Here is a 72,089-nt window from a genome sequence, read left to right as displayed (position 1 = left end):
TGTCCCTGCAAGTGGAAAAGATTTGAAGTGCCCCAACCCCCTTTAAAAGAAAAGTGGCAGCTGCACACACACACACACACACACACACACACACACACATGCCCACACACAGATACAATACACATACCTTCACACAGAGAAATGGTGGAGATTAATGAATATACATTTTAAAAATATGCTTCCAAAGGAGCTTATATTTAGTAAAAATTAAACTAAAATTTTTCCTGAAGAAAAATTTAGTAAATATGTGAAAACATAAAGTAACACTCAGTTTATACATATCAAACATGCTCTATTGACTCCTATGATTTGATTTTTCTAGGAACATAGAAGTTCAAAGTGGTTATTTGACTTTATCATTGAATTCAACAATGAACTTCATTGTAGTAAAAGCAATAACATAATAATTATAATAGTAGCAATGTGTTTCTCATATTTCCCATGGTATGGGATATTTTACCAAGAGTTTATTTATTAGGGAAAATCTAGTAGGTTCCATGAGACATTATCTCTGCCAGTATTATCGTTTTAAATTAAAAATGCCATACTCCCATCAGATCACAAAGAGTATAAACATCTAATTCTTTAAAAAATATTTCATGAAAATGTCATTGCATAGATCAATTGAAATCTCATCATTTCCCTTTTTCCTCACTGTGAATTCAGGATATAAATTTGAAACCATGAGGAAAATATTTCATGCTTTAAAAATAGAGGGCTAAAAGCTTAAGAAACATTAATGCGAATGAGAAAGTCTAAGTATTAGCAAATACCAAACTATTTGTTTTTTATCAAAAGTTTCACGAAGCCAAGTAACAAATTTTGGCTTTTAGTGGTAAAGCATTGCTCACATGAAAATGGGAAGAATCCCTCATGGAAATAATAGGTTTGGAGTGGGAGGTAATAACAGGTGGAGAGATTTGAGGTTAAGGTAGAATAGTATGATCTGCTGAATGTCAGTACCGTGAAGGTAAAATTATTTGTTGGGAGCAGGTCAGAGTTTGTCAATAAAAAAGCTATTTCTTGCCATAGAGATTGGTTACAAAGGGCAACTAAAGATCTTGTGAGTACAGCTTTGAGGCTGAGACAACTGATTCTCATTAAAGGCCCACAAACTGGTTCAGATGTGGTGAAACGAAACAGATCTTGTCATCGCCTCTGAAGCCATGTCTAAAACCAGAAGTCAACAAATTACTCACATTGGTCCTACAAATTAGCCAATGACAAGACATGTGTGGTGGGTGAGGACATATAAAAGGCCTTCCGCAGGGGAATTGTCCACAGTGAAGTGACACTTCTCCTTGCCTTCTCTAGCCAAGCACAACCTCAACAACCAACACCATGTGTGGAAGCTACTACGGAAACTCTTATGGAGGCTGCGGCTATGGAGGCTGTGGTTATGGAGGCTGTGGCTATGGAGGCTGCGGCTATGGAGGCCTGGGCTGTGGCTATGGCTCCTGCTATGGCTGTGGCTTTCGCAGACTAGGCTGTGGCTACGGTTTTGGTTCTGGCTGTGGCTATTACTACTGAGAGCACCATGAGAAATTCACCCTCTGAACCGTCACTTAATAATTCAGCAGTTCTGAACCACACAAATTTTCTGCCTCACCCCTAAGTGATGTTTTTTCTACACTACCCTGTAAACTTCTGACATGATTTGCTAAAAGTCTGATATCTGGAACTGATGTCACTTAATGTCTGGAAGAATATAAAACTCAACCTGTGAATTCATATTCCAACAAGATGACGTTGCTATAGCGCTTGTTTCTATAATTTTATGCTCAATTTGCCTCTCTGTTTTCCTAATAAATTTTGAATTTCCTCATAAATCTGAAAGAGAAAACTTTTTTTTTCTACTTACGTATTATGCAGAGTTTGACTCTGTTTTTTTTGGTTGTTAGTGGGGTAACAATTACTTTTCTTCAGGAAATAACTGTCCTCAATATCACCTTGTGTTTTACTGTAGTGCTTCCAAGAGTTGTGACTACAGAAAAATCTGTGACCTTTGTAAATATTATTTCTTATCTTCTAAAGAGAGGGAAATATATTTTTTTCCTTATAATGATTTTAGCTTTTTATGTTCCTTGCTCTATAGATTTCTGTAGTTGCTTAATGGTTCCTTCAGGCTGCCTCCAGTCTCAACAGAGACCTGGCATGTGGGGCTGAAGTTGACATTCCCCTGCGTGGCCAGAGATTTAAGAGTACTGATGCTGTCAGTAAGTTTCACTTATAGTACTTACATAAGATATATGGAACTTTGTCAAGTACATGCCAAACCTACAGTGCAGAAAGCCCTGTATGAATTCTCGCCACTGGAATCCACACAGAACCCTAATCTTCACTTATACCTAGTTGCTCACAGGCCCTATCAACCATTCAGATCAGCAAAAGAAAATCGTATTTAGGAGTGGAGGGGAAAATAATATAGCTCAGTTTGCCCAAGTGCTCTATTCAAAAGATTTAGAATCTGCCATAGATACGGGTTAGTATCAATATTTCAGCAAGTTATTTGACACTAATTTTTATGGGTTCATAATAGACAGGAGATATTGCAGCCCGAGAACATATTATATGAACATAGCTGAATGTATAAAATCTTACCTTCTGGCTTCAGGTTTCTTCTTTAGCTTTGATATATATATATATATATATATATATATATATATATATATATAACATACTCAATCATGAATTTGAGACAAGTTATAGTAGAATGAAGCTTACCAGGCTGATCTCCTGCTAACGAAAACAACAATAACAAATAACAATGTCACAAGATTTTTAACAAGATCCAGATAATCACAACATAATATTCAAAATGTCCAAGGTACAATATGAAATCATATGGCATACAAAAACCTACTAATTATGATGCATTCTCAAGGGAGGAGACAATTGAGAGAGGTGCTCTGGTGTATATACTAAGATGGTCCACATTTCCCCCACCTACTGATATTCGCATCCTTCACACTTCCGTGTGACAGGATCTGTGGCATCTTCTAATCAATAAGCGTAGAAGGGTAATAAGATGTTGCTTTTATGATTGTGTTATGTAAGATCATAATGTGCATCTTTCTTCCATATTTTCTTCTTCACAGGCTATGATTAAGCTCACAGATATGTAGTATACTGCCCAACGGAGAGGTCCATTTGGGAAGGAACTGAAAGTGGCATCTAGCCAATAGCCAGCAAGAAACTGAGGCCCTCAGTCCCATAACCTGTGTGTCACTGAACCGTGCCAACAAACATGTGGGCTTAGAAATGGATCCTTCCCCAGTTGAGGCAATTCTGTGTGGTTTTTTTTTTTTAACGTTTATTTATTTTTGAGACAGAGAGAGACACAGCATGAACGGGGGAGGGGCAGAAAGAGAGGGAGACACAGAATGGGAAGCAGGCTCCAGGCTCTGAGCTGTCAGCACAGAGCCCGAGGCAGGACTCGAACTCGCGGACCGCGAGATCGTGACCTGAGCTGAAGTCGGAGGCTTAACCGACTGAGCCACCCAGGCGCCCCTGCAATTCTGTGTTTTAAGACCCAGATGATACCTTGACTGCAGCCTTGTGAAAAATCCTTAAGCAGAAGACCATTCTAAACCATGCCTGGAGCAGAGACTGACAAAAAATGCGAAAATAATAAGTAAGTGTGTGATTTTTAAGATGTTAAGTTTGTGGTAACAACAACAGATAAACTATTATAGATGCCAACCCCCAAATTATCAGAGTTTTAAGCAACTTTATAACCGTGATCCACCGGGTAAAGATAAGCATTGAATGAAAAGAAAAAAAAAATGTATCTTCAAAAGAGAAATGGAATTGTTAAATGTGCCAAATGAAAAGTTTATATCTAAAAATATCAGAAATTAAAAGTTAATATCAGAAATTAAAAAAAAAAAGTTTCTTTGGATGGGTTCACTAGCAGAACTGAGATATCAGAGGAAAGAGTCAGAGAATATGATGATAAATCAAGAGAAATTATTGAATGCAAAAAACAATACAGTTTAAAAATATGAATAAAAATCCTCAGGAGTTTGTGGGACCTACCAAAATTTCTAACATTCACAGCATTGGAATCTCAAATGGAGGAAGAATATAGATTGGCACAGAAATCATATTTAAAGGAATAATGGCTTAAATTTTCTCAAATTTGGCACAATTCTCAAATTTACAGAGTCAAGAAGTAATAAATCCCAATTAGGATAAACTAAAAAAAAAAATCACGATTCTATGTTACTGAACCAAAGTGAGTTTCACTCCTTGGTGGGTTAGAAACTGCATCAGGCTGACGGGTCACACAAAGAAACTTATTCGTAGCAAATAAGAAAATCATGGAGAATGGCTTCCAAAGCCATGACTCCCCTGGAGTGGGTAAAGAAGTTCCTTTTCTCTAGAGTTAGGATGAATATTCAGAGAGGGAAGCCTCCTCCTATTTGTAGAGGAGGGCATAGGTCGTGCATGCACCTTGAGGAGACAGTCCTATACATACATCGCATGTCACATAAATTAGGCTGAGGCTCGTCCCTGGACAGAGATTTTAGTATTATAAGGAGGTAAAGACTATTGTAGGTCGTTCCAGAGGTCACTCCCTGGTCCATCTGCAAAGGCACAAGTCAGGTTAACTCAACCAGTGTTGAGCAGGCCGGAGATTTTGTTAAGGCAGTTGCCATCACCTGGGGGTGGTTTTGGGTTCCATTTGTCTGAGTTAAAGGAAAGCCAGAAAGAAGAGCTTAGAGGAATATGTAAGAAAAAGGTTAGTGAGTACAAGCGGGTGGGCAGTAAAGTACAGGACTTGGGGTCTAGCTGGTGACACATATACATCATAACCAAGCTTCTGATATACAAAAAAAAAAAAGAAAAATTCTTGAAAACAGCTAGAGATAAACAATATATTACATATACGAAATGATTCAAATTACTGTGGATTTTTTTTTGTCAGAAACAGTGTCCAAAAGATAGTGGAAAATATACCTAACATGCTAATAGAAAAGAATCCAACATTCTATACTTAACAATATGCTTTAGAAACAAAAGTGAAATAAACACTTTCTCAGATGAAGGAAAAATAAGAAAATTTGTGTCCAGGAGATTTTTTTCTAAAAGATATGTTAAAGGAAATTTTCCAGCTAAAAGAAAATAATACTAAAGGGATACTCAGAACTTCAGAAATAAAGGGAAAGCAATAGAAAATTTTGTGCATTGGGTAAATAAAATAGATAACTCTTTCCCTCTTAAATTCTTTCAAATATGTGTAACTACTAAAAAGAAAATGTTATAATAATGAATGAGGGCATTTCAAGGTATATTGATATATATAACAAATGCAATAAGAAGAAGAAATGGAAAGAGACATTTAAGTTTGTAAGGTGTATACCTTTTAGTTAAAGTAGAAAAATATGAGCTCTGAGAATACTCTGAAATATTAGTTATCGATATTGCATTCCCAAGATTAACCACTAAAAAATATAAAAATGTCACAAGACAAAACCTAATATTAAAAATACATAAATAATACAAAATAGGCAGTGAAGTGAAACTGAGAAATGGAAACAGAAATAAATGGTAAAATGGTAGAAATAATTCCCATGGTAACCATAATTACATAATATGTGAATATTCAGGTAATCAATGAAAAGACAGGGATTGTCAAATTGGCTAAAATTAGACTGTCAACTGGCTAAAGTATATAATCAATGTATCAGTTATAAGAAAATCACTTCAAATACAAAGTGTGTGTGTGTCTAAGAGAAAATTTACAGGGATGTTAAAAATATTTGAATTAAATGAAAATTAAAATAGAAGGTATCAAAATTTGTGAGATGTAAATAAAGCAGTGCTTAAAGGGAAATTTATAGCAGTCAATTTTTATATCGAAAGTTAAGAAAGTTCTCAAATCAGTATTCCAAGATTCCTACAAAATAATTAGTAGAAAGTATGAAAAAAGGAAGGGGGAATAATAGAACTAACAGCTGGAAGTAATATAATTTAAGACAGAAGATAGAGAAAATAAATGAAACCAAACACCAACTCTGAAAATTTCAATCAAATTGATAAACCTGGGGTGCCTGGGTGGCTCAGTTAGTTGAGTGTCTGATTCTTGAATTCATCTCAGGTCGTGATCTCACAGTCATGAGATCAAGCCCTACATCTGGCTCTATGCTGAGCATGGAGCCTGCTTGGGAGTCTCTCCCTTCCTCTCCCTCTGCCCTTCCCCAACTCATGCAGGCATGCGTTCATTCTCTCTCAAAAAAAAAAAAAAAAAAAAAAAAAGATAAACCTGTAGCAAGACTCACAAAGAAAAAAAAGAAAAAAAGAAGATACATATACCAGGAGTAGCAATAAAATAGGGACATCACTACAGACCCTATAATCATATCAAAAACAATAAGAAGACACAGAGAACAATATCATGTTCATAAATTCAACAACTTAGGTGAAATGGATCTGTTCCTTAAAAGGCAGGACATTGCCAAAAAGTTGCTCAAAGGGAAATATATATTTGAAGGGTCAAATGACTCATGGGAAACTACATTTTGTGATTAAAATCTTTCCAAAAAAGAAAACTCACAGTTCATATAATTTCCCTGGTAAATTCCACCAAACATGAAAGGAAGAAGCAATGCAAGCCATATGGAATCTCTCCAGAAAAGAAAGAGAGAAGAAAAAATTAAAAAAGTAGGAGAGGAGGGAATATTTCTCCAGTTATTTTATGAAATCAGCATTACCCTGATACCAAATCCAGGAAATTGGATGTCAGAAGTGTTCCCACCATTCCCTAACTGATAAGCAAGACTCACTGTGCCTAGATTTTTTGTATAAACAATGCAGTTTTTGCTGAACTAGTGTTTTCCTTGTGGGAGTCTGGAGACTTTTTGATCTGTTCTCAGTTAAAATTTTGGGCTTCCTTGAGAAGAAATTACACCCATGGATTGCTTCATTTCTGTTGCTGGGGGAAGAGTAAGTTCTGTGTGGCCCCTCCTAGAGCGAGAAGGAATAAGAAGGTCTTCACAAGGATACCTCCAGAATCTGCTTGGGTCTCTTCCCCTTATTATCTAGCTATGTATCATGACATACTTTGCTATAATAAATCTTCACCAAGAGCACAATTCTATGCTGAGCCCATGAGTCTTTCTAGCAAATCTCCAAGACTGGTCATGATCTTGAGGACCCCCCAACACAATATGACCTAGAAAAGGCAAAGGTGTAGATAGATTGAACAATCCGTTATTTATAGGGTTTGGGAGTGTGAGGAGGGCTTGACTGCAAAAAGGTTTTGAAAAAGCACGAGGGACCTCCCTACTATTTTCCAGAGTGGCTGTACCAGTTTGCATTCCCACCAAGAGTATGAGAGGGTTCCCCTTTCTCCACATCCTCACCAACATCTGTTGTTTCCTGTTCTGTTAATTCTAGGTGTGAGGTGATATCTCATTGTAGTTTTGATTTGTATTTCCCTGATGATGAATTAAGCATCTTTTCTTGCCATTTGCAATGCTGTAGGTGGAGCTAGAGTGTATTATGCCAAGGGGAATGTCAGTCAGAGAAAGACAAATACCATACGATTTCACTCATATGTGGAATTTAAGAAACGAAACAGATGAACATGGCCAGAGGTGGGGGAGGAAGAGAGAGAGGCAAACTGTAAAACAGACTCTTAACTTCAGAGAATACATTGAGGGTTGCTGGAGGGGAGGTGGGCAGGGGCATGAGCTAAATGGGTGTTGAGCATTAAGCACGACACTTGTGATGAGCACTGGGTTTTATATGTAAGTGATGAATTGCTAAGTTCTACTCCTGAAACCAATATTACACTGTAGGTTAACTAACTGGAATTTAAATAAAAACTTGAAACCACAAAGAAAACAAAGCATGAGAAATTTTTGGGGGGAATGTGATGGCACTATTTTACATCTTGATTGTGATGGTTGTACCACGACATCATGCATTTTTCAAAATCACAGAACTCTACACCAAGGGAGTGAACTTTTCTGTCTATAATTTAAAAATAAAACATAAAAAAATGATTTAGGGAGGCTTTACAGATGATGGTTTATGCAGGAAAAAGATACACAGAATATTTACCATGAGCTAAGTAAAATAAACTAATTGAAAAATGTTATGTCATTTAGTCTAAAACCTCCCAGCAACAGAGACACAATAGAACTGGTAAAGCAACTCGTAGAGAGCAAAAAATATATATGGCAAAAACAAGCAATTTCAACCTTTCTTGGAATCAAGCAAATACAAAAAAAAATTGTTAAATACAATAAGTTCTATTCCTTATAATAAATAGAAAGAAAACCAAGGTTTCTATTTCAGATTAGCCAAATTTATTAAGATCACTGGGAAACATGCATGAGAATTATCAAGGTAGGATCAGTGACCGGTAAGAAGATAAAGTGGGTTCACAGGATGAAAACCACATTCTCCCTTTTTAGGAAGCAAAGGTTGGGAATAAACAACTAAGGGTTTCAGATCCAGACAGGAGCCGCCAGACTGTAGGTAATCTGCAAATCACATCAGAATTATCCCAATCTAGTGTGGGAACACAAGGGCATGGGAATCAAGGCTGGTGAATCATGAAGTTACATGTGCAGGTGATAAAAGTCTCCCATGGTGTCCTCAATAGTGGTAGCCAAAGCCACAGCCGTAGCCAGAGCCGCATCCATAGCCGCAGCCACAGAGAGAGCGGGAGCCATACCCGTAGCCACAGCCATAGCCACAGCCTAGTCTGCGGAAGCCACAGCCATAGCAGGAGCCATAGCCACAGCCCAGGCCTCTGTAGCCACAGCCTCCATAGCCACAGCCTCCGTAGTAGTTTCCATAGCAGCTGCCACACATGATGTTGGCTGTTGAGGTTGTGCTTGGGTAGAGAAGGCGAGAAGTGTCACTTCACTGTGGACAATTCCCCTACAGAGGGCCTTTTATATGCCCTCAGTGTGAGTGGGACCCACCACACAAGTCAGGCCACTGGCTAATCTTGTGACTATAATTAGTTTGTTGTTTCTCAACCATGAAATAAAACCACAGAGGCATTAAAGAAGCTTGTTTTTTTTATCTAGAGACTCGGGACTCCCTCGAAATAATTCAATGTCAGCGATGAGAGCAGATAGACATACAAATCTCTGCATGACACCAAATACTCAATTAAACCTCAAGAAACAGGCATCATTTCAAGAAGTAGCATTTGCAGCAGGCCAATTTTGACTTGCTCTTGGCACAAAACAAAATCTCTATTCTTCTCCCTATCGTTGCAAAAACCAATAGCACTCATTTTTAACCAATGAGTTTTGCCTCTACCTTGTTTCAAAACATTCTTCCTCTTCAGTGTTTCAGCTGTCGGTCCTCCCCTGAAATGACGCAACACAGAAAATCGCAATGCCCGTCCATCTCTGTAATACACTTAACAAACAGCCAGCTTATTCCCATGTCTTGAGAGCCAGCCTGAGCCAACTGCATTTCCGGGTTATACAAATTAGTCTTTTATTTTTTATGCCTAATTCTTCTTCAAGACACTAAAAATAGTTTATCCTATGAACTGCAATTTCTGTTCAGAGCCTACCACCAGAAAGAGTGATAATAATTAATCCTGTTTTATTAAGACTTCTATCAATTGCCATTTTCAATTGGCCATTTTTTTAACTTTGAGAAATTTATCTGAAATGTCAGTGCTTCCCAAAACTTTTTTTTTTTTGGTAATTCCTCACCAGTCAATAAGGAGATCTGTTCACATTTGGGAATATATAATAATCAGCTAATATTCTGACTAACTAATATTTCTTTTTATCTTCAGATACTTGATTTTGCTCATTATACAAAGGAAAGTTCATTTGTAAAGATATACAATGTTAAAAAGGCAACCTATTTTTAATCAGGCACATGGAACTCTCTTAAATAATCATTGAATTTTTTTTATTTCATTGTTTTCACTATGATAATCCAGGCTATTAGGAGGTACAGAAAACCCAGGAGAATCTTGTCATCATGTGAAAACAACTAGATTTTATGTCGTCAGGATGATTCAGGAAGGAGGTGCAATTACACACACAAATCCATAGTCAGTGACCAGGGTGGTCACAATACAATGATTTTCTGTGTCTAAAGATTGTTATTACATATCTCTTCATATAACCTTTAAACATAACCAAGGAGTATAAGATTGGGTTATGCAGTAGCAAAGAGGGTTCGAGACTGAAAACCACAGTTAACCCTGCTGTGGAATTCAGTGCCCAAGATCTTTGTAATTCATTCAGTTCATCCGTTTTGATAAGTAATTCAAATTATCCAAGAGTAAATAGCCTCTAAATAGAACACAGCAATGTTTTTCTACTAATAATCAGGTTAAACACAATCACTTATCCATTTACCATGCATTTTTCATGTATTTTCTATTTATTTTACTGATAAGTGTATTTCCACAAACTAGACACATCATTACAGTCGTGTATCATTTCAGTCCCTCCTTCACCATGATAATAACTGTTAGAAAATCTCACTACATCAGATACTTGTTTCAAATTATCATACTTTAGATTCCATCAATCAGTTATCTTTCAATGGAAATTTATTTTTTAATGAACGCTGGTTGGAAGAATGTGATTGTCATTTTTTTAGACTTAAATCCTATATATTGAATAAATTCATTGCCAGAAGGGTGTATGACTAAATTATATTAGTTAACAAAATAATTATGTAGCGAGTAGTTTTGTAACTGGTTAAAATGATTGTGGAAGTTTCCATCTGTCCCATAACTATCAACAACTGGAAGCAGAATGGAATATGTTTTACAACCAATGGACCTGCACTGACATATTATTAACAGTCAAAGTCTATAGTTTAAATTGGGATTCACTCTTGATTTTATACATTCTATGGGTTTTGACAAATGTATAATGACATGTAGCCACCATTGTAGTGTCACATAGAATAGTCTCGCTGCCCTAAAAATCCTTTGTGTTCTGCCTATGTATGCACCGTGACATTCCAGGTTTTTTTTAAGTGTTGCTGGCCAATGCTTTGAAATATAATTACTGCTAATTGACTCTCATGAAAAACAAAGCAAACAACAGACAAATCTTTCCCCAACAAAACTCCTTGAGTTTTCCAAGGTAATTTCTTAATTCACTATTCTTCTTCATAGAAATTTCAGGAATGTGTTTCTAAGATACTGCATCTACTGTCCTGTATCCTTTTCTCTCAAACATTTAGACTATTGACCCACCACTCCACTGAAAGCGTGCCTGTCATGTCTTACCAAATCTAAATATGGTTTGTTTCTCTGTATTAATCTTACCAAAGCTCTGAAAATTCAGGTCGGTTGAACTCTTTGTTCTTGACATATTCTCTCTCTCGGATTCTGATACACTCTACTCACTTATTTTGCCTCCAACTTCACTTTTTCAGAAATTTTTGTATTAAATGATCCCTACTTTGACCCAAATCTCAGACCATTGTTTTTGGCCTTTCTATGTCCTTTAACTTCACCCTTTTATAGATGTCCACTCAACTGTCCACTTGATAATTCAATTTTTATCTTAAATAGCCATCAGAAATTTAACATTCCCCACACAGAGCCCATTATGACACCGAATGTATTCTCTTCCAATATTTCAATCTCATGGCTCAAGAAAAAATTAAATCATAGCCTCCCCCTGGGGCATACCTACATAGACTTTCCATTGCATTTAGAATATCCTACAATAGGGGCGCCTGGGTGGCTCAGTCGGTTAAGCGGCCGACATCGGCTCAGGTCATGATCTCACAGCCCGTGAGTTCGAGCCCCGCGTCGGGCTCTGTGCTGACAGCTCAGAGCCTGGAGCCTATTTCAGATTCTGTGTCTCCCTCTCTCTCTGACCCTCCCCCGTTCATGCTCTGTCTCTCTCTGTCTCAAAAATAAATAAACGTTAAAAAAAAATAATAAAAAAAAATAGAATATCCTACAATAAACTCTTTCCAACACTGTCCTCTACCATTTTCTTTCTCATCTTCCATATGCCAAACACAGTGGCTCTTCAGTATCTCAAACCAAGTTTTCTCCCTCCTTGCTATTGTACTGTTGGCCTCCCTGTCTGGAAATTGCAGCAGGAATGCTTGAATCCTACCTTGAGCAGGTATTAATTAAAGTGCTATCTCTTCAGATATGTCTTCTCTGACCACCCAGTTTAAAATTAACTCCCCCAAGTAATAAATAAGCTTATTCAACTCATTGGGGTTTTTGTGTTTTTCAAGTAGTCATTCTTATCAGAATTTAATATATTTCTTTCAGAGTTTAATTGCCTATTGTGTGTCTGTCACTGACTGTCTTCCTTACAATGAGAAATTTAAGTTCCTTGAGAATATGGACCATATCTATCATTTTCATTTCCTCATCCCATATGCTTGAAATGAAACCCTGGCATGGAGTAAGTTCATAATAAAAAAACAACTGAAAAAAAAAAAGCAACAAAGTAGAATAGCTTTCTAAACTGAGATTTCTAGTAGAATAAATATTTCCTCTCCATGTCTAAGTCCCATAAAGATAAATGGCACAAACCCAGCCATAAAAAAAGAAGGCACTTCTGCCATTCGGGAGAACATTGATCAACTGGGAGGGCATTATACTAAGGGAGATAAGCCAGACAGAGAAAAATAAATACTGTATGGTATTACTCGTGTGTGGAAGCTAAAACAAAAAACAAAAACAAAAGGCAATTTCATAGAAACAGACAATAGAACATTGTTTGCTAGGGGCTGGGGCAAAGGAGAAAATGGGGTGATGTAGGTCAAAGAGCATAAATTCTCAGTTATAAGAGTAAGTTCTGAGGAGCTGACGTACAGCATGGTGACTGTCGTTCACAACAGTTGTATGCTTGAACGTTGTTGAGAGATCTCACGCACTCTTACTGTTTATGAAAACCGACCTATGTGTTCCAGAGCCAACATATAACATGAAGACAGGGTTTGGGGATTAAGAGGAATGATAGTTGTGTTACCTTACCAGCCAAATGATGTTGCGGCAGGCTAATGCCTTCAAAATCGCAGATCCACCAGGGGTAAAAGGCTGAGGGGTTTTATAGGAAAATACAGGACCTGAGTGGTTTTGATAGGAATCTGGTAGTCCTACCAGTCACTTTCCTTATCCCTTCAAGGTGGTCTCATGACCAGCGCTGGTGCGGGCTATCTGAGTGTTGTTCCTAAGTGTTCACTGAGGTCAGCCGGTTGCCAATATGGATACCGAGGTCCTGGAAGAGAGGATTCTACAGAAAAACAAGTGAGAGAGAAGGGGAGGTTTCAAGAATAAAGAGAAAAATTTGTTTACTTTAAAGTCAAGTCTTGCTGAAACACTAGGGTGTCCATCTTAATTTCCATCTATCTTTACATTTCTACAGCAGTTTCATTACCACACACACACACACACACACAAAGAGTTAACGATGTAAGATGATAGACACGTAAACATGCTAGTTATCCTGATCGTGGTAATTATTCCACAATGAATATGTGTATCGAAGCATCACGTTGTACACTTTAAATGTATACCATTATATTTGTCAATTTTCCCTAAATAACTTCAAAAAAAGGAACTACCTATCTTACCTTTTAAAAATCAAATCTATGGTTACCAGAGGGGAGGTGGATGCAATAGGCGATTGGGATTAAGGAGCACAATTGTGATGAGCACCGGATGCTGTATAGAAGTGTTGAATTACTATCTTGTACACCTGGAACTAATATTACGCTGTCTGTTAACTAACTGGAATTTAAATAAAAACTTAAAAAATGTCAAATCGAAGGTGCCTGGGTGGCTCAGTCGGTTAAGCATCCAACTTGGGCTCAGGTCATGATCTCAAGGGTTGTGAGTTTGAGCCCCACATCGGGCTCTGTCTGGACAGCTCAGAGCCTGGAGCCTGCTTCAGATTCTGTGTCTCCCTCTCTCTCTGCCCCTCCCCTGCTTGTGCTCTCTCTCTCCCTCTCTCTCTCTCTCAAAAATAAACATTAAAAAAGAAAAAAAACCCTTCAAATATTTTTTCAAATCAAATAAACAACATTATAGCCTTGCTCATAAGATCTCTTAGAAGCTGGGTTCTCAAGTAAGCAAACACTGTGTAATTAGGAAACAAGTTTTGTTTTAAAGGCACATGACACTACAGCAATACAGTCCCCAATATATGGGTTATAAGGAATTCTTCAGATTTTTTTAATGTCATTTGTTTGGAAATGAGTCAATTCTGCCTGTGGTTTACCCACATACCACTCAGGTTGTATAAAAGGCCCTGTGCAGATTATGAAATTCAAACTCGAGGAACTGATTCTGCTCCTCAACTGAACCCTCTGCTCCTGACACCATGTGCTATTACGGCAAGTATTATGGCGGCCTGGGCTATGGCTATGGTGGCCTGGGTTGTGGCTATGGCTGTGGCTATGGTGGCTATGGTTATGCCTGCCACCGTCCATGCTGCTTTGGAAGATACTGGTGTTCTGGCTTCTATTGAAGTATTCTAGACTTCTGATACCTTGGATAGTTCTTGTTATTATATAAGGATTGTTTATTATATTAGTGTTATTTTCTCTTCTAACACTAATATCTAAATCCTAGGCCACCTGTGATAAAAGAGTCACTAATCAATTCATTATCTAGACCGTCCAATGATTTTGTCGGAAAAAATATCCGTTTGTTTCTATACGTGTGCACAAATCCAATCCTAATATTTATTTGGGAAAATTCTGGTTTTATTTTTCATTAAATAAAAGCTCATTTGCAAGTATGCCATATATTTGTTTACATACATTTATTTATCTTCATCATTTCTGAGCGTAAGAATGTGTGTGCGCGCGTGCGTGTGTGTGTGTGTGTGTGTGTGTGTGTGGCTGTATAGCTGCTATTTTTCTACCAGCTAAAGTCTGCTCCAAAGACGTGACTTCATTGGCACTTGAAAGGACAAAGACTTCATTCTGAGAACTGCAATGGCTTGCACTAGGAAGCCATCGGCATGAGTGAAATGATGAATGAGACACTGATGAAGCACCCTCAAGCATCATCTAGAGTTTATTCTTTACATCACTCAGGTGCAGGCGTATCTCATGTTATGTTCAAGTTTTTCTGTCACCACTCCTTAAAGACAATAGCCGGTCATGAATTCTGAAAAACAAAACACTATTAAAGAACAGCAAAAAGATTGGTCGGACCAGCCAAAGTCTCCTTTCAGCTCCAAACTGCTTTCTAAGCAGTAATCGACATTCATTGTCTCTGTTCTTTATTACCTATTCTCCACTGCCTTCAGAGTTTTCTGGCACCTCTGCTGGTCTTGGTAGCTAAAACTTTATCCTGAGAAGCCTGACCCCTCAGGTCTTGTGCCCGTGTACAGCAGTCCTTTGGGAATAGAAGCAACCCCAGTAGATCCTGTGAGTTTCTGCCATGGACATTCAAACTCCCACTATAGAGCAGAACTATATCTCTTCATAATAATCAACACTGTAATTAATTTCTCTGTCTACTGGTAGGTGGAGCCCACGATTACCAGGTAGGCAAAAACTCTATATTAATTCATTAACTAGTGGGTCCCAGGGAGTCATGGTGAAAGAGAGCAATTTTACCTAACAGGTGTTTTTTTCAGACCAATATATTCTAGATATTGGGGACAGGGTAGCATCGGTTAAAAATATATTTCTCCATTGTAAAGACAATACCAAATCTCACAAACTATAATCCTTAGCACATTCATTCGCAGCATTTTAAGAAGCCATTTCAGCGGGCTGATGTGGTATGTGCTAAGATGAATAGATCTCATAGCAATGGGTGCATTATTTCACTTTCTTCTCAGAGACTGTCTCAGTCCAAAGCAATGTTGTGCAGAATTCTGTGATGATAAATAAGCCACCACATGTCTCAGATACTGGTGATGATCATGTCACTGTGGGCAGCCGAGACAAACCCATACCCAGAATATCTATCATTCTTATTAAATAGCAACTTCCATCTATATGGAAGGCGCCTGATAAAATCAACTTGCCAGAAAGAGCTGGTTGGAATCCTCTAAGTATGGTACCACATTAAGGGCTCAGAAAAACCCTTTGATGCTTTCGGATTGGATATTCAATTCCAATATCAGCTAGATCAGCTTTGTAAAAGAATAAATAGTTCCACCACTATGGCTATTCTATTCTTGGGCCCATTGCACATATGCTGTTATTACAGATGACAGAAGCTGTTAGACATTTCCTGGCTGAGTCACTGTCCACCTGATTGTTTCGTACGTTCTCTGTTGTGGATGCACTATGGTGAAAACTGACATCAAGCTCAAATATCTACTTAATTCGTATCCACTCCAATATGTCCATCTGTACAATTCCTCCCCAGATCTCTTTGTTTAATCATACTCTTTCTGACCCCTGAACAACTAACCAAACTATTAATAACTGTCCAAATGTCCTTGTATGTTCTTACCTCAGACCACATCTCTCTCCACGTAAATTTCATGATTGGGTATACTTCTAGAAAGCTCTGTCTCCTGGGAACATTTTCCCTTACTATTCTTTCTCAGAGCAATTCCGAATGCAACAGCAGTCCATTTTCAGGCTAATTCCAACATATTGAGAAGACCCATCCATGAACCAGGCCTGAATGTATTCTCGCTCTGCCATTTAGTCATCTGAACACCCCCGTAGGGCTATAGCAGTGAACTGATAGAAAGACTTCAGTGCTACAGGTAGGCTTTAGGCCCCCTAAGTCTTTAGGCAGGGAACACGTGCAACTCATTCATGCCCTTTGCACCTGCTCTAACTGACTCTGAATCTATATTACCACTTAACATCAGACTCCTGCCGCTAAGTCTGCCAAAATTTATGACTTGGTGGGTCTGAGAGTACCCAGTCATGAAGGTCAGCACACATCGTCATTTGATGTTGCATAGTGACAGATGTTCAGTCTCTGCTTGGGTCCATTAGTATGCCAGGAGCTTCTTTTTGCGCTGTGAATATATTCTGCCACAATATGGCCTTGCTCCAGAAACCTAGCCATCTGTGCTACAACTCGCACATGGGGGTTTGCCAAAAACTGAATTTTGCAGGAAGAACAATAATGAATCAAGTGTGTATGTGATGGGTATCACTATTCCTACATCCTATAAGTCTTTAATGGTGGCAATAATCCCTGTCATTCTATGCTGTGATGGTTAATTTTATGTGTTAACTTGACTGGGCTAATGGATGCCCAGATAGTTGATACAACATTATTTCTGGATGTGTCTGTGAGGATGTTCCTAGATGAGATTAGCATTTGAGTTCATAAACTAAATAGGGAAGGTCAGTCACCCTCACCAAGGTGAGTGGGCATCATCCAATCTGCTGAGGGCATAAATAGAACAAAAAGGGAGAGAAAGGGTGAATTTGCTCTCTGCCTGACCCAGGATGCCCATCGTCTGCCTTCAGACATTGGTGCTTCTGGTTCTCAAGGCCTTTGGACTCACATTCCACTGGCTTTCCCAGTTCCCCAGCTTGTAGATAGCAAATTGTGAGACTTTTCAGCCTCCATAATTCTGTGAGACAATGCCTATCATAAATCCTCCTTTCTCTCTTTATATATATTTTTTCAGGGTCTTCCATTCGAACATTCCCACTATACTGGTGAGGGAACATAGCTTCTATGTATATCCATGCTATTTATGCCCACAAGACTGCCGAAATTACTGTGAAATGGGTTTACGGAACCATTAATCCCATGGTGAGACAGATTTGGATCAGAACTCTGACTGACATCTGGTCTTTGTGTGCCTCCAGCTTAATAGAGACAATTCTTGTATTTAGTGTCCCTATATAAACGTGAGCTCAGACCCTATGACAATAGCATTCTAAAAATTTAGATATTCTCTTTTCCTAGACTTCAGTTGCCCTGGTAAATTCCAAAGTTCCCTAAAAAAGAGATTGGATATCAGGGCATCTGGGGTGGCTCAGTCAGTTGAGTGTCCAACTTTGGCTCAGGTCATGATCTCACTGTTCGTGAGTTTGAGACCCATGTCGGGCTCTATGTTGACAGTTCAGAGCCTGGAGCCTGCTTCAGATTCTGTGTCTCCCTCTCTCTTTGCTCCTGCCCTGCCCTTCTCTCTCTCTCTCTCTCTCTCTCTCTCTCTCTCTCAAAAATAAATAAAAAACATTTTTAAAAAAGAGATATTGGATATATATCCATTGAGAAAGAAATTAGTTGGGGGATGCTTGGGTGGCTTAGTTGGTTAAATATCCAAGTCTTGATTTCAGTTCAAGTTGTGATCTCAGGGTGGTGAGAGTGAGCCCTGCATCAGGCTCCATGCTCAGTGTGGAGCCTGATTGAGGTTCTTTGCCTCTCACCCTCTGCCCCTCTCCCCTGCTCACATTCTCTCTCTTTCTCTCTCTCTCTCTTTCTCTCTCTCTCTCTCTTTTAAAAAAAAAAAAAGTTGCAAAAATCATAGAATCTATCTAAGGGCTTGGAATAAGCCCATCTATCAAAGTGCTATTGCAAAATAAGGGAGAACCCTTTAACATATTTTTTTTAATTCTAAAATTCATAATGTTTAGGACACATGGCATAGATGATGCTATTACAAGTATACAAGCAAACAGCAAAATATAAAGGGAAGAAACATATATTTGTCATGAAAAATGTACTAAATTTACTGGAGGTAGAAAATTCAACATAAGCTGAGATGGGGGGAAGGACTGAAAGACTCTCCTAAAATTTGGAGCAAAAGCAGAAAAAGACAACAATTGTGTCAAGTAGAGTAAGACATATACGTCAAAGATTCTAGATGACTAGCAAAGGAGACTTGGAATTTCATAACCAAAGTGGCAGGAAGAGAATAAAGGAGGAAGGAAGAATGTAATGGAAGACTTTTTAATGGGGAAGAAGCGTTAGAAAACAAACTTGGTCATCACATTATACACTAATTTAATATTAGTTAATAATAAATGCTACTAGTAACTCAACTTATCTTTCTTTTGCATTTAGTGGGGGGAAAAAAAATCCTGGCAATTATGTAAGCAGGACAAACCAATAGAAATTTATATTCACACGCACAGAGAAAACAAACAAGTAGTTATAAAACATTCCTTTGCCACATTAAAACTGCCTGTGAGAAAGTGAGTTAACTCATTGCTCTTTTATTCAGCTGTAAAGCAGGGTAATTTTAACACATTGTAGAGTTGTTCTGGCGCTTCTGTGGGATGATATGCATAAAGGACTTGGCAAGTGATTGTCCTATGGTAAACAGCTAAAAAATGCTACATTATTATTATTATTATTTAGATTATAAATATATATTATAAATATAAATATATACAGAGCTTTGGCATATGAATTACAGAAGCAGCGCAGAATAAGCTTGACAGAAAATTACTCTTTTATATGCAAAGGATTCAGAAAATAAACCATGCATGAGATAGCAAAAAGTTACATTTACTAGATACTAACATTTCATAGCAATCTGAGAAGACTGGTTCTACCGTTATACCTCACATTTAGGTAAGAACACCAATTTCCAAGGGGTTCCATAATTTTTCAAATGTCATGAGACCTATGTTTTACATTTTAGGGTGGTAATTTAGGAAATATTTTGTGTATATCGTTGGATAGGGTAAACACAGCATTGTTGGGGTGGAGGTTTGTCACTCTAGAGAAAGAGAGACACGGATAAGGAATAGGGTAATGTGTAAAAGATGCCTATATAATTCAGTTTCAATTAGAGATATTCATAATTTGAAGACTTTGAAGACACAAACCAACCAATATGAGCACAAAAATGGATGTTTCTTTGGGGATGATAATGGTAACATTTAACATCAGATTCAATATGTTAGAGCTACTAAGAATGTTAATTAATTCTAGGTGACATTAAAACATATGTTGGGCAGAGATCTTGGAAAATCATAACCAACAATCTTTGCTCGTGAGCTACATCAAAGGCATTGCTTGTCTCCAACTGTTTTGACTTACCAAGCAAGTTAAAATAGTTGTAAAATCTACTATTTCTTTCGATGTGTAAGCATAGATTGGCTAATTTTTACTCAATACTAAACAAAAATTCTAAGCTTCAAGAATAAATAGGAAAGACAAGTCCTCACATAGGTATACTTTGGGGAAAATATGGTCTCTTTGGGGATTTGATATTTCCAGTTATCTTAATTCCTTTTTGCGAGGTCAATAATTTCAAAGTGTGAAGCTATCAACCTGTGAACTGGGGCATATCCATGACCTTAAACTAAGCACAACACTTAAACTCATTCATGTCCAAGATTTAGAAATCACATTTCAAGAAAAAATAATTGACAAGTTTACAGACATAGGAGTCACACACACACACACACACACACACACACGTGGGAAAGGCAAATAACTACAGCTACAACTGTGAAACCACACAAATGATGGGAAAGGAACAACTCAGGATAAACAAGTACCCTGTTTTCATGGGGGATGCCATGAAACAGCTTTAAACATAAATACATAATGGGTTTTAGAAATGGCATAATCTTTTAAGAATTATTTTTTAAACCATAACAAGACTTGTTAGCTGGAAACAGGCTGGGGTGGATTTGAACCACTTTACTCTTGAGTGGAACAAGCATAAGAAACACTTGTTGCTTAAATATGCCCCAACCAAAGACTAGATATTGGAATCATGCATCAGAACTCATATCTTGTAAGGAATTTCACATAGATGAAAATTTTGATGTAAAAGTACATGGAATATATAGTACTGCTTAACTAAATTGGCAAATACTGTCTTGTTTATCTTAACAATAGCCCAGTGTCACACATTATTACTGCTTAACCAGAGAAGAAAACTGACCATTACAAAGACTGTTACTTTCTTCGTATCACAAATCAAGGACTTGGTATGGCAACGGAATTAGAAATATAAAAAGAAAATATCCCCTAAAGAAGGCTATTGGTTCCTTTAATACAAATAATTTTTCACAAGCCAAAAAGATAACTATTAATATTAAATAAGAAAACCAGGATTGTTATGCCAAATTGAAGAAGTTTATTAGAGAAATGGAGAAAAATATTCAGTATGGAAATCAAAAGACAGGAACTATGACAGCCTCATCCGGATGAAACACCACACAGGAGCTCAGAGGATAATTTTCACATTCTTCTACTTTTCACGGGTTATATTCAAGAAAGGAAGGACTTGTCGTTCAGACGTAGAGAGCACCAGAGTTCAACTCTTCAGAAAAGTGGTGTCTAAAGCCTGTGATGTAGGATAATCAGCACCCAACAGTGTGAGGCTCAGAATTGGTGAATCCCACGTCCAGGCGTAGAGGGTGAGAGTCTCTGTTACCAGTAGCCACAGCCAGAGCCACAGCCATAGCAGGAGCCATAGCCACAGCCCAGGCCTCTGTAGCCACAGCCTCCATAGCCACAGCCTCTGTAGCCCCAGCCTTTGTAGCCAGAGCTTCCATAGCCGCAGCCTCCATAGCCGCAGCCTCCATAGCCACAGCCTCCATAGCCGCAGCCTCCATAGCCACAGCCTCCATAGCCGCAGCCTCCATAAGAGTTTCCGTAGTAGCTGCCACACATGGTGTTGGCTGTTGAGGTTGTGCTTGGGTAGAGAAGGCGAGGAGAAGTGTCACTTCACTGTGAACATTTCTTCCTGCAGAGACCTTTTATATGCTCTCGATGTGGGTGTCGCCCACTACATGTGTCATGTCATTGGCTAATTTTATGACTAATTGGGTTAGTTTGTTGTTCTTCAAACATAAGATAAAGCTTCAGAGGTATTACGGTGATTTGCTTTGTCTGGACTTCATGTATCCAGTCTAGAACTTGAATGAGGGGAGGCACTCAACAGTCCTACCCCAAATTAGACCTTCACTTTAACCTCCTATAATCATCTTTTATTTCAAGAAAGAACACATTTGCTAAGGTCTTGGCCCCCAAATAATTATATTATTGTAAAACATTTCACAGAGAATAGCATTTCTTTTCATTCATGAGTTTCTCTTCTCTTTTGATCCAAATAATTAATTTCTTCAGGGATTTAGTGGTTTTTTCTATATTGAAAACATAATGCATCTTTCATGCTCATAATGTTGATAATAATTTAACTCATTAAAATTTCAAGGGAAACAGGTCTGAACAAAATATCTTCTACTTTTGCACTTATACCAATGAGTTTTATTCTCATTTATGTCCAACTTCTATTGAAGGACAAGACAATGCAAGTTATTCTGGCGGAATCCAATTTTTACATTTCTTTTTTTTGTCCTAATTACATATGCTATCATTAGTTACTATTCTAAGTAACTGTCCAATAAGCTTAGCATCATGCATTTTTGTTAATAAATTTAGACAGAGAACTGTTTCTTTCTCAAAACAGTATGCTTTGTGACCCGACATGCTGAGCCCTCTTGTATAACCCTTGAATTATAACTATCTTCATTCAAATAGTGTGATAGCTCATCTTAAAGTGATGCCAAAGAAAAGTGGGGGGGAGTTTTATGTTAGAGTTAAAAAATGTACTGCTGTGTATTTGAGAAAAATGCATGTGGGAAGGCAGTATTATCTATCTAGTCACATTGATTTCTAATAATTTGGTTATAGTTCTTAGGCAAAATATCATTTTATCTATTCTCTCAAGTAATGTTAGGCAGGGTTTGTAGAATGGAATTGGGGCTGCTTTGTATCACCATGAAGATGGTTCAAGAAGTTAGACACCTTCTGCATTTTAATCAACTCTCTCTGGAGATCATCAGAATAACGACACAGAGTTTCCCAAATTATTCAATTTGTCTTACTTGGTAACTATTTCAAATGAGTCAAAAAAAAAAAATAGCCTCTTAAACAGAAAGTTGTTTCATACTAATGATCACAGCAACACATTCATCACATTCAGTGATCATGTTTTTGAATGTACTTTCCAGGTGCATTTCTTGGTAGGTGCATTTTTTGTAAAGTGACACATTATTGTGACAGTTTAGTCACTATCGGCTGGACCAACATATAGGTGTAGGACATCTTCACCACATGACATTCAAATTTCCCACGGAGTAAATACCAATAAACTCAATTCTCAGAGTTCAGAGCCTTAGCAAACAATTAGTTTTTAAGAAAAAATAGTGGAAATAGCATGATTTTTATTGTTGTTCAAAGATACTTACGCTCTTAAAACATTGCCTAAATTTGGTAAACATGAATTGCATCAGTTACTTAAAAAAAACTATAATTAAGGTTTTTGTATTTGATTTAAAAGGATATCGAATACATTGTATTCTGTGCAAATGATATCTGTAATAACATTTGCTAGACATTTATCTCTCTAGAATTTACTTCCTAAAATTAATGTGGTTCTCCTGAAAAATTAAGTTATTCTCTCTGATAATAGCAATGAAAGCTTCGCGCTTGCCTTTTTCTTTTTTTCTATCTTTTCTGGTGTGTTGTCCTAAATATACTCCATTCTCAATATATTCTATTATCATAAATTAGTACTCTTCTGAATAATCCCATTTCTATATCCTGCCTCATAACAAAACTTCACAAGTGTATTTCCATGGCAGTGTTCTGAGAACCTTTATCGCTCTGGTCCTGTGTTTCGATATTTCATCTCCAATATGCTTCTGAGACTGCTCTTACTGAGGTCATCAAGACCGCAGTCCTGCCAAATCTAGAGGTCAAGTCTTTATTTTACTCAGCCTCTGAGCAGCGTTCAGATTCACCAACTTCTGTCTTCATTCCTGAAAGGCTCTCCAATCTTCACCTTCAACCTACCAGGCACACTTGGTTTAATCCCAACCTCAGTAACTGCTTCTTCTAAGTGTCCTGTCTTTTACGTCTCAGATTTTACCCTCAAATGTGAGAATGTCTTGCTAGGTATTTGCCCCACTTATGGTTTCTGGTCTCTACCCAAACTCTTGTTAGATGGATCACTTTGTATACATTCTCTTCTCCAATCCGTCTCTATTTATATTTCCAATCTCATTGCAGGTGTATTATATATAATATTTCATATACTTCTAATCTTAATATATAAATGTATATATCTTCATAGATTAATCATCATTAGAAATTTAACATGACAAAATTAAGTTGATGATTATTTATACTACCCAGACTTTTTCATTCTTTCCTTTTATGTCTCAAAGCATGCGTGGCACAGATCAGATCATGGTCCTCCTTGACGGTAATCCTTCAGTGTCTACTACCCACATTAGGATGGCTTGAGTACCTACCAGGCATGCAGTTAAATTTGAATTTCAATATTTATTTGCTACACCTAGCAACCCCGAAGCTTAGCAAATACAGCTGACATGACCCTGCATCTCAGAGCCTTGACTACATCTATGAGCTCATATGATTCCTCTCCATTATAATATATAGATCACAGTGGTTTCTCGGCTCTTCAAATGGCCCTAGCTTGTTTCCACCTTAAAGTCTCTGCCTTTGATCTCTTGAAGTAACATCGAGAATGGCTTATCTTTCTCTTCTTCTTTCAGTGAAGCTTTCCATGACCAGTCAGTCTGAAGTAATCCTTCACCAATAACTCTTGAAGTTTTCTTTAGCTCATCTTGATTTATTATTTACATAGACTCATCACTATCAGAAGTTATCTCATTCACTCCCTTAATCTTTGTCCGTCTTGAATTTTCTGCCCCTACTTAGTCTAGAACATAAGTTCTGCAACAATAGCATCCTTGTCTGTCCTGTTCATTGCCCCATCCCAGTGCTCATAATAGTGCCTAGTATATAGTTCGTTCTTAATAAAATTTGACAAGTGAATTAGTAAAAGACCAAGTCAATAAAATGAAAGATTATTTTTACTTTTCTTTTTAACTTCATATTTTGGAATAACTTTAGACCTATAGAAAGTTGCCAAAATAGTACAGAAAACTCTTATATGCCCAACACTCAATGCTCTATAATGCTAACATCTTTCATAACCATGGTATATTTATCAAACCAAAGAAATTAACTTTGAACAATACTTTAAACTGTAGATTTTACGGGTGCCCGTGTTAAGCATCTGATTTCAGCTCAGGTCATGATCTCACGGTTCATGGGTTGAACCCCTGCGTCGGGCTCTGTGCTGACAGCTCAGGGCCTGGGACCTGCTTCCGATTCTGTGTCTCCCTCTCTCTCTGCCCCTCCCCTGCTCATGCTCTGCCTCTCTCTGTCTCTCAAAAAGAAATAAACGTTAAAAAAATTAAAAATAAAATAAAGTACAATAAACTATAGATTTTGTTTCACCACTTTTTTCCATTAGTGTCCTTTTTATGTTTCAGAATCCAATTCACACTGCATTTAGTTGCAGGATCTTTTTAGTCTCTTCCAATTAGTGACAGTTCTCTGTCTTTCCTTGGCCTTCCTGGCCTTGACAGCTTGAAAGATTTGGGTGTTTTGTAGAAGAGTTTCCAATTTGGGTTTGTCCGAATTTTTATCATACCTAGATTGAGGGCATACATTTTGAGCAAGGAAACCAGAAGAGATGTGTCTTTTCGGGGCAACATCCCCAACAGTGCATGACATCAATAAACCACTTGAGAGTTTCTGGCATCCTTTAAAACTCAAATTTCTAATAAAATAAGTCCCTTCTTTTCTATATATTTAGGGGTAATTGGGTCAAACTTCAAGGTCACTGTCTGGTTTGGGGTCATGTATAAAATTATAGATTACGTGTACATGTGAAGTAAAAACCAAAGCTAATAATATTACTCCCCCCAAAAAAGATAAAACACTTAGTCATCCAATGTTTACAATGTTTACAATCCTGGCACTATGTCTCCTCTCCCACAATTTTTCCATCTTTCTCTCCCCCTTTGAAACTACCCTTTTGTTCCCAAGACAGAAAATATTCAGGTGTAAGGAGAATATTATTAAATAAAACTAGGGTTTTACACAGGTAGAATCTGCATAGGTTATATGATGGCATGGTAGCAATAACATAGTCTAAATTTGGAATCTGGAATAAACAAGTCACCAAAGTAGAAGAATCTCTCATCAAAGGCACATGATTTCATTATAGGCATCCTGACACACAGTAAAGTTGTCTTAAATATATTGGTCATGAGAAATTCTTGAGATGGTTTTAATACCAACTAGTTTGAAACATGAATCCAACAGTGCCTGTGGTTTGCCCCACATACCACTCAGTTTGTTTGTAAGGTTCTGGGTATATTATAAACTTAAAGCTCTAGAAACTGACTCTGTTCTTCTGAGCCTTCTTCTCACACATGAGCTTCTACAGCAACTACTATGATGGCCTGAGCTATGGCCATGGAGGCCTGGGATATGGCTACTACAGTGGCTATGGATATGCCTCTTATCGTCCATGCTGCTATGGAAGATTCTGGTCTTCTGGATTCTTCTCAGAAATCTAGATTGTTGATCGTTATAGATCATTACCCTGTGAGGCACTATGTGTATCCCCTCCATTATTTATAATAACAGTATTATGGGCTATTCAAACAATGACAACCAAATCTTGGCCTATAAGAACCACATCAGGGCTTCTTTGATCTATTATCTAGAGTTTCTAACAATTTAAAACAAAAACAAAGAACCTCAATGTTGTGTTATTCATACATGATTAAATATAAGCAACCTTAACAATTCCATTTGAAAAAATATCCAAATTCATTTTTCACTGAAAGTAATCTTATTTTACAAATGCACAGTATACACTATACATGTGTGTTTTTATATATATATATATATATATATATATATATATATATATATATTGCTGTATGTGTGAAAGAGAGACAGTTTGCTCACCCTTTGGCAATGTATAGTTGATAATATGGATGTGTTAGCCCTGATCGCTGTATTCAACCAGCACTTTGGCAAAATGTGTTTTCATGGGCAGATCCAAAGGCTACTGTAATATACCTTGGTCTTATCAAAGCCTCATCTTCAGTATCTCCAGTGTTTGGCTAAAATCATTGGTAAAAACAGTGCCCCCTGACTTAATGCTTCATTCAATTTCATTGTTTCTTGATACTCAGCAGTTGAATTTGTGGTTCTGGGCAACTGTAACTGTTTTCCTCTAAATTATATAGGATGCCTGTTTCTTGTCACTCACCGACAAAATATATTCTCAAACTCAATCTATGCATGGTGGTTACACAGGTAGCTATTCTGCCTGCGATTCCAACGTGGGCATAGAGTGAACACAGAATTTAAGTCTGCTTCCCTAAATTTTTCACAGAGGTTGATATTTGCCTGCCTTCAAGCCAATGACCTTTTATTATTCATAACAAAGCAGTAATTCGGGTAGACCAAATTCACGAAATGCAACTTTGACCCAACTATAGGCTGGAAAGTGCAGCCTTGAGCCTTCTAGTTTGGTTCGTGTTCAGCAAAGATGTTCATAATAACACTTCTTCATTTACCCCATTTATTATTAATGTTAATGATGATGTCAATAATGGTAAAGTATAACACAACAATATCTTCTAAACATTTAATGACTATGTTAGAATTTGGGGCCTTTACAACTAATTTAAGATTCATACAAAATTACTTCCTGAATGGCTATTAAAGTATGAAGCTGGAAAAACTCTTAACCAGCAACAAAATGCATGTTTCCTGAAGGCATCCAGAGGATGTCTGTTTATCCTCCATCAATTGAAAACAGACAACACATAATTGTACCACTCTGACATCTACAAACATTGACAGGCAGTGAAACTAGAGGGAGAAACACTAGGGTAAGTCCCTTTCTAATAAGTTTGGCTTTGGTCCTGCTGTAGTGGGCAGAAGTCTTAAAAGGCAGGTCAACAGAGGGCCCTGTCTTAAAGCAGTTGAAAAGGTCAGAGTGGAAGCCATGTGGAAGCTATGGCTTTTGACTCAATCCCACACACTTAAAAAGTGGCCATCAGATATCAGGCCCTCTTCAGATATATTACACGCTTAAAAAAATTCAAGTCTTTCTGAAATGGTCCCAAGGACACAAAACAGATGAAGAAACATTTATTCAAAAAAATCAACATAATCTAGGTTTAGTGAGAGTCTTGATCTACTTAAGCTATAATCTGCTCCTTCTGTTTCTTCTCCTCCAGGTTAATATGGCAGAAGGTCAACACTGGGAAAAGGAGGCCATAAAAATAGTACCCCCTCTTTGTTGTCAAAGGCTACAGTATCTCTCCTGTGTAGGCAGGCCATTAGTATATCTCATGATCTCTTGTTCTGTGTTGCAATGACTAAGTTGCAAGTGAACTTGGCCAAGCGGTAGGTGGTTCCCTTCATCTACCCATTCCTACCTGTAGTGCCAAGCTTTACCCATCACCCAAAAAGCTAACAGCCATAAGTCCCTATCTTGCTTTCCATCACACCATTCATAGGAAGGAGGTTTCATGACAGGACGTGTACATCAAACCTAAAAACCTAGAGGCTACTGCCCAAGCCCAGTGACTACTAGTAATGCAGATGTGTCTCTATGAGAGAATAAGCAAACAACTGTTTCTATCTCCAGTTCTGGAGTAGTTGCTCAGATATTTTGCACAGAGCAGGAGGCAAGCCATAAAAACAAAGAGCTCTGGGGTGCCTGGGTGGCTTAGTTAGTTAAGTGCCCAACTTTGGCTCAGGTCATGATCTCACAGTTGGTGGGTTTGAACTCCACGTCGGGCTCTGTGTGGACAGCTCAGAGCCTAGATCCTGCTTCGGATTCTGTGTCTCTGTCTCTCTCTGTCCTCTCCCCCACTCACGTTCTGTCTCTCTCTCTCTCTCTCTCAAAAATAAATTTAAAAATGTTAAAAATAAATAAAAATAAATGAAAAGTAAAACAGAGAGCTCTGAACACTTCTTCAAATGAATTAGTTTATTTAGAATAGTGTGTAGGAAATTCAAACTTAAGGGTATGCTTCAAACAATAGAGATTTTGATGATAAGCAATTAAGAGGAAGTTTGTTGCTCTAAGACAACAAGCTAAACCATCAGCTGGCTAGTTTACCAGAGAGAACCAGGAGGAAAGATGGCTAAGAGCCCTCCTGGGTGCAGGGCAAACCTTAGAGACTAGCCTAAAAAACAAACAAACAAGCAAACAAACAACAACAAAACAAAAACAAAAACTATGTATATATTCTCACTGCTGGGTGAATTCTATGTATGAAAAACTCTTTTGACTGATTGTGTTCTTCAGATCATCTGTCTCTTGGGTTATTTTCTGCATACTAGTTCTATCAGTTTGTCAGAAGGGGAGTTGAAAATATCCAAGTGTAATTGTAAATTTCTCTATTTCTATTTTCAACTGGATCACATTTTATTCATATGTTTTGAGACTGTTGTTTGGTGTATACTTAGAATTATTATTTTTCCTGGTGGATTAATCCTCATAAAATATGTAATAGTTCTCTTTGTCTCTGGTAATTTTCTTTGATGTGAGGTCTATTTTATCTGGTCTTAATGTGGCCACTCCTTCTTTAGTTTGTTAACAATTATAGAGCCTAACTTTTTCCATCCTTTTACTTTCAGCCTACCTATGTCAATGAATTTGAAGTCAGTTTCTTACGAACAGAATATAGGTAGGTCATGTTGGATTTTTTTAATGCACTTTTCCAATCTCTGTCTTTTGGCTGTTGTATTTAGACCATGTGCATTCAATGAAATTGTTGATATGTTAGCAACTAAGTCTGCCACTTTATTATTTGTTTTCTATTTGTTTCTTCTAATTCTTGTTACTCTGATTATTTTTCTTGCCTTCTATGTTATTTTTTAACATTTTATAGCATTACATCTTAATTTTTTTGTTTTTTTTTAATTTAAATTTTAGTTCGTTAATATACAGTTACGTATTGGTTGCAGGAGCAGAATTCAGTGTTGCATACAACACCCAGTGCTCATCACAAGTGCCCTACTTCGTACCCATCATCCATCTAGCCCATCAACCACTGACCTACCTCCATCAACCCATAATTTGTTCTCTATCGTTAAAAGTCTCTTGTGGTTTATTTCTATCTCTCCTCTTTCCCATCCCTTCCCATATGTTCATCTGTTTTGTTTCTTAAATTCCACATATTAATGAAATCATATGGTATTTTTCTTTCTCTAATTGACTTATTTTTCTTATTATAATACATTCTAGCTCCATCCATGTCATTACAAATGACAAGATTTCATTCTTTTTGATGGATGAGTAATATTCCATTATATATGTATATAATGTGGGATGTAGTATATACATACTATATCTTCTTTAACCATTCATCTGTCGATGGACATTTGGGCTCTCTCTATAGTTTGGCTATTGTTGATAAACTACTATAGACATTAAGGTGGACGTACTTCTTTGAATCTGTATTTTTGTATCCTTTGGATAATGCCTAATAGTGCAATTGCTGGATCAGAGGGTAGTTCTATTTTTAGTTTCTTGAGGAACTTCCATACTGTTCTCCAGAGTGGGTGCACCCCTTGTCATTCCCACCAACAGAGCAAGAGGGTTCTCCTTTCTCCTCATCCTCACCATCACCTGTTGTTTCTTGTGTTGTTAATTTTAGCCATTCTGACAGGTGTGAAGTAGCATCTCATTGTGGTTTTGATTTGTATTTTCCTGATGATGAGTGATGTTGAGCATCTTTTCATGTCTGTTAGCCACTGGATGTCTTATTTGGAAAGGTGTCTGTTCATGTTTTCTTCCCATTTTGTAACTGGGTTATTTGTTTTTTGAGAGTTGAGTTTGATAAGTTCTTTATAGATTTTGGATACTAATCTTTTATCAGGTATGCCATTTGCAAATATCATCTCCCATTCCATCGGCTATCTTTTAGTTTTATTGCTTGGTTCCTTCACTGTTCAGAACCTTTTTATCTTGATGTCAACATGATGTTATCATATTTACTTTTTATTTTCCTTGCCTTCAGCAATGTGTCTAGTAAGAAGTTGCTCCAGCCAAGGTCAAAGAAGTTGCCGCCTCTAGGATTTTGATGGTTTCCTGTTTCATATTTAGATCTTTCATCCATTTTGAATTTATTTTTATGTATGCTATAGAAAGTGGTCCAGTTGCATTGTTCTGCTTGTCACCATCCAATTTTCCCAACACCATTTGTTAAAGAGACTGTTTTTTCCCCATTGGATATTCTTTACTGCTTTGTCAAAGATTAGTCGACCATACATTTGTGGGTCCATTTCTGGGTTTTCTCTTCTGTTCCATTGATCCATGTGTCTGTTTTTGTGCCAGTACAGTATTGTCTTGATGACTACAGTTTTGTAATGTAGCTTTAAATCCAGAATTGTGATGCCTCTAGTTTTGTTTTTCTTTTTCAGGATTGCTTTGGCTATTCAGGGTCTTTGGTGGTTCCATACAAATTTTAGGATTGTTTGTTCTAGCTCTGTGAAAATGCTGGTGGTATTTTGATAGGGATTACATTGAATTTGTAGATTGTTTTGGATAGTATAGACATTTTAACAGTGTTTGTTCTTCCAATCCATGAGCATGGAATGTTTTTCCATTTCTTTTTGTCCTCTTCCATTTCTTTCATAAGTGCTCTATAGTTTTCAGAGTATAGATCTTTTACCTCTTTAGTTAGGTGTATTCCTAGGTATCTTAGTGTTTTAAGTGCAGTTGTATCTGTATTCCTTGATTTGTTTTTCTGCTGCTTCATTATTGGTATATACAAATCCAACAGGGGTGCCTGAGTGGCTCAGTCAATTAAGCTTCTGACTTTGGCTCAGGTCTTCTTTAATTTCTTGATTAACTCATTCATTCTTTAATAGGATGTTCTTTAACTTCCATGTATTTGAGGGCTTTCCAAATTTTGTCTTGTGGTTCACTTCAAGTTTCATAGCATTGTGATCTGAAAATATGCATGGTATGACCTCAATCTTTTTGTACTTGTTGAGGGCTGACTTATGAGCCAGTATGTGATCTATTCTGGAGAATGTTCTAGTGCACTCAAAAGGAAAGTGTATTCTGCTTCCTTAGAATGAAAAGTTCTGAATATATGTTGAGTCCATCTGGTCCACCGTGTCATTCAAAGCCATTGCTTCCTTGTTGATTTTCTGCTTAGATGATCTGTCCTTTGTTGTAATGGGGTGCTAAAGTCCCCTACTATTATTCTATTATTATCAGTAAGTTTCTCTATGTTTGTAATTAATTGTATCATGTATTTGGGTGCTTTCAAGTTGGGAGCATAAATATTTACAACTGTTAGATCTTCTTTGTCACAGACAATGAGTCTGGAGTTCTTTCTTGTCCAGCAAGAGAGCAGATGCAGAAATGAAAATGAGGAAGGCTAATGTCTGGGAGAAGACAAGGATCCCAAACAGGGATTTTGTCTTCATGTTCATTGATCTCTCAAGATCTTCTACACATGGTGAATGTGAAGAAAACAATCAGATAGTAATCATTAACTTGTGTGTGTAAGAAGCAAAGGTCTGGGGTGGGGGGGAGGCAAGTGGAGTTTGAAGTTGTGATCAAAGTATACAAGTGTCAGATGGAAAGTAGCCTCTTGCAGATAATATACCAGCTACTCTTGACTCCATCATAATACCTCACTAACTAACTCTGGGAAATTTTGCCCTGTGGCAGCGGCTTCCCACCCTAAGCTTTTTTCTACTTAATGATTAACTTTGGGTGCTGTTGCCCTGTGGTGGTGGCTTTCTGCCCAAAGCTTTTTTCAACCCATTTATGTACGTATAAGGAATTCTTGAACCAATTTCCCCAAACTTCTTGATGGATAGATCCTTTAATTATGATGTAATGCCTTTCTTCATCTCTTGTTACAGTCTTTGTTTTAAAATATAATTTGTCTGATATAAGTATGGCTACTCCAGCTTTCTTTTTATGTCCTAGGTCTAAAATGAGTCTCTTGTAGGCCACATATAGATGGATATTGTTTTGGGTTTTTTTTTTCAAACATTCCAATACCCTGTGTTTTTGACTGGAGCATTCACAGTTGACTATTGAAAAATATGAATTTAGTGCTATTGTGTTACCTGTAGAGTTCGTGTTTCTGATGATGTTCTCTGATCCTTTCTAGTCTTTGTTGCTTTTGGTGTTTTGTTTTGTTTTCCTCCACTTATAGAGTCCCCCTTAAAATTTCCCATAGGGCTGGTTTAGTGGTAACAAGCACCTTTAGTTTTTGTTTGTCTGGGAAACTCTTTGTCTCTCCTTCTATTTTGAATGACAGCCTTGTTGTAGAGAGTATTCTTGGCTGCATATTTTTATCCACTCAACACATTGAATATATTGTGGAACTCCATTCTGGCCTTTCAAGTTTCTGTGGACAGATCTGCTGCAAACCTGATCTGTCTTCTCTTGTAGGTTAAGGACTTTGCTTCATTTGCTGCTTTCAGGATTCTTTCCTTGTTTGTGTATTTTGGGAATTTGACTTTTTTTTAATGTTTATTTATTTTTGAGAGAGATAGAGACAGAGAGAGAGAGAGACAGCACATGAGTGGGGGAGGGGCAGACAAAGAGGGAGCCACAGAATCCAAAGCAGTTCCAGGCTCTGGGCTATCAGCACAGAGCCCGGCATGGGGCTCGAACCCACAAGCTGTGAGATCATGACCTGAGCTGAAGTCAGACGCTGAACCCACTAAGCCACCCAGAAGCCCCAGTATTTTGTGAATTTGACTATGATATGCCTTGGTGATGGCCAGCTTGGGTTGAATTTGATGAGAGTGCTCTGTGTTTCTTGGATTTTGATGTCTGTGTCCTTCCTCAGATTAGGAAAGTTTTCAGCTATAATTTTGTCACATAAACATTCTGCTCTTTTTCTCTTGCTTCATCTTCTGGGACTCCTATGCTATGGATGTTACTACATTTTGGGGTGCCTGGGTGGCTCAGCTGGTTAAGTGGCCAACTTCAGCTCAGGTCATGATATTGTGGTTCATGAGTTTGAACCCCACATCAGGTTCTGTGCTGACACGTTGGAGCCTGGAGCCTGCTTCAGATTCTGTGTCCCTCTCTCTGCCCCTCCCCCACTCATACTCTGTCTCTCTGTCTCTCTGTCTCTCTCAAAAATAAACATTTTTTTAAAAAAAGAATGTTATTACATTTTAATAAATTGCTGATTTCCATAAGTCTGCTTTAGTGAGCCCTGACCTTTGTTTCCCTCTTCTTTTCAGCTTCATTATTTCCCATAATTCTATATTCTATATTGCTAATCTGTTCCTTTGCCTTGTCCATCCTTGTTTTTATCACCTCTATTTGTGTTTGCATCTTGGTTATAGCATTGTTAACTTCAGCCTGACTAGATTTTTGTTCTTTTTTCTCTGCAGAAAGAGATTCTTTTGTGTCTTCTACACTTTTTTTTCAAGCCCAGATAATATCCTTATAATCATTCTTTTAAATTCTAGTTAAGACATCTTACTTATATCTTCATTGATTAAATGCCTCGCTGCCAATTCTTCCTGTTCTGTAGTTTGAGGTGAATTCCTCTGTCTTGTCATTTTGGATGAAGAAACACAATAATAATGATAATAATAATAATAAAATGAAATAAAAATTTTAAAATTTTAAAAAAATCAAATAAAGGAAGCTTGATCCTATGCATATTTTGGTCTGATTTTTAAGAGAAGCTTGATAGAAAAAAGAGAAAAGAGACAAAAAGAAAAAAATAAAAATTAAAAAACAAAAAGGCAAAAAAAAATAGTAAAATAAAATAAAACAATTTGCTATTTCTCCATCCAATAAACAAAAGAAAAGAAAAACAACAGCAACAGCATAAAAACAGAAGCAACAACAACAAAATGAATAAACATAAATAACCAAATGAAATTAAATCCAGTTTCCCCTAGAGCTGAAATTTTGTAGGACTCTATGGCCAGTGGACTAAGCAGGTGGAAGGGATTTGTGCTGGTCTTCTGGGGGAGGGGCCTGCTGCTCTGATTCTCAGGCCAACTTCCCCTACTGGAGATGTGCCTGGAGGGCACAGCACAGTAATGGCTCCATTCTCCACTTGGTGGCAGTGTTTAGTTTACTGGGGTCTATCAGTGTTGATGGGCTAATGTTAAAATGGTTTCATCTGGTCTTCAAAGCAGGGAGTTTGTGCCTTCACAGATGCACAGTCCCCCTTCCTTTATCCCCCACTTCCATCAGCTCCCCACCTTCCCCCTGTGTCCAAGCTGTCTGCCCACCAGGTGGTACCTCTCTCCAGAAGTTTCTTAAGTGCAGCGGTGTTTCAAAACCCACACTTCAGCGACCCCTGAGGTTCGGATCCACAACATCTTCTGGGGGACCGTCTCACCGTGCTGTGGCTGGTGTCAGCTTGTCCCAGGAAACAGTCATGCCACTGCATAGCCACAGCAGCTTAGAGTTTATGATAAATCACTGCACACACCGGCGCCAGGATTTGCTGCCCTCAGCTACTCTTTCTTTCTATACTGGTGAATGTGAGTCTACGGCCATACCACCCTGAATGCGCCAGATCCTGTCTATACTGGTGAACGTGGCAGCTTAATGAAGTCCAGTGGGTCTTTTGCCCACAGAGGCAACTGCATCACCTCTACCAAATGCACTCCAAGCAGGGTACCTGCTTCTCCCCAATCCACCCAGGGTATCCTCAGACCACACTGCCCACTCCCTGGGCTCTGCCCTGCTTTCTCTCCAGAGCACCACCAGGGGCTGACCTCTGAAACTTCAGACTCTGTGCTCTGCTGTTTATAAAAATCTAGTGGTATTAAAACCTGTTCCTTTTTTCTCTGTCAATGGTTTTAGGGAACAGTTTTCTTGTATAGTCTCCTATGTACGTCTCCCAGCTGCTTTCGGACGGAATGCTTTCTTGTGCAAACTTGATGAACTGCTCTCCCTCTCCCTCTGTCTTTCTCCTCTTGGTAAGAACGGCACTGTCCCCTCTCCAGCACTATGGCTCTTCTCCTCCAGTTCACCTCTCCACACTAGGTACCTGCCTGCCCAGTTTTATCCCTCAAATTATGCAGGCTATTCTGTTAATCCTTAGATCAATTTCCTAGGTGTTCAAAATGGTCTGATGTTGATCTAGCTGTGTTTGAGTGAGGAGACAAACCCAGGGTCTCCTTACTACTGTGTCATCTTAACTCCCCTCTCCTCTCATCTTAATATATGGTATTTTTGAATGTATATATTTGCATAGTTTTTTTTTTAATGCTTCCTCTGGGTATTACTGTATGCACATGCAACTTATAACAGTATACTGGTATATCAATATTTATGGGCACAAGTGAAGTGTTGGGCATTTCCTTTGATTAGATTCCCTCATCATGTCTACTTTTAATATTATTGCCTTCTTCTAGTGTTATAATTTTTATTGCCATCACCAAATATGATTTCTAAAAGTCATGAGGAAGAGATCAGTCTATTGGATATACTCATATTTCTGTTTTTTCCATTGTACCTGCTTGATGGTTCAAGATCCCCTCCTTTAGCATTTCCTTTTTGTTTGAAGAACTTTTTGAAGTCAATCTTTAAATGTAGGTTTATTAATGACAAATTATTTCTTTTCTCCTGAGGATGTTTTTATTTCCCCTTCATTTTTTTAAAATGTTTACTTATTTATTTTCAGAGAGAGAGAGAAAGAGAGTACAAGCAGGGCAGGGGCAGAGAGAGGAGAGAATCCCGGGTGGACTCTGTGTTGGCAGCCCAGAACCAGCTGAGCCAAAATCAAGAGTGGGATGCTTCAGTTCATGGGTTTCAGCCCCACGTCAGGCTCCATGCTGACAGCTCGGAGTCTGGATCCTGCTTCAGATTCTGCGTCTCCCTCTCTCTGCCCCTCCCCCTCCTTCTCTCTCAAAAAGAAAAAAATAAACATTAAAAAAAGAGTGGGACGCTTAACCAACTGAGCCACCCAGGGACCCTACCCTTCATTCTTGAAAATAGTTTTGCAAGATGTAAAATACATTGATGACAGTTCTTTTTTTTTCAGCATTTGAAAAATACTATGCTGTTTTTTATTACTCCATCGTTTCAGATGACAAATCAACTGTTATTCAAATTGCTGTTATTTAGATAATGCGTTGTGTGTCTGGTGATTTTCAAGATTTTTTTCTTTGTCTTTACTTTTCAAAATTGTAATTTTGATGCATTTTGGTATTAATTTATTTTGCTTGATCTAAAAATTCTCATTGACAGGTCCTAATTGGAAACAGAGAACATTAATATAAAATTATTAATTATAAATATAAGCTATTAAAATAGTATATTTTAATGATAAAGAAACCTTACTCAAGGCTTTTAGGCAATCAAATAATTTACATAGAATAAATAATTAGGCTATTAGTCAGAATTTTCAAAAGCTGCATTCAAAAAGAGAAGAGAATAATCTAAAGACTAATAAAAACAAGCATTAACTAAAGACTTTATATCTAAGGAAGCTGTTATTCATATAACAATGTATTAGAACAACAGTTTTCAGCATAGAAGAAATTAGGAAATTCTTCACCCACAAGCCTATACTGAGTAGCAAAACATTGAAGACATATAGATATATGTCTGTGTGTGTGTGTATACATGTCTGTGTGTATACATATATACATATATGTGACTATGTGCGTGTGCAGTGATATGTATTGAGTGTAATATACAGCCAAGTCAAAACAAAGACTAGATTTGAGGATTATAATATATTAATTAATAATATATAATTTATATATTAATTATACATAATTATATTAATAATGTATAAATATGTTATATAAATGTGTTGTGATGACAACGTAGTAATAATCCAACTAAAAGACAAGGGAGTAGCAGAAGAGGTAAAGAGGAAAATAAATTAAGCTGATGTTGTATAGACAACAGGGCAAGTTACGAATATGAATATAACTAGTATATATATATGTCAGATATATATGAATATATATGTGTCAGATAATAAAAGGTTGAATAAGCAAAAAGGAAACTAAACACATTAAAATTGTTACGGATACAAAGAGACCCAAATAAACACTAGAAAAACCACAGCCATCCAAATACCATTTTTATAATTTATTAAAGTATACTGAATTATGAAACATATCCGTCATATCAACACATATGAATTGGCTTCATTTATCTATTAAAGAAAACATTTTAACTTTGGCTCATGAAACAAAACACGCATATATGTGCTGTACATATACATCTAAAACAAAATGTTCAGGAATACAAAAATAAAGACATATACGAAGGTATCTGGGCAAAATGTCACAAGAAAATATAACAATCCTGATATCAACCAAATAGAATTCAGGCCAAAAAGCATGAACTGCGACAAAGAGGGGAGCTTTCTCATGCAAATACGAAACCAATCACAGGAAATATCTTACACTTCTCAAGATGCATATGAAGCTACAGATATATGATGCCAAGACATAGATAGTAACATATTAGTAATAGGTGACTTTAAAGCAGCACGTTCAGAACAAGACAAATAAAGTGGAAAAAATAAGTAAAAAAAAGCGAAGGCTTAATGTTATCAAGAAGGTAGCTTTTATGGTTACATATTAACCTTTATATACTAGTAACAGACATGAATCATCTTCTCAAGCTCCCACAAAACATCCACAAAAATTTATTGTGTATTTACAGAAAGCATTAATAAGTTTTGTAAAGTAGAAATACTAGGAAAAAATACTCTCTGATGTCAGACAATAAAACTAATAATTGTTAACAAAACCAAAGAACAGAAAGCCCTTTAAAAATAAAATCAAGCTGTAAAAAAAAAAAAAAAAAAAAATATCCATTTACTTGGAAAATATAAAGCCTTCTGTCAAAAAATTCTTGGGTGAGAGAGGTCATACAAGTGAAATTACAGATTTTAAAATAATTAAAATGATGAAAATGGTCCATAACAGGGCCTATGAGAAATATTTAAAGCAGTGTTTTAAAAAGATTATAGCATGAAGACTTTCATCAGTAAAAATGAAACAAAATAAATTCATATTTCATACTATGCTTTAAAACACTTATAAAGGAAACTTTAAAAAGCAAAAAAGCACAAAGGTAGAAATAATAAATAGAAACGTAGACATTAATGAGGTAGGGAATCACAAAAAAAGGTGATTTTATAATGAGCCAAAATGCTGTTATTTGAGAGAATTAACAGACCTTGCTAATTTGATGAAGAAAAAAAAGAGAGACAGAAACCATATAAAAAATAAATAGCATGAAGGAACATTAAAACAGAAGAAATTTTAAACATCATATGAGGCAGGCTCTATGTATATAATAAATTTGAAAACCTAGATGAAATAGATCATCTCTTAGGAAAATACAGATTACTAAAATGGATGCCATTAGATTTAGAAATCAAAAGCAGACCAATTTCTTTAGAATAAAGAAAATCATTAACAAAATACTTCACAAAATAGCCAAGACACAGACGATTTCTCAGAAGTCTACCAAATTCAAGGATGAGATGATCCTATTATCTAAGTTGTTAAAGAACACTGAAAATGAAGGACAACTTGTTAATTCCTATTATAAAGGATGACTAATATTGAGTCTGTGGTACACAGACTCTCTTCATGCCCCCTTGATTCCTGCCTCCTGATGAAAATGCCCTGGGATGACCTCCTCCCTGTGAGTGTGAGGGAGACTTGTGACTTGCTTTGTAACCAAGAAAATATGGCAAATTTAATAGTTATGTGTAAGTGATTATGTTACATGAGATTATGGCATTCATCCATAATGCTGGAGTCTTTCTTCTTCCTTGCTGGCTTTGAGAAAACAAGCAACCATGTTGGAAATTTACTTGGCAAGGAACCACGGGCAGCCTTTTCCAGCTGAAGGTGACTGCCAGCGGAGGGTTTGCAAGGGACCCTGGCCAACAGCCAGCAAGAAAATGAGCCTTTCATTCCTACAACTCCAATGAACTGAGATCTGCCAGCAATAACATGAGTCTGGAAATGAATCCATCCCAGCTAAGCCTCAGATGTGACCACAGTCCTATCCAACATCTGGAATTGGAATCTCATGAGACCCTGAAGCTTCTCAGCCTACATGTGAAACAGAGATTTTATCTAAATATTATGGCCCACCATGCATTCCAAATAGTTTTACAATTTATTACCAGCTTGGGATGTAATAGATCGTTAAACTATTCCTTAGGTTATGTCTCTCATACCTTTAAAATGGATACCTTTAGGGATGCCTGGGTGGCTCAGTCAGTTAAACCTCCACCATGACTCCGGTCATGATCTCACAGTTCACAAGTTCACAAAATAAATAAACATTAAAAAATAATAAAATAAAATAAAATAAAATGGATGACTTTAAAAAATGTGTGCCTATTTAAAAAAAATTTTTAATGTTTATTTTTGAGAGAGAGAGAGAGTGCAAGCAGGGGAGGGGCAGAGAGAGAGGGAGACACAGAATCGGAAGCAGGCTCTAGCTCTGAGCTATCGGCGAGCCTGATGCGGGGCCCGCACTTAAACTGTGAGATCATGACCTGAGCCAAAGTTGGAGGCTTAACCGAGAGAACCACCCAGGCATCCCTTGAAATAGTACCTTTGAGATGGAAGATTAAAAGTAGAGAAGCATACAGCAACAATGTTCATTTGATATATGGAACACGAATATAAAAGTTTGGGGAAATTAATTTTTTCTTTATTATGTACTATATGCCAGGCAATGCTTAACCTAATGTGTAAGTAGTACTTGATTTACTGTTACCTGTTACCCAGCATAAGAGATAGCATTCCCTCAGTAGCAGAGGAGGAGGAAACTGAACTTTACAAAAACTTTTCTCAGACGACTGACCTAAAGATAATAAAAAATACCTCCCAAAGAAAGCAGTTGTTAGCTTTCTTGAAAACGGAAAACAAAACAAAACAAAAATTGTAAGTAATACTGGGCATTAAATGACCAACATCAAAACCAGGACTGCCTTTTGGATTGAACAAGTTTATTAGGTCAACACAGAAACGAACTCCAGCATGGACATCATCAAGGCAGGCGCTGTGACACCATCATCCTGATGAAGGCGGAACTGTGGGGTCACAGGTGAATTTCACCATCTTCCACTCCACCAGGTAAATCCAGGGAATCCGTAGGTTAGGCTGTAGGCAGCAACAGACCTACTAGACTTTCATCCTGCAGGATATCGTCACCCAAGGGAAAGGCTCAGAACGTGTGGGGCTCAGAATTGGTGAATCCCACGTCCAGGTGTAGAGGGTGAGAGTCCCCCACGGTGCCCTCGTTACTAGTAGCCGCAGCCAGAGCCACAGCCATGGAGAGAGTGGGAGCGATATCCATAGCCACAGCCATAGCAGGAGCCGTAGCCACAGCCCAGTCTGCGGAAGCCACAGCCATACCAGGAGCCATAGCCACAGCCCAGGCCTCCATGGCCGCAGCCTCCATAGCCACAGCCTCCATAGCCACAGCCTCCGTAGCCACAGCCTCCATAGCCACAGCCTCCATAGCCGCAGCCTCCATAGCCACAGCCTCCATAGCCGCAGCCTCCATAAGAGTTTCCGTAGTAGCTTCCACACATGGTGTTGGCTGTTGAGGTTGTGCTTGGCTAGAGAAGGAGAGAAGTGTCACTTCGGTGTGGACGCTTCCCCTGCAGAGGGCCTTTTATATGCCCTCAGTGTGAGTGGGACCCACCACACAAGTCAGGCCACTGGATAATTTGCAAGACCTCTCTGAGTAATTTGTTCACTCCTGGTTTTAGGGTATGGCTTCAGGGGTAATGAAGACATTTGCTGTTGTTGTGCCACAACCTGAATCATTTGTGAATCATTAATAAGAATCAATTGTCTCATCTTCAAAACCTTACTTACACAAGACCTTCAAATTAGCAATTTGTAACCAGCCTTTATGATAAGAAACAACATTTGTAGTAGACATTCTGGGCTCCAAACAACCAATTTTTTTACCATTTTTTGGCTGACATCCAACAGGCCATAATAATCTACCTTCATTTGAGATTCTCCATCTCTTCTGTTCCAAACTCGTTTTTTTTTTTTTTTTTTCTCTTTAGGGATTTTCCATATTTTCACATGAGAGATGGTTTACTAGGAAAAGCCAAAAGGTATCACTCAATTTCATGAGACCATCGACAAAAAGCCAACAGTTTGAAATTCTGGACCACCAGTCCCGGGAAGACCGGGCTTTTCTTTTTCACTTACATTAATATTTCCTTTTAGGATTCTATTTTTAAAACATCATTTTTTTTCACAGTTTCAAATTTACGTCCGCATCTATAGCCAGAAAACAGAAATGAGATTTTATTTAATTTATAAAATTGCATTTTCATGAAAGAGTTTCCTTTAAAATCCAACACATTTGTAACGTTTGTGTTTTGACTCAAAGGTGAATATCGGCATTTCTTTCTTTAAAATAACAATACTGGCAGAGATATCTTTCACGGTGCTAATAGCGTTTCAACAACAAGCAATGAAGTCTTGGTAAAATATCTTGGATTATGAGAAACGTTAATAGGTTTCTAATGCCCAGTGCTTTTTAATGCAATGAGGGTCTGAGCTTACTGCAATAATTAAGAGAAATAACCCTCTGAACTTGTGTTCTTAGTAAGATTAATTCATAAGAGTCAGTAGAGCATAATAGATAAGAATGAAACTTCTGAAATCAGCTCTCTGGGTTCAAATCTTACCTCTATCACTTATAGCTTTGTGACTTTAACAGTAGGCTCTGCTTGTATGTGGGATGGTAACAGTAACACCTACCCCACAAGACAATTTTGAAGAGTCAAATTAGCTAGTGTGTGTCAAGCACTTACAACACTGTCTGGCACGTAGTAGGTACTAGAATATCCTTTGCTCTTATTATCATTTATTTTATCCCCAAACTGTTTTCCTGGCTATAAGCTTTAGTGGAGAGCGGATGAGTTGAACAAGAGCGGTCAGACATACTTAAGTCCTCATGTAGGGGTCTTGGGTCATTGCAAAGGAAAGAGAAACCCCTACATTAAGGCTCTGCATCTAAAAGGAGCACCTGGGTGGTTCAGCCGGTTAAGCGTCCGACTTCAGCTCCAGTAATGATCTCATGGTCCATCGGTTTGAGCCCCACATCAGGCTTTGTGCTGACACCTCAGAGCCTGGACCCTGGTTTGGATTCTGTGTCTCCCTCTCTCTCTGCCCCTTCTCTACTCAAGCTCTGTATCTCTCTCTCACTATCTCTCTCAAAAGTAGGTAAACATTGAAAAAAATTTTAATAAAATAAAATAAAATAAAATAAAATAAAATAAAAGTAGAGAAAGGCACACTGATTTTCCTGAGAAGGAGCAAGTCCCATGAGTGACCCAAGAAACACAACACCAGCAGGTAGAGAATACATTTGGTGCCTACCGGATGGATTTGAGTGCAGGCTCATTATTTTCCCTCGCACAGCGCAAAACTTTTCTGGCTGTAAAGCCACAAAGATGTAGCACTGGATGGCAGGTAATGGATCGACCAGAGGAGTTTTTTGGTTAATGGCAATGGAAACTGGCAACCTACATTATGCAGACACAGATGTCAGCGCAGGACAGATGAAGGCATTCCCTTTCAATCAAAAGCATACCTCCTCACAATAAAGTCAGCCTCAAGAGGGGCAGGAGAGGTGAAGGCTTTAATTCAAGTGAGCTTTCATTCTGAAGACTAGAATGTCGTTGAATTTTGTTGTTGGCCTGGAAGGGACAAGAAGAAATGTTTTGCCGTCAGGTGGAAATGGCAATCCAAGATAGAATTTGGTAAAATATGAAAATAAAACATAGGTGTACACTTGTAAAGATTGATCTTATAAAAATGTCACCCGGGTTATGCATTTCAAATAAAATGAATTGTTTTAGCTGAAAAGACGTATTGGGCAATATTATATATCTCATACTTTAAATAAAATTTACCCCTTAGCACTTGTGTTTTTCCAAAGCTAAACTGAGTAGCTTTTTCATCTGCAATGGGCAGATGAACTTGAGGTTATTATTGATAAGCCTGAAACGATTGGAATCAATTGAAGTCTGCACGGTTTTTGTGATTTCATAGAACTCCATTATGGAATTTAAATTTGAGCCCTCAGTGAGAGAGGGCTTTAAAACCAAGTCAGATATCTTTCATTCAATGCACATGATCTGACCGAAAACCTTGACACAACAGCAGAGCAATTTGGGTTCTGAAGGCTTCACGCTGCCTAACAAAATGAGAGTTTTGCAGTTGGTGTTGTTCGTAGTTAATGCAAAATAATTTGCAATACGTGCAACTTTGCCTGTGACTTGCCTCGCCTCCTACGGAGGAAATATAAAACACCTCATGGAAATAGTGATACTCGAACTCAGGGAAGTATCTTTCTCTTCTACGCCATCCTCCCTGACACCCTGACCTACGACAGCAACTGCTATGGGGGCTATGGCCGTGGCTACGGCTGTGGCTGTCACGGGTACGGTGGCTACGGATATGGCTGCTGCAGCCCATCCTGCTATGGTAGATATTGGTCATATGGATTGTACTGGAAAATTCTAGAACCCCTGGACTCACAAGACGTGTCCTCCTGCGAAACATGGATTCCGCTTCTGGTCGTATTCATCCCATGCTATCTCTTCAAAGTAGCAAAATCCTCAATCCAGGCTATGGTGAAAGAAAGGTGTCGTCTTTCTCTGGCTCCATCATGCAAGCTCATGCAGAGTATCTTTTAAAATGCAACAAAAGTTTTCTTCTTGATCTCTAAGTACGTCTTTCAGTAAATTGAATCTTTTTTGCAAAGATGCTGTCACATTTATTTATTTTCACTGTCATTATTGCCCATGGATGATTACAAGATAAAAATGTGTGTGTGGTTACTATCCCAGGTTGACACTACTTTCCTCCATCTGTTTTTTTTTTCTTTTTTTTTTTTTTTGGCCCTTTAAATATTTTCCATTCTATTTAAAGCTGAGCCTCCATGTGACACGGTTGATTGCTTCCCCCTCAATAAATTTGGCTTCTCTTTAATTTGCAGGCAAAATAGTCCAAAACACACCTGAAGTCTGGTAGCTGCACGAGGCTGGCCGGCTGCCCTGGTTTCCCCAGGACACAGAGGAACACACCCACGCGTTAAGTGGTGCTTCTGTGAGTTTTCCAGGCGTCTGCTTTCTAGTGGCTTCATCACAAGAAAGCTTCTCAGGTGCCTGATGTCATTTGTATAGAACTCATGCCCAGCCTGAAAGTGGACCTAGGGAGTGTTGGACCAGCCCTGAGAACCTGGCTGTCTTTAGTAAATTTCTTTACGTGAGATCATTTCGATTACGAAGTCCATTTCATATACCCACCCGGTCTCTCATTCGTTCAATACTCTGTGTTTAAAGGATGCCAGGCATGCCGCTGTGTTGGAAAGAGAGCATTTTGTAGATGGTCATTTGAGATTGTTTCTGTTGTCATGTTACTGAATTTTATATGGATGTACCATCGATTACACATTGATATCTATGTAATATTAAAATATGGAAGTGGAATATTCTAGTGTTTTTAAATTTTTTCCAAATGAAGAATTGAAGTGTGTTTTCACCCTATGTATATAAAAATAAAGCTTCTCAACATTAATTTGTAAAAACAAACTGCTGAAATTAAGAAGGATATAGATTAGCCAAATTTCAAGAATAAAGTATATAACTAAGTAATAGGATCCAGATTGATTTAAAAAATGATTTGGTGAACATAACAAATATTACCTTTTTTCCAATAATTAAAATAAACTGAATTTAGAGCCAAAACTTCAAATCTATGTATTACAAAATCTTAAAAATTTTTTTAACATGTTAAGGCAAAGCCTATAAAAATGTGAGTTCTTACTGTTATAAATAATTTTGTGTGTTTCTTCAAGATTATTTATTTATTTTGAGAGAGGGAAGGCACATGTGCAAGCAGGAGAGGGGCAGAGAGAGAAGGAGAGGGAGAATCCCAAGCAGGCTCATGCTCTCAGTGTAAAGCTGGACACGGGTCTCAAACTCACAAACCACGAAATCATGACCTGAGCTGAAATCAAGGGTTGACTGCTTAACCTTATGAACCACCCAGGTGCCCCAATTTTGTATGTTTTAATATTCAATGATTATTTAATAGTAATTAATGCGTGTAACAAATTGAAAATAAATTCTTATCTTCAAATGTTGGATGCAGCCTCCAAATATTTACTGGTATAGTTTTCTTTTTTTTAAGTTTGAAGAACACTGGGGTGTCTGGGTGGCTCAGTCTGTTAAGTGTCTGACTTCAGTTCAGGTCATGACCTCACGGTACGTGGGTTCAAGCCCTGTGCCAGGCTTCGTGCTGACAGCTCAGAGCCTGGGGCCTGTTTTGGATTCTGTGTCTACCACTTTCTCTCTGCTCCTCCCTGACTCGTGCTCTGTCTCTCTGTTTCAAAAATAAATAAATGTTAATTTTTTTCTAAGTTTGAAGATCACTGCTCTAGACCAGGGCTTATCAGACTGTGGTCTGTTGCCACTTGTGGGACCCAGAGACCCTTTCAAGGGGTTCGTAAGCCCCCAAAGTATTTTCATAATATATGTATTTACCTATTCCACTCTAATAACCCCATGAATATGCCCTAGAGTTTTCCAGATATATGCTTTGCATGACTCACTGCCACAATAGACTGAATGACGAAGCAGATATGAGAAACCCATGGCCCATGTTTCTTCTGCCACTATTTCAAGAAAATCTTCCCGGAAAAATCCAAGAACAACTTTAAAGCCAATGTGAGTATATGGGAATGCAAAAGGTGAAATGAGGGAGGAGAACCAGCACATAGGTTTGGATTGCTGAATAAATGCTTCATTGCATAGTATAATGGTGTAGTCCTATAGAAAGTTACGGTTAACAAATAAGCTGAACTCTCAAGAGGAAAAAATGCAGCTTTGTATTTTAATGGAAATATAGTCAGTTCGTCAGTAAGTAGTGGAAAATATTATTTGGTGTGAGGAATTGTTTGCCTGAAGGAAACGAATTATAGAATTTAAAAGATATTTTACTTCAGCTAACCATAGTTTTATCACTTCCTCTCTCAGATAGTCTCTAAATTCCTTGACTGTATATGTAGATAAGCAATAGAAATTATTATTGTAAGAAAACAAAAACAAAGCAAAAAAAACAAGGAAAATTGAGTCCAGGCGCTTGAATATCAACAACATTTCAAGGAACCTAAGTACAGACTTTAATAACAAAACGTGAGTGAGAAGATCTCTAAAATATAAAAAGAATCTAAAGACCTGTGACATGATTATTGTATTCCAAAAGAAATAGTTAATATTTTCTATAAGGACATCTTCTGGCTTATTGAAACAAGTGTTTCGTGAAGTTTTATTATTCCAACTTTGCCTGAAGTATGAGGCCATGCTGCCTCATACGCCACAGAAGGTGTATAAAATGCCACACGCAGATGGTGACATTCGAACTGAGGAAAATAATTCCCTGCTCCTCAGTGGAAACTTCTATTCCTGACACCATGCACTGTAACAACCACCATGATGGCAGCCTGGTCTATGGCTCTGACTCGGCCATAGGATGGATGTGGGCATGGTGGCTGCTGCCCATTTGGCTGTGGCAGACAGTGACCCCATGAATTCTACTGAGGAATATCTAAGCAGCTCAGCCTACAGTACTCCTTCACCTGTGATTTCCTGACTCAGCTTCCATGGTTTTTCCCAAGAGTAATTCTATTCTCTATACAGTTGTGACAAGCTCATCCATGATAATCTGAAAAACACAAAGTTCAGATCTGATGTCCTTCTCAGTTGATGAAGATGGCCAGGACCGTGTCGAAAATTATAGATAAGTCCTACCTTTGAGACTGTGTTACCAAGGTAACTTTGGTACTGTGTTTTCTGGTTTTGATCAATATATTTCATAATGGAAAAGTTTAAGTTAACTTTTGGATGAACTTGTTTTTTTCATTTTTGGTATTATTTCACTTAGATCGATTTGCAGGTCTCTGGGGAACTGTCTTTGGACGTCGCCTTTGTTGTTATTCTGAGATGATCATTTTCAAAAAGGTAAGGATATGGCCATCATTCCTTTATAACAACATCAATATAAAAACTTTGCTTTCATATACACCGATAAGCAGCACTACTATTCATATATAAACAAGTTAAATGTCACTTCACATAATAATAGCACCATTTTCTATTAACCTGAGCTACAGGTGTCTGTCTTTGGCTGTTTTTTTTATAACCCCACAGTTTGGTTGTATCATTAAGATTTGTGGCTTTGGGTACCTATAAGTGGTTCATTCTGCCTTTCATACTCCTCCCTCTTCTTCTGAGCTCAACAGCAAAAGAGTACAATACATAGCTACAAACTGGTAGGTCACTTTCATTTTAGAGATCTATCAGAAAAAGCCACCTGGCTCCCTTCTTAATAAACAGGGTTTTAACAAGCTGGATCATCACCTTCCATTTGCATTCGGGGTATTAAGCTTCTTATTCCAACTTCTAATTGGAAGAAAACAAAACGTCTTAATTTTTTTTAGAGTTTATTTATTTTGAGAGAGACAGAGACAGCATGAGTGGGGGAGGGGCAGAGAGCGAGGGAAAGAGAGAGAATCCCAAGAAGGCTGCTCACTGCTGGAGGTCAGCCTCAGTCCCACAAACCATGAGATCATGACCTGAACCAAAACCAAAAGTCGGACACTTAACCTACTGAGCCACCCAAGGGCCCCTCTTTTCTTAATTATTCTAGCTTTCTTCCTCAAGCAAATGAGCCAAAGAAATCTCCATAAGACACCAATGAGGAGTAATGTTTCTGAACATCCAGACAGTATTCTCAGCTATCAACACACGTGGCTGAAAGCACTCTAGACATTTCAAAAACATTTCAACCTACATTTCAGGAAGTATGTATACTTTATATTATATCACATTATATTTTAAGAAGTCCTCTTCCTTTGTCTCAGCAACTGAAACAACTCAAGGAATTCGCCTCCGAATTTTTCTCTGGGATAGTAGATGTTTCTCAAAGGCTCTATATAACTGACACACACTCAAGTAATAAATAATGAAGAAGATATTACTTCACATAATATCACTGCTAAAGGATTGGAGCCTGGCAGTGAGAAGAGTTGCTGGAACATAGTGGTGCCTAATAAATATTTTTAATAAAGAAATTAACGACAGTGAATAGTGTTGAAAAATGTCTCCCTGGAATTTTATATTCTACTTGAGCAAAAAATGGGAATGTAAGGATATAAGCTATCTCTGGGGTCTTAATGTACTAATAATGTTATTTCTCCCAGAAAGTATTGATTGTGCCTTTATGTGCTCCCTGTGCATCACTCAGAATGGAACATAGTTTTATCTTAAGAGGGACATTCTCAGTCCCTCACCCAACTCTATTATGACTGAGGGACTGAGGACAATGAGAATGACAGATCACTCTTAATACTTAAATTTGTTTAATGTTTACTTATTTTTGAAAAAGAGACAGACAGAATGCGAGCAGGGGAGGGGCAGAGAGAGAGGGAGACACAGAATCCGAAGCAGGCTCCAGGTTCCGAGCTGTCAGCACAGAGCCCAACGTGGAACTTGAACTCATGAACCACGATATCATGACCTGAGCCGAAGTCGGATGCTTAACCAACTGAGCCACCCAGGCGCCCAGATCACTCTCGATACTTAGATAAAGTCAAAAGTACCTTTTAAAAATAGAATAAGATAACTTTTATTAACTCAGTCATGTTTATGCTGCTTTTCAGGAGAGATTCCACTTGAAGATCATTGCATATAGCTCGGTTTCAGTCAACATCACTGTGTCTTCCTTTTTTCAAACCAATTTCTTTTGCTTCCTTCATCTAGTTTCTGGCCAATGTCAGTAAGAAGCACTTCAAATGCTACATTTAAATGTTCATCTTAAAGTCTAACCTGGCTCAAAGCCTCTCCTAAGAGAGAACCTAGCTGTTTCATGAGTGAGAAATGTTCTCTGTCTGCATCATATACACCTGTCCAGTTGCCTTCAGAACAGAATTCAAAACTCACACAAGTAATGATGTGTTCCCGATGCTGATACGCAGCTGCTTTGTGAGGATACTTCACTCCAGATACCCTCCTTCCCCCGCTGGGCAACTGTAAGATCAATGGAACCAACGGATTCAGAAGGTGAATGGTAGAGAAGTCTCCAAATCTCTACTCGGACTGACAAGAGGGGACCACTGCATTGAAACGAATGTGACACACTATGACAGAGAAAAGCAAAAACTCCTTCTGTTCTGCCCATTCTCTGTAGAAAGATCAACTTTCTTTTTCTTTTTCAACAGTTTGTGGTATAATTGATATGCAAAATAACCTTCACAGATTTAAAGTATATGTTGTAATGGGTTTCAGTGTATTATTACACAGTCACAATCAAGATAATAAATATATCTATCACCTCCAAAAGTTTCCTTCTCTCTTTTGGGTTTTTTTTTTGTTATCGAAGTAAAAACACTTAACATAAGATCTACACTCTTGTCAAAATTTTAAGTGCACAATATGAACTATAGTCACAAAGCTGTACAGCAGGTCTCTCGAACTTATTTATGTTGCATAATTGAAACTTAATACACTTTGAACAGCAACTTCCTGTTTCCCTCTCCCCACAAACCTTGTGTACCACCATGTATACTCCATTTCAATGGGTGTGACTATCTTATGAGATGCCTCACCTAAGAATCATGCACTACTCCCTTCTGTGACTGACTTACTTCACTTACCAGAATGTCCTCCAGGTTCATCTACGTTGTCACAAATGACAGAATTAAAAAAAAAAAAAAACACATACTTTTTAAAAATTGAATAATACTCTGTTATATGTATTACCATATTTTTTAAACCAATAACATTCTAAGTATTACCACATTTTTTGATCCATTCATCCATCGATAGACATTTAGGTTGTTCCCATATCTTGGTTATTGTGAGTAATGCTGCGATGAACATGTAAATACAGATATCTCTTTGAGATCCTGATTCCAATTATTTTGGATATATACCTGGATATATGCCCAGAAATGGAACTGCTGGATCATATGGTAGTTCTGTTTTTCAGTTTTTGAAGAATTGCCATACTTTTTTTTTTTTTTCCCATAGTGGCTGCACCATTCATTCCCACCAAGAGTTTACAAAGATTCCAATTGTTCCACATCCTTTTAGTACATGATATGAAAAACAACTATGTGAGTCTAGCTTTCACCTTTTTTTTTTAACATTTCATTTTATAACAAAATTGTAAAATTTCCCAGAAATAATAAAAAGTAACATAATTACATATAAAAATACAGGTTCCTTTACAGTTGGACTTGGATAAACATTGTGTCAGTCTATTCATTAAGAAGCATTGAAGGAATATTTTCCTTGGGGAGAGGAATCATACAAAAAATAAGATAAAACACACAGGCATTCTGATGGGATTTCTACTTTAGTTAGAATCTGCCCATGAAACTATAAACCCAAGTAAGGAATCAGCATTCTCTAGAAATCCCATAAAACCCGATCAAAGAATTTTCACTAATTTGATGCAGATTTGCAAATATATCAATTATTAATTATTAGAGTCATATGGTTTGATGGGGAGAATTCTGACCCGAAAGAAAAAAAGATCTAGCCTATGAGAGTCTGTTTGCCTAAAAGAAAAACCACGAGCCTAAGGAATTTTTCTAATGTAAATTAGTGTGAATTATGAGTCCAACGCTTACCGCGGTTTGCTCTAGCCATCACTGAAGATACATAAAAGCCCTGGAAGACGGTGGCATTCGGATTGAGGACACTGGTTCCCACCATCAACGGAACCTTCAATTGCTGGCACCTTGTGCTGCTCCTACAGTAACTACTGTGGCGGCCTTGGCTGTGGTTCTGGCTGTGGCTGTGGCTCTGTCTCCAGTGGGTATGGACACAGCTGCTGCCGCCCATCTTATTGTGGCAGATACTGGTCCTGTGGATTTTACCGAGAAATTTCTAGAGATACTCCAGGACTCCTCTTCCTGTGTTTCCTGAATCCACTTTCTGAGTTCTTCTCTTTATGAAATAGTAATTCTCTCATTCTAGAATACTTGGGAAGGAGAGAAGAGTTGAAATTCTATGTCCTTCATCTCCATTGAATAAAATCATCTGGAATGTCCTGCTCTAGAAAAGAAATTTTCTCCTGTTATTGGACTACAATTGCTGCTCGGCTTACATTTTAGTTCAACGTTCTTCAAGTGAGACAAAATTTATTTCCATTTTCTTTTTTTTTTTAATTTTTTTTAACACTTATTTATTTTTGAGACAGAGAGAGACAGAGCATGAACAGGGGAGGGGCAGAGAGAGGGAGACCCAGAATCTGAAACAGGCTCCAGGCTCTGAGCTGTCAGCACAAAGCCCGTCGCGGGGCTCGAACTCAGGGACCGCGAGATCATGACCTGAGCCAAAGTCGGCCGCTTAACCGACTGAGCCACCCAGGCGCCCCTTTACTTCCATTTTCAATAAAATCTGTATTGAAAATACTTTTTTATATTACTTTTGTTATATCTGTTGCATGCGCATATGTGTATTTTTGTGACAGAAACACCATCTTTCTTAATATGCTAAAAAATTAAAGCCTAAAACTAAATTATTTCTAAATGAAATTTGTTTTTGATAAATCTATAATCACTGCAACTACCTGATTATATTTAAACATTAGCCCATATGCTAAGTTTTTAATTAACAGATAAAATCCCACAATGACACTCCTATTTTCAATAACCGTATTCTATGTGACCCTGTCTTTGGTTATTTCCTTATATCCCACATTTGCAAATTTTGAACTGTGCTTCTTGGATTTTCCACTTCATAGCCTTTAAATGACCCTCCATATCCCACATCTAATAGTAGCACACAAAGTAGATATGCACAGTATTTTTGTCTTTGAGAATTTCTAGAAAGTGCCACTCCATTACCACATCAGCCCATCAAGCATAAGACATTAAATCAGTGCTTTCATGGAACCGTGATTTTGAATTTCATATTTCCAACTTCTGTTTTGAGGATATCAAAATTTATTTTTATATTAAATACAAATTTCCACCAGACCCTATTAGAAAAAAAAAATAGAATAATGGAATTTTAACATCAGTGTGTTGAAAACTTATTCTGATTTAACATTCTGTATCATTTTGATTTTTGTTTGAAATTACAAATTTCACAAATTTTCACCACTTGATCGATATGAAATATCTACATGTTGTTTGTGCATATATTATTCCTTAAGAACAACATAGATGGCCAAGCAACTTTTTGAGAATTTCAAATTTATACTAATTAATTTTTAAAACGGGATCATACGATGAAATAAGGACCTTTATGATTTGCTATAGAGTATTAGAAGTCATTTTTCTCAGTATGTAAAATATTTTGATGTATCCATCTTGTATAATAGAATTTTCTCAGCTTTACAAAAATACCACAGCCTATGTTATGAGAGGAAAATCAAATAACACTAAGTAAACAATACCACTGATAGAATCCACATGGTTCCAGCACCTAAGACAGGGCCTGGAGGTATTACAGATTTGAGTTTTGTTTCTGTCTCTGGTTTTTATTTGTTTGTTTCATGAATAAATAAAAAATAAATGAATGAACGAATAAAGCTGATAAATCTTTGTCAATGTTTTATGTGACTTTTAAAATGCTTTCAAATTAAGAGTCTACTACTTGGCAATGAAAAAGAATGAAATCCTGCCATTTGCAACAATGTGGATGGAACTGGAGGGTATTATGCTAAGTGAAATAAGTCAGAGAAAGACAGATATCATATGTTTTCACTCATAAGTGGAACCTGAGAAACTTAACAGAAGACCATGGAGGAAGGGAAGAGGAAAAAATAGTTACAAACAGAGAGGGAGGAAGGCAAACCATAAGAGACTCTTAAATACAGAGAACAAACTGAGGGTTGATTGGGGGGGTGTAGCAGGGGAGATGGGAAAATGGACGATGGGCATTGAGGAGGGCATTTGTTGGAATGAGCACTGGGCATTGTATGTAAGCAAAGAATCGCGGGAATCTGCCCCCCCACAACCAAGAGCGCACTGTATACATTGTGTGTTAGCCAACTTGACAATAAATTATATTTAAAAAAAAATTGAGTCTACTTTAAAAATTAACAGCATGTGAAAATGCATGGCTGTTCAGATGTGTACACATTTATCTCCCTCCAGAGCCTCAACGCCCAAATGATTCTCTTTTGTCCAATTGATATTCAAATTTTTGTCACATTGGGCTCACAGGGGAAGACGACTATAGTAGCAGGTGCAAAGCAGAGGGCTTGTACCTATGGCCAGGACTACCTGGAACCTCATTTTGTGATCAGGATACACACCGAAGTACTTGTAAGAAAAATACTACTTGTCTTAGATTTGTTTAAAAATATTCAGCACAAATAACAATAACTACAAAGAGTATACAAGGAGAGAAGACTGATGGTGGAATACTGACAGATATTAGATCCTGAGGATATGTTTATAAAGCTCCAAAATACAGCTCAAGATACTTTTATGCTCACATGAAACTTACTTATTAAAATGAATAATAAACATGAAAAGCTTACCTGACTCTGCTGAGGAAGCTCTATTTTTAAGAAGGTTATTTTCCACATTATGGAAGAACCTCACGTAAAATATTAGAAGTAACGACAGAATTTTAAAAATCAACATTTTAGAACCTTGTCAATGACTCACCTCGATAAAAATTCTTTCAAATATTTTAACCTAAATAAATAAAAGGTGAGCAAGGGTCTTAAAAAGAGAATAAGAAAAACACATCAAAGGCACAGGATTTGATTGCAGGGAAGCTGACTCAACAGCAAAGCCATCCCGCTCGCACAAGGGCCTCACCTTGTCTAATGAGGCAAGGACTCAGGAAGTGTAGTAATGTAAATTAGTAGGAAATATGTGATCAACAAGTCCCGCCCACTGAAGATACATATAAAAAGGACCTGTGTAGACAGTGGTGTTCAAACTGACAGAAACGGATTCCCTGCTCCAACAATATCCTCCACTCCTGAAACCATGTCCTACTACGGCAACTACTATGGAGGTCTAGGTTATGGCTATGGTGGCCTGGGCTGTGGCTATGGCGGCTATGGCTATGGCGGCTGTGGCTATGGTGGCTGTGGCTATGGCGGCTATGGCTATGGCGGCTGTGGCTATGGCGGCTGTGGCTATGGCGGCTATGGATGTGGCTTCGGTGGCCTGGGCTGTGGCTATGGTGGCTATGGATGTGGCTACAATGGCGTGGGCTATGCCTGTGGAGGCTACGGGTATGGCTCCAACCGCCCATCTTGCTGCAGAAGATGTTTCTACTGAGAAGCTTCCAGAGAAACTCAACTTTTTATTCTCCTCCAGCTTCCTGAATCTGCCTCCATGATTCTTCCTATGAATAATTCCATTTTCTCCTCTGAATGTCAACATCATCCTAAGACATCTAAAAAGACAAAATAAAATAGGTTGGATTCTGCAAAACTTATCTGAACTCACTGAAATCACATGGAATGTTTCGTAGTTTTTAAAACCTTTTCCTTTGATATTGTATTGCCTATCATATTTCCCTCATTTTTGATCAACAATGATATGTGAGAAAAGTATATAGTAATTTTAATAAACATTTATCTCACTGAAAATACTTGTTGCATTTATATGTGTGTGTGTGTGTGTGTATGTTGAAATAATTCGATTTAATATTGCTTTGGGAGGATTAATGTTTTCAACTGGCTTTGCAACTTGCTACATCTTAATGCTATAAATGGGGGGGGAAGGTCATATGAGGAGTCATAATCACTATTATAGAAGTAATATAATCCATTTCCTTAAAAGTGACTGGCATATAGGGAATGCTCAATAAATATTCCCTAAGTGATGGAATATCACTGGCTTTAAGGATGGGACATAGCAAACCATGTAATTTCTAACAAATTCTATTAAGTTTTGATTGGCAATGTGAGAGAAATTGGAGCTACGCCCATGTATACACATGCCCATTACCAGGCTCTTATTGTCGAGATGATGACATTGTGTATGATGGGAATGCCTTAGGGAATCTGCATGCAGCAGCTGAGAACCACAGGAACTCGAGCAACCATATTCTTGTGCCCAATCCTCCTAGAGCTCTGATAGACATGATGTACTATTGATCATTTTGTTCAGCCAAGATACTGCCAAGCTGAATTATCTTTAAATAAAATAGATTGCCATTCCACTTATTGGACTCATTTCTTGTGTTTCCTCACCCAGCTTTTCCTATTCATGTCAGAAATGCCAACCTCATTCCTGACTATTGGGGAAAAGATAATTCACATTCAGCATGCCCATTTCGATCAGCCAAAATCAATGGGATGACTTATAATTTACAGAAAAGTTTTACTTTTATGTTGTATTAGCATCATGCTTCTTCACATCACTCATGGGAGAGATCAAGTTCATGTTTAATAATGACCTATGGCTGTAAATATTGCTGCATTGCATTTACATTAAAATGTCCCATCATTTTTGCTTTTCTCGGTTTATATATGTGCGTACACATGTGAGAGAAAGGAATAGAGAGAGAGAGAGAAATGAGAGACAAACAGAGAAAAGAAGGCAGAAACAGAGAGGAGAGAACAGACTGTCTTTGGCTGTCTCTGAAGTTTTGATGTGTCTACAAATTCAGGGATCTGAACATGAGCTCTTCTTATCGAAGGACATATGTCATCCAGGCTTCCGTGGGATTCGGCAGCTACTACCACATCTGATCAGACTATGAAATTACTCATGCCAGAAAAATGATACTTTTGCCTACCGAAGCAGTTCTTCTTCCTATCACTACATTTAACAATCCTTGCCTTTGTCTCTTTCCTGATACCCTGAGTCTTAGCCGAATTACTTAAAACTGTGCCTCAAGAAAGAGATCGTTTGCCCCCCACACCACACAGGCTTCTGGTTATATTCTACATGTTATCCATAAAATAGTTCATGAAAAATTCCATGCTTGGTGGCTGCCGACTGCCTGATGTTTGATAGATCCTTCAAGAGGGACCCTCTCACTGCTCACCACCTCACCACCACAGTCTTCCACGCACTGAGTCCCCACCATCTCCCTTTATACTACTCCCTCTCTTCATTCAGCTCGGCATTTACAATGTCCAACATGAACGAATATTTCTTTTTTCTTAAGAAGCCTCATGACATCGGGAAATGGTGAAGAGACAACAGAGGTTTATGGAATACGATATCAGTCAGGCAAAGATCATTTTGATTAAATGGATTTTCTACTTTATTTTCAAAAATTGCTACATTTTGCTCAAAAAAAAAAAAAAAAACCGCACCAAAAACGTGCGGCCATCATTGCATTTGAAAAGTGAATCCTACCAATGAAATTCTGCTTGACTAGCAGGTGCCACGCGTCATTTTGATACCGGAAAATCTACCTTAATGCTGTGAAGAGATGTGCATTAAGCATAACGCCAGACACACGTTTCACCCAACGAAGAAAAGTAATGATTCCAGAAGAAACTGAACTTATTTTATTTGTTTTTCTTCACAATACTGGAAGTTTCTCTCATGTCTTTTTACCACTTCTGGCATCTCATGCTGTGAATGAGATCAGTGATATGAGGAGACACAGGAACAATAAAAGCTGTCACATGACACAATGTCTTAAAAACGGCCGGCCCATGGTTAGTAACAGATAAGTAACAATTGAATGGTTGAAAGGGGCTGAAAAACCTGTGTGATTTTTTTTTCTCTAAAGTTGTATAGAATCTAAACCAGAAGCCCGAGGGAAAGCCGTGTTCTTCATCCCATCTGTACACCCATCACTACTCTCAGTGTTGGAAGCAGTGTTTGTGGGGTCAGAGAAAAATTGGGCTCAACAACGATAAAGTCAGGAAGCTTCTTAACAAAATCTCCCAATAACTTTACATACAGTGAAGATATAAAAGTTATATTAATCTTGTTGTCAAAACTCACTTGGGTATGCAGGTAGCTTTTCAAAAGTTTGCATTAGGACCCCTGGCTTTTACCAAGAAACTTAGACTTGCACCTGTTTTCTCTAACCAAAAGAAATCCAAAAGGGGTTCTTGCTTTTGTCAAAAAGGGCAAAAAGTGAAAATAGCATTCAGTGTTGGCTTTGCAGGAAGTCATTATAGAAACAGCGAGCACCCCAAGCTGTGAGAGTGGCGCCCCCCCCCACACACACACACCCTGCCTGCTCCCTTCCCGAGAACTATGCATCATAGCATCACCCTCAGAGGCCTGAATTGTGTTTGTGAGCATCGTGCTTCCTCCTGATTTATTTTGTGCATCTGTTAGCAAGATGTGTCCTAAAGTATCACCAAAGCCTTACAAGGTTCTTTTTTATTTTACTCTGGGAATGCTCAATTTTTTTTTTCATATAAATTAACAGTAACTGTTTCTTCACTTTATGCCATTCCACTCTAGGAAAGGTTTCATAGGAACATTGTTCAATTTTCAGATAGTGGGAGAAACCTGTACTCTTAAATAGATCTAAATTTCTTTTCTGTAAAGCATATTTAAATTAAAATTATATTTTAATTCTCATTAAAATGTTGAAATAAAGAAAGAAAATAAAGGAAAAAAAAAGCCTGGAGCCTAGTGTCTGCTGTGTGGTCAGTTAGTCTTTCCATTGGGGATTTCTATCTCCACCAACTCTTCATCAATCAGCCAAAAACTGAGGGAATGAAGAATGAATGCAAAACTCTTTTCACCTCTCATACTTCCCACACATCATTTAGGACACATTGCTACTGCAAATCCAGGGCATTCTGTAAGAGCAAAAATGAGCCCTGTTAGAAAAAACATTAGCTTAGGATGGAGTACCAAGCTTAACCTTCATGTGGTTTGCAGGTACATCTACAGCACCTCCATATGTGATGACACAAGGAAGCATAAAGCATGGACAGTTTCTGCCCATAAATGGTCATACATTTTCCGGAAAGATCAAGGCAGCACATACTCAAGGGTAGGTTGATAAATAAATGCCAAATATGTCCATATGTGATAGTACTTGCCAGCATATTGCCAGTAACGAAACCAAAGAGTAGCCATATTGAGTTGGAAGGAAGTGTTTTTTGTAAGAGTAGATTGGATATTTTATAAGGGTAGAATGAATATATATTCTACCATTCTTTATGTGAAAGATTCAGGAAGCGTGTTCCTCCAGACAAGGCTCGTTTTAAAATTCTTAAAGAGGAATGGAATGAAAACCAAACAATGGGATGCCTATTTTCAGGTTTTGCATCATACCACATAATCAGGCCACATTTATGCAACTAAATAAATATACAGTGAAACATAGCCTTGAAAATAGAATAGAGTTTCATTTTAAAGGCCCATAAATTCATGGTGGAGTCCTGACATAAGGGTAAAATTATCTGTTATGAGGGCCATGTTTTGCCAACAAATCAAAATATTCATGATGTTGTAGGAAGCAAATTAGTGAGATGTTCGCCACTCTGCTGCCTGTGGTTTTCTCCACCACCACTGAGGGTGTATAAAAGGCCCTTGGCAGATGGAGGCATTCATATTAAAGACACCTACCTCCTGCTCCTCAACTGAACCTTCCACTTCTGACACCATGTGTTACTACGGCAACTATTATGGTGGCCTGGGCTGTGGCTATGGTGGTCTGGGCTGTGGCTATGGCCGTGGCTATGGTGGCTATGGTTATGGCTGCTGCCGCCCGTTGTGCTACGGAAGATACTGGTCCCATGGCTTCTACTGAGGAATTTTTCGTCTATTGGCTACATCACTCTATTTTACTTGCATTCTCTTCATGTTTCCCTGACATGAAAAATTTTAAAATGTCTTCAAAAATACTGACTCTGTATTAAACTATCTGAGATAAATAAAGGAAATTCAGCATGCCTGTTTTGATTCATCATTATCAGTTAGATCCTATCACAGTTTATAGGAAAGGATTTCCTTTGATGTGATATTACCTTTATAATGTGATATAAAATTTAATTGTTGGGTTATCAATTTTATTTGAAAGCATGTATTTTTTTTTTATTTTTTAACGTTTATTTTTGAGAGAGAGAGAGAGAGAGAGAGAGAGAGAGAGAGAGTGAACGGTGGAGGGGCAGAGAGAGAGGGAGACACAGAACCCAAAGCAGGCTCCAGACTCTCAGCTGTCAGCTCAGAGCCCAATGTGGGGCTCGAAATCACAAACCGTGAGATCATGACCTGAGCTGAAGTCAGACACTTAACTGACCGAGCCATCCAGGTGCCCCTTTAAAACATGTATGCTTAAATAAACTTTATTTCATTGCAAATATTGCTTTGTTACATTTATACTAAATTATCTCCATCAGTTTAGCTTGTATGTTTGTGTGTTTGTGTATGATTATTCACATGTGTATAAGGTTGGGGTGGGAGTATGGTGAAACAGAGCAAGAGAGAGCCACAGTTCTCTTTTGTGGTCATTATGTGACTGATACTGAAGAGTAAAAATATCAATTCTTTCCAACAGCATTCATATGAAGTCTGTTTTTATGTACATCTCTATAATCTCTTTTATCATCTCTGTTGGCTTATGTCCTTATCTAAGCCTTAAAAATAACTAGTTTTTACAAGAGTTGTATTTCACATCAGGTCATTAAAACATGTAGGTATCTGTATGTTTTGTGGTTTTGGTAACACCTATGGTTGGATTATATCACCAAAAGCTCTACTTCTGCTAAATGTTTTTCAATTTTTTTAAAAAAACATTTCGCCTAAAGAATGAGTATCAAATTTAAAATATCAGCGCTAATAATAAATCCTGCTAGTCATATTACCAACATTGTGTCTGAAAAATACTTCAAAATACACCAATTTATTCTAAGTATGTGGAAAAACTAGATATGTATGGCAAAATAGACTTATGAAAACCATGAAATATTTTCTCAGTTTCAAATTAATATGAGCTTATTTCATTTTTTACCTAGGGGTCTGGCCTTTATCAAATGTATACCTTATACATATTAAATTTCCCCAGAATCAAATTTATCTTACACCCTTGAGGCAGTTGTTTTACTAGGGAAACTCAAACTGAAAACATTAAATACAATGAAGAGCTTATTTAAAAATAAACAAATAAAATAAATGATTCACTCATATGTGGAATTTAAGAAACAAAACAAGTGAGCAAAGGATAAAAGAGACAGAGAGAGAGAGACGCAAACCAAGAAACAGACTCTTTAGACAACAAACTGGTGGTTACCAGAGGGGAGGTGGGTGGAGGGATTGAGGAAACAGGTGATGGGGACTAAGGAGGGCACTTGCTGTGATGAGTACCAGGTGTGCTATGGAAGTCTGACTCACTATATTGTACACCTGAAACTAATATTACACGGTATGTTGGCTAACTGGAATTTTAATACAAACTAAAGTAAAAACTAAACTAAACAAAAATAAAATAAAATAAATAAAATAAAGCAAAATAAAATAAAATAAAACAAAATAAAATAAAATAATAAAATAAAATAAAACAAAATAAAATAAAATACATCTAGGCACAACCCCAGAGCTAAAAATTAAATGTAAAGCTAAAATCAGAGCAGCTAGAGAAAACTAACATTACCTACAAAGAGTAACCGTAAGTAAACTCCTCAACAGAAGCAAAGGAAGCCAAAGGAAAACACAGTAACATTTTAAGGAAGAATAGGTTGCAGATAACTATCAACCTAGAATCTCATATCATCAAATGTTTCTTCCAAAAATAAAAATAAAAGTTTCTGAACGATAAAATAGTGAGACAATTTATTTTTCTCAAGTATTAATTGTAAGTAACAGTAGAGTTGCTCAGGCAGAAAGAAAGAGATCCTGACCGAAATGTGGACACTCACAAAAGCATGAAATGAATACAAAAAATACATGTGAACATTCATTGTGCACAAATAATGATAATGTCTCTGGAGGTTTCAATATATAGACAATGAGATATGTTACACATATTCCATAGAAGACTGGCTTATAAAAATTGTTAGCTCTAAGGCCCTAGACTTATTAAGAAAGAAGTAAAATATTGCAATAGTTGGTAGTAATTCATTGATGCTGCAAACAAGATGAAGATACAGAGTGTAGTAATAATGGACAAACTGCAGGGGCAAAGGTAGAACTTTGGAAAACTATTTGGTAGCAGCATCTGTAACTCAGCAATTCTGATTCTGAGTATATACCTAATTGGTATGTCTATTTTGATAGATTAATCAGAAGTAGGCAAACTTTTTCTGTAAATAGTAAAATATTTTAGATTTTGTAGGCCATATGGTCTGTGTCTCCACTTCTCAGTTCTGTCACTGTAGCATGAAAACAGCCACAGACCATACATAAATGAATGGATGTTTTCCAGTAAAACAAATGGTGGGCAGGAATTTATGGATCCCTCGGTTAAATCATTCTTCAGCAGAATATGTTCTCTTCCCTCTTAGTTTTAGGGCAGGAGTATGCATCCCTTCCCCTTTGGGTACAGCAGCCAATGTCATTTGGTCTGGGTCTACTGTGGACAGAGTGTATTTCTCTGATCACTGCCTTTGGGCTTCACCATGTTATTTGCATTGACCAGAGGGATGCTGCCATATAGCCCTGGAGCGTGCATGTCTGAGCTTTCCCTGTTGTACTCTAGCCTTTTCCCCGGGGGAGGATGCCTCCAGTAGCTGCCAGTCCAAGGAAGATACATGAAGAAGGCTCGAAGCCAACCCACAACTTGAGCCAAATCTACATTATATTGGCTGAACCCCAGCAGACGCACAAACACAGAAGCGAGGCATAAATGTTAATGTCATATGACACTGAGATTTGAGGGCTTTTAAATGCAACATCATTATGGGAACAACTAGCATATCTTAGATACACACAAGTGTACCAAGAGACATGAACAAGATTGTCTGTGGCAACATTATTTGTAAAATCTTGTTAAAAGGTTGAAGCAAGACAAGTGACCATTAAGAGTATGAATAAAGAAATTGTGGTATATTTGTACATTGAAATTTTACACAGCACTAAGAATTAACACAAAAAACAAAAAGCATGACTCTAACAACAAAAAATACAGATTGAAAGAAGCCAAATAAAATAATCCTCTTTGTGTGATTCCATTTGTGTAAGGTTCAAAAGTTGGCCACAAATCCATAGTTTTGGATATCAGGAATGGTTACACTTAAAGGCTTGTACTAAATGGAAATGGACATACGGGGAGTCATCTGGGATATTAGTGATATGTGATTTTTGGATGTAAGTACTGATTAAGCAGCTATGTGCACTTTGAAAATTCATCAAGTTCTACCTTCTTGATTTATTCATAGTATGGATGTTATACAATATACATGAATAAGGTTTTTTTTTATTAAAAATCATAAAAATATGTTAAGTCAGTCCACTGAAAGTACTCTGTAGAAAACATGATCTAGTAGACAAGACATATTTTCATCTGAGAACAGATGAAGAAAGTTGGCCGACTTTCAGCATCAAGTAATTTCTCTTTCAAGGTATTCACTCATCCAGCAAATACAATATAAAACTTTAGACTATATAATAGAATTGTGTAAATATAAGGACTCCTGAAATCCACAGAGTAGAACTGATATCCAAAACAAAAAACCACAAATATAGAGGAATGTTTGTGTGCTCTATATCATCCCAAGTAATTTGGTAATATTTATCAAGTAGCCAAATCCAGAGTAAGCAAAGTCTTTGAAAAATAAACAACCACATCTTTAAAAAAAAGTAATACACTGATTTGATCAGTTTTAGATGTACAAAAAAGCTGTGCAGAAAGTACAGAAAGTTCCCATATGTACCCTTACCCTTTTGTCATGAGTGTCTTCCATTATTAATTTTTTTTTTGCATTAGTGGGATACATTTGTCAGAACTGATAAGTCAATATTGACACATTATTAATTAAAGACCATAGTTTAGTGTACATTGTGTTTTATATTCAGTGGGTGTAGATAAATGTGTAATAACCTGTACCCACCATTACAGTATCGAGTAGCTTCACCCTCCTAAAAATCTCCAGTGCTTCACATTTTCATCCCTCTCTCATTCCCCCATTATCCTGGCAACCGCTGATCTTTTCATTGGCTCTGTCATATTTTGCCCTTGTCATATTGTTGGAATCATTCTGTATGTAGCTTATGCAGATTGTCTTTCACTTAGCAATACACATTTAAGGTTGCTCCATGTTTTCCAGTGGTTTGACAGGTCATTTCATTTTTTCACTGAATAATATCCATTGCATGGATGTACCACAGTTTGCTTATCCATTTACCTACTGAAGGACATCTTAGTTGCTTGCATATTTTGACAGTTATGAATAAAGTTGAAATAAACAACTGTCTGCAGGGTTTGGTGTGGACATAAGTTTCAATTTACTTGAATAAATGGCAAGGTGCATAGTTACTGGGTAGCATGGTGAGACATCTGTTTAGTTTTGTAAGAAGATGCCAAACTGTCTTCCAAAGTGACTGTAACATTTTGCATTCCCACTAGCAATGAATGAGAGTTCCTATTGCTCCACATTCTTGCCAACATTTGGTGGTGTCAGTGTTTTGGATTTTAGTCACTCTAAAAGGTGTATAACAGTATCTCAGTGTTTTAATTTGCAATTCTCTAATGACATGTGATGCCGAACATCCTTTTGTGTGCTTCTCTGTCATCTGTCTATCTTCTTTGTGAAGTGTCTGGTCAGGTCCTTTGCCCATTTTTAATTGAATGACTTGTTTTCTTTTGCTGAAAAAAAAATGCCTCTTCTAAAAGCCACATGATTTGACAACAGGAATTCTAACGTTGTAGCAAAGTAATCTTACTTATGAAGGCTTCATTTTACCTTATGGATTAAGAGACTTTAAAATTTTTCTAAAGAAAAGTAGTGTGAAATATGCAGTGAACACTGCCTGTGGTTCTCTCCACCCACTACTGAGGGCATATAAAAGGTTGAGGCAGATGTTTACATTCAACCTGAGGCACTGTTTGTTTCACAACTGAACCATCCACTCCTTATACTGTGTGCTTCCACAGCAAGTACTAATGTGGCATGGGTTATGGCTATGGCCACTTGGGCTGTGACTATAATGGACATAGATATAGTTTCTGCCACCCATCTTATTGTGGAACATTCTGGTCCTGTGGATTCTACTGAGGAACTTCTAGAGCCACTTAGGTTTTTGAACTCCTCCTCCTGTAAATGACTAGGTTTTTATAACTCTTCACATAGAACTCCATTCTCTCTTCAAATAGTGGCCGACCCAATCTCAGCCTACAGGAATGGTGGCAGGGAGGAGTAAGGTTCAAATGTGGCATTTTTCACCTTGGTTGATTAAAATCATTTGAAACATGTTAGGATTTATGGAACTTTTTTCCTCTTAATTTATATTTCCATTTTAGTTCAGTGCACAGCTTATTCCAATAGCTTTCATAGGAAGAAAAAGTTTACCTTCATTTTAAAATCAACATCTTTGTGCTCGCTTCGGCAGCACATATATTAAAATCAACATCTTCATTGCCAATATTCCTTTATTTTCTTTCTTAATACAATTTATTGTCAAATTGGTTTCCATACAACACCCAGTGCTCATCCCAACAAGTGCCCTCCTCCCTGTCCATCACCCACTTTCCCCTCTCCCCCACCCCCCATCTACTCTTAGTTTCCTTTATCATCATTTACCCGTCTTTGTCTCCATTAGAATTTGGTGATTAGGGCTGAATAAACTGTGTTATTTGCATTTCCAAAGTGATGAAATGTCAAAAAGATACGACTCTCATTTCTTCCTAGGCATCACTAATGTAAATTGTGCATTCAGGTATATCTACAGCCACTTACTATCATCATCACCTTGATCACACTAAGACCTTATCTTCATAAGCTAAAATTGTAACTAACAATTATTTTAATTACTTAATAATACTATCTATAATGGTCACCTAATTTTTCATGATTCTATTATGATGTCTCTGTTCTTAGCCTTTTACTGACACTACGCATTTGGATTGAACCATTTATTGCTGTGCTTTTGTATACACTTCCTATTTTGGTTTGACTAAGCCTAATATTTTTCCACTGAGGCTACCTTTCCTATAGACCCAACTTCTGGAAACAATTTCATTTGATGTGATGTAAGTGAAATGCATCTTTTTGTCATTAAACAGCATTCATTTTTTATTTCATTTATATTGTATTTCAAAATTTCACACAAAATTATGAATATGTCAAAATAACTTCATTCCATAAATACCCAAGATAGATATTTATCTAATGGTCTTTTGTAACTGTCATGTTCTCATGGTATGACTGTAGAAAAAGATTATATAAAGAGATGAAAGAGTAAATCTTATCATTCAGCACGTAGAAAAATGGTCACCAAGTATATATACACCAAGCATTGTATAAAGTAGTCACTTTATAAACATTTATTAAATGGGGGCGCCTGGGTGGCTCAGTTGGTTGAGCATCCGACTTTGGCTCAGGTCATGATCTCACGGTTTGGAGTTCAAGCCCCATGTCGGGCTTTGCACGGACAGCTCATAGTCTGCTTCCGATTCTCTGTCTCCCTCTCTCTCTCTGCCCCTTCCCCACTCACACTTCCTCTCTCTCAAAAATAAATAACCATTAAATTTTTTAAATAAAAAATATTAAATATTAAAGGGATGCATTAAAGATGGTAACAATTATGCAAAATTAATCATTCTGTTTCCACACTGTCACTTAAAAACATACAACAGATAAGATCTATTTATTTTCATCAATCTCCAGAATCCTAATTTTTTTATATTATGGCATTTTTGTCAATTTATACATTCTCTGCAGAATGTGACATCGAAAAACTGGAGAGCTTCTCAACAGTGGGATCCGTGTTGCTGCTACAGTTTGTCACTCATCAAACCAGCACTGAGATGGTTATGTATACAGATATAATAAGTAAAAACCAGATTACTTGCAGTGACCACAATATCAACAGGGCCCACTGGGTAGTTGGGCTTATATCCCCCACTGAGAGGCAATGAGGCAGAGTGCAATTAAGCACCCCATTTTCACCAGAAGGTGTCAGCAAGACAGAGGTGGATACTAAACATTTACTCCACCCATCTGCATTGTGAGTGAGCAGTTCACATTAGCCAGAATGGTTTCAGTGACCCAAGAGGAAGCTAAATAAACACACACAGCCAACCCTTGCTACCTCACAAGAGAACAACTTGCTTCAAAGAGAGAGAGAGAGAGAGAGAGAGAGAGAGAGAGAGAGACAGAGAGATGAAATAGGATTCAAGTCTTATGCTATCCCAAATATTCAGAACATAATTTAAAAATTATTCACTATACTAAGAAACAGAAAAATCACAATTTGAATGAGAAAAGAGAACAGATGCCAACATCAGCATCAGTCAGATACTGGGATGATCCAACAAGGATTTGTTCACAGTACTGATAAGAATTTTAATACAACCATCATAAAGTTGCTTCAAGAAGCAAATTAAAAATGCTCTTGAAATGAAAAAAAAAGTAGAAAATCTAAGCAAAAAGACATTCTAAAAAGAGCCAAATGAAAATTATAGAACTGAAAAATGCAATAACCAAAATAAAACTCACTGAGTTGAACAGTAAAGTGGAAATGACAAACTATAGAATCAATAAACTTGAGGGAAGAACAATAGAATTTACTTAATCTGAATATGGAGAAAATAGTCCAAACAAACAAATAAACAGAGCTTCCTGGACTTGTGGGATAATAATAAAAAAGCTACCACTACTATCATCAGAGTCCCAGAAGATAAGAAAGAGAGAAAACTAAAAAAGAATTTTAACATATCATTATTTCTCAATGTGAAGACACATTGGGAAAAACCACTTTAAATGACAGCAAATTTCTTATCTGAAACCATGGAGGCTAAAAGGAAATGGCACAAAAACTTTCCAATACTAAAAGAAAAAAGAATCAACTGTCAAATTTACATCTGGCAGAAATATCCTTCTGGCATTCACAATGGAAGGATAGCGAAGACAATTTGTCGTTAGCACCTACCTTTAATGATCAGCTAAAGAAAACTCTCCAAAACAGACACGATAACAATAGAGGTTTGGAACTATAGAAATCAAAGAAAGTTACTAGAATGGGTAAAATTGTGTTAACTGTATTAAACTATTCTTCTTCTCATTATTTTCTTAAGTCGCATTTGATGGTTGAAGCAAAATCTGATGTGGTGTCAATAAATGTAGGGGAAATGCTTAAGATAAGTATATTTTAAAAGTAGGAAAGAAACAACAGGTGTTGGTGAAGATGTGGAGAAAGGGGAACCCTCCTGCACTGTTGGTGGGAATGCAAACTGTTGCAGCCACTCTGGAGAACAGTATAGAGTTTCCTCAAAAAACTAAGGATAGAACTACCCCACGATCCAGCAATTGTACTATTAAGTATTTACCCCAAGGATACAAAAATACAGATTCAAAGATACATGCACCCCAATTTTTATAGCAGCATTATCAACAATAGCCAAACTATGAAACTATGGAAAGAGTCCAAATGTCCATTGACTGATGACATATGACATATACATGTATATATATATATATATATATATATATATATACACACATATATATACACACATATATATTCATATATATATTCATATATATTCATGATATATATATATTCATATATATTCAGCCAACAAAAAAATGAAATCTTGCCATTTGCAAGGATGTGGATGGAGCTAGAATGTATTATGCTAAATGAAATAAGTCAATCAGAGAAAGACAAATACCATATGATTTCATTCATGTGGAATTTAAGAAACAAAACAGGTGAACTTATGGGAAGGGGGGGGGGAAGAGAAGAGAGGAAAACAAACCACAAGAGACTCTTAATGATAGAGAACAGAGTTGGTGGAGGGAGGTGGGTGGAAGATAGCTAGATGGGTGACAGGTATTAAGGAGGGCACCTGTGATGAGCACTGGGTGTTTTATGTAAGTGATGAATCACTGAATTCTCCTTCTGAAACCTATATTGTACTGTATGTTAATTAACTTAAATTTAAAAAAAATATACAAAACATTTTTTAAAAAGTAGGGAAGACAAAGAGACCTAAATGGGAATAAGATTACTACATTTCACTTAAAGTCATAAAATGTTGATATAAGTAGACTCAAATAAGTAATATAGGTAATAGTGTGAAGCCTAAAGCAACCCTAAGAAAAATATAAAACATAGATACATTCAAAAATGGTGCAAGGAAATCAAGGTGGAATCAAGAAAAAGTTCAAGTAACCCACAAGAAAGTAAAGAGAAAGAGAAGACCAATAAACACAGAAAACAAATAGAAAACAAGTAATAAAAGTTCAGACATGATATGTTAGCATATCAATAATTGCTTTAAATATAAATGGCTTAAATACACCAACTAGAAGACAGAGATAAGCAGAGTAGAAGAAAAAATGATCAAACCATACGCTCTCCACAAAAGCTCAATTAAAAAGTGACATAGGTAGTTGAAAGTAAAATGTTGGGGAATGATATACCTTGCAAATATTAATCACATTTTGATCTGTCTATACTTAAAAGCACAATCTGCAGTCACAGAATTAAGTTTAGCTTTCCAAAGAGATTTTACCAGTTTATAATTCCCATCTGCAGTATATGAAACTTTATTGTATGCATATATGTGTACTTGAGAATTATGTTTTCTTGATGTTGGTTTGGTCTTTTATTTTCATCCACTGGTCAAGTTTACTAATCATGTTGTCTAGGCCATCAATATTCTTCCTTATTTTTATTTCTGTTTCTTTCTTCTCTCCATTATGAAGACACACCTTTTATTTTATGCCATTATGATAAGAAAGGTATTTTGCTTAATATTGAAGCTATGTTATTTAAGTCATATTAAATAAAAGTTGTTATGCCTTCCTTAAGGATTGGCCCCTTTATGGTTATGAAATTCACTTCTCTTGTTCTAGAAATTCTTACTGCATTAATGTTTGATGTTATATAGCTACACTAGCTTTCTTTTGCCTAGTGTTTGCAAGGTAAAAGTTTGTTTATACTTTCAAATATCCTGTAACATGATGTTAGAGATGTGTCTATTTTAAGTAACATGTAGTTAGGTATTATATTTTTTTTCCAGGTTTACAATCTCTACATTTTCATTGAAATAGTCTATTTACATTGTTCATGTATCTGGGTTTTAATTTACTATTCTATTTGTTTATGTTTGTTCTACTGGATTTATGTTCCATTTCCTGTTTTCTTGCCTTCTTGAAACTGGTCAGATATATTATACACTATTTTTCCTCCATTTCTTGATGATTATCTACTCTTTTACTATTCTTGCAGTGATTCACTAGAGAATAAAACATGTATTTTTACTAATTACACTCTCATATAAATTGGCATTCTTTACTACTTGTCATATAGTACTGGAACCTCAAAACACATTAACTAAATTATACTATCTTTCATCTTTTATATTATGGTTTTCAAGCCTATTGGTTCTACATGTTTTATGTCCCCTCAGAGACAATGATGATGGTGACAATGATGACGATCTGGGCATATAATAGTCATGTATCTTGGCTTTCATATTCATTCATTCCCTGCTCCTCACTCATTTATTTCTGTATTTCCAACTGAAACAATTTTCTTTCTGCTGAAAATTTTCCCTTTAGTATTTCTTTTAGTATTTCACAGGCTTTCAACAAATTCCTTCAGTGTTTGTTTCTCTGAGTATACAATTATTTCTTTTTAACTTCTAAGTATTTTCACCGGTATATATTTTATCAGAGACTTAAATATGCCTTTCTTTTAGAAAAAAATAAAAGACATGTACTTTGCCGCACAATAAAAAAATGTAGGATTAATTTACACAATTTTGCATATTACTTCCTGTTAATATTATGTGTATATCAAGGCATTGTTAAGAATCAGGTCTTGGGAAAAAGAAAACAGAAAATATTCTGGGTAATTTAAGACAAGAAAAGATTCAAGTAAGAGAAGTAGTAGGGTACTCAAGCAATGGAAATTGGGGAGGAAAAAAAGCTCAAGAAATGTCTCCCCTACCGCTCAGCTCAGACTTTCTGTTTTGTTTCAGTGAGTCAAGAAAGTGCAAGAACCACAGACGATTCTCGATAGTAGCCGGTATTTCATGTAAAACATCACATATTCCAAAAATCATATATTATTCCACTGCTGTTCTTCAATAATGTAGTTTTCTCCTCTCTTTAACCAATCTTGATCAGTCTTGAACAAAAGCCTGTCATTGGAATAGTTTATTTTGAAGCCCTTTTAGCAAGAGACTCTGAGAAATGTAGCTTCCTGCCCTCTGATAAATGGAAGATGATAGAAAGTAGAGAATAGTTTGGGGTGCTCTCAGAAACAAATAGTACTGTGGGGTTCAATTAGGCATATAATGTGTTCCTCTAGTGTTCCAGAATGTGTGTCCTATTTAGAATCCTGATTTTAGACAAAAGTTTTGCCCCATAATAATATAAAAATGTATAAGGACATACGTAGGTTCCACCCATAAGGATCTTAAATTCTACTTCTAGCAGATTAGCTAACACATTATAAGGAAAATGAATATATAAATAAATTGTTAATTGCTCAGTTGAATTGATAAACTCACATAGACACAAAAATGATACAAATCTAAATGTGAATGGAAAGATCTATTAATATGGATTTATGAAACAAAGTGCCTATGAAAGAATGAACAGGCAGTGCCATAAGTAGTCACTAGGAATGCATAGCCACAAAAGTGTTTGCATTAAAAATTCTTTTTAAAGCAAAGATTATCCATTTTGTGATTTCATTAACTTATCCCATCCACAAATCCACACTTACACATAAAGGTATTTATAATTCTACATTACACATTTCATAGATAAAAATATCCCCAAAAATGTGATGTAGGAGCTTCCCATGAAAATGACAGGATTTCAACAAAAATAGAATGAGTAAGGGCTTTCCAAACAAAGAATTGCTTATCAATTAAACTGACTTGACTGTGAGAATCCTGACATAGTTGCAAATTATTTGTATTTATGGGGACTTCTCTTCCCAACAAACAATAGATTCAAGAAATTTTCAGTGCAAATTAGTCTGAAATAGGAGGCCCAAATTTCCATTGGTTTGCCTTACCTTCTTCTGAGAATATATATAAAAAAGCCCATCTGTAGATGGTGACTTTTGAGCTCAGAACTTCACAACTAAACCTACCACTCCAGTCATAATGTGCTACCACAGCAACTACTCTGGTGGCCTGGGCTGTGGCTCTGGCTATGGCTCCAGTGGGTATGGATATGCCTGCCATCTTGCTGTGGCAGATACTGGTCCTATGGATTCTGCTGCAAA

General features: G+C 37.2%; 4 protein-coding genes across 4 annotated transcripts; 2 read left to right on the top strand and 2 right to left on the bottom strand.

Annotated features, from left to right (window-relative positions):
* Nucleotides 1–14,276: 14,276 nt before the first annotated feature.
* Nucleotides 14,277–14,739, top strand: LOC128777398 (keratin-associated protein 20-2-like). Its single transcript, XM_053904213.1, has one exon. The coding sequence runs from the start codon at nt 14,313–14,315 to the stop codon at nt 14,457–14,459; it is 147 nt and encodes a 48-aa protein (XP_053760188.1). The 5' UTR covers nt 14,277–14,312; the 3' UTR covers nt 14,460–14,739.
* Nucleotides 14,740–21,274: 6,535 nt separating this feature from the next.
* On the bottom strand, nt 21,275–26,208 carry LOC109260489 (keratin-associated protein 6-3-like). Its single transcript, XM_019438723.2, has 2 exons — nt 26,162–26,208; nt 21,275–21,569 (listed from the first exon to the last, which is right to left on the bottom strand). Exons 1-2 carry the CDS (start codon nt 26,206–26,208, stop codon nt 21,275–21,277), a joined length of 342 nt encoding a protein of 113 aa, XP_019294268.2.
* A 14,502-nt stretch (nt 26,209–40,710) lies between these two features.
* Nucleotides 40,711–41,590, bottom strand: LOC109260488 (keratin-associated protein 6-3-like). Its single transcript, XM_053904150.1, has 2 exons — nt 41,450–41,590; nt 40,711–41,346 (listed from the first exon to the last, which is right to left on the bottom strand). Exons 1-2 carry the CDS (start codon nt 41,588–41,590, stop codon nt 41,029–41,031), a joined length of 459 nt encoding a protein of 152 aa, XP_053760125.1. The 3' UTR covers nt 40,711–41,028.
* A 13,159-nt stretch (nt 41,591–54,749) lies between these two features.
* LOC109260473 (keratin-associated protein 21-1-like) lies at nt 54,750–55,398 on the top strand. Its single transcript, XM_019438705.2, has one exon. The coding sequence runs from the start codon at nt 54,786–54,788 to the stop codon at nt 55,080–55,082; it is 297 nt and encodes a 98-aa protein (XP_019294250.1). The 5' UTR covers nt 54,750–54,785; the 3' UTR covers nt 55,083–55,398.
* Nucleotides 55,399–72,089: the final 16,691 nt, after the last annotated feature.

The sequence above is a fragment of the Panthera pardus genome, unplaced genomic scaffold (genome assembly GCF_024362965.1).
Source record: "Panthera pardus isolate Hobbes unplaced genomic scaffold, ASM2436296v1 HiC_scaffold_16, whole genome shotgun sequence".
Taxonomy (NCBI): domain Eukaryota; kingdom Metazoa; phylum Chordata; class Mammalia; order Carnivora; family Felidae; genus Panthera; species Panthera pardus.
Note: the sequence above shows the minus strand (reverse complement) of the source record. Positions and strands in the feature narration are given on the sequence as shown.

Bases quoted from the DNA above. Each gene is read 5' to 3' on its own strand.
- LOC128777398 (XM_053904213.1), top strand. From the start codon at position 14,313: ATGTGCTATTACGGCAAGTATTATGGCGGCCTGGGCTATGGCTATGGT.
- LOC109260473 (XM_019438705.2), top strand. From the start codon at position 54,786: ATGTCCTACTACGGCAACTACTATGGAGGTCTAGGTTATGGCTATGGT.
- LOC109260488 (XM_053904150.1), bottom strand. From the start codon at position 41,590: ATGAGACAATTGATTCTTATTAATGATTCACAAATGATTCAGGTTGTG. The intron at 41,347-41,449 runs GTGGCCTGACTT...CTCCTTCTCTAG, and splicing joins GAGGTCTTGCAAATTATCCA to CCAAGCACAACCTCAACAGC.
- LOC109260489 (XM_019438723.2), bottom strand. From the start codon at position 26,208: ATGGCCATAGCTCAGGCCATCATAGTAGTTGCTGTAGAAGCTCATGT. The intron at 21,570-26,161 runs GTGAGAAGAAGG...TTCACAGTGAAG, and splicing joins GTTGCTGTAGAAGCTCATGT to TGACACTTCTCCTCGCCTTC.